General features: G+C 40.0%; 4 protein-coding genes and 2 long non-coding RNA genes across 18 annotated transcripts; 2 read left to right on the top strand and 4 right to left on the bottom strand.

Annotated features, from left to right (window-relative positions):
- Positions 1-18,293: 18,293 nt before the first annotated feature.
- On the bottom strand, positions 18,294-32,402 carry LOC103449232 (uncharacterized). Of its 12 annotated transcripts, none has more exons than XR_011573047.1 (7): positions 32,018-32,236; positions 31,720-31,821; positions 31,373-31,604; positions 31,168-31,259; positions 29,555-29,665; positions 22,163-22,291; positions 18,294-18,684 (listed from the first exon to the last, which is right to left on the bottom strand). XR_011573047.1 is itself a non-coding variant. In XM_070807938.1 (7 exons), exons 1-7 carry the CDS (start codon positions 32,111-32,113, stop codon positions 18,624-18,626), a joined length of 804 nt encoding a protein of 267 aa, XP_070664039.1. In that variant the 5' UTR covers positions 32,114-32,239; the 3' UTR covers positions 18,294-18,623. The 12 variants fall into 12 exon arrangements, 10 of the variants coding, with proteins under 10 accessions (XP_070664039.1, XP_070664040.1, XP_070664038.1 ...); XM_070807938.1 differs by having other exon boundaries at positions 22,163-22,278; positions 31,168-31,253; positions 32,018-32,239; XM_070807939.1 differs by having other exon boundaries at positions 18,456-18,684; positions 22,163-22,278; positions 31,373-31,580; positions 32,018-32,238.
- Positions 19,118-21,603, top strand: LOC103449283 (uncharacterized). Its single transcript, XM_008388565.4, is given in 4 exon segments — positions 19,118-19,238; positions 20,535-20,827; positions 20,829-21,400; positions 21,402-21,603. Coding segments are annotated over 4 exon segments (1,098 nt in total). The 3' UTR covers positions 21,514-21,603.
- A 9,134-nt stretch (positions 32,403-41,536) lies between the features above and the next one.
- On the top strand, positions 41,537-44,186 carry LOC139189335 (uncharacterized). Of its 2 annotated transcripts, XR_011573170.1 has the most exons (4): positions 41,537-41,918; positions 42,019-42,087; positions 43,370-43,481; positions 44,008-44,186. It is a non-coding gene; the product is annotated as an uncharacterized lncRNA (long non-coding RNA). The 2 variants fall into 2 exon arrangements; XR_011573169.1 differs by lacking the exon at positions 44,008-44,186 and having other exon boundaries at positions 43,370-43,714.
- On the bottom strand, positions 43,215-44,092 carry LOC108174624 (uncharacterized). The gene is made up of 2 exons (XR_001791464.3): positions 43,921-44,092; positions 43,215-43,435 (listed from the first exon to the last, which is right to left on the bottom strand). It is a non-coding gene; the product is annotated as an uncharacterized lncRNA (long non-coding RNA).
- A 13,838-nt stretch (positions 44,187-58,024) lies between the features above and the next one.
- On the bottom strand, positions 58,025-60,066 carry LOC103449230 (probable galacturonosyltransferase-like 7). The gene has a single exon (XM_008388517.4). It carries the CDS (start codon positions 59,327-59,329, stop codon positions 58,235-58,237), a length of 1,095 nt encoding a protein of 364 aa, XP_008386739.3. The 5' UTR covers positions 59,330-60,066; the 3' UTR covers positions 58,025-58,234.
- A 2,755-nt stretch (positions 60,067-62,821) lies between these two features.
- On the bottom strand, positions 62,822-63,259 carry LOC139189572 (uncharacterized). Its single transcript, XM_070808555.1, has 2 exons — positions 63,215-63,259; positions 62,822-63,112 (listed from the first exon to the last, which is right to left on the bottom strand). The coding sequence occupies exons 1-2, from the start codon at positions 63,257-63,259 to the stop codon at positions 62,822-62,824; spliced, it is 336 nt and encodes a 111-aa protein (XP_070664656.1).
- Between the last annotated feature and the right edge of the window lie 8,395 nt (positions 63,260-71,654).

The raw sequence follows: 71,654 nt of genomic DNA, 5'->3' as shown, positions 1-71,654 counted from the left end.
CCAAACCGTCGCCCGGGACGGACCGGAATCTTTCCCTACGTCCCGTAGCGGAAAGGACCACTAGGTAAGTACAAAACCATTGACCATATATATATTGAAAAACAACTTCATAGTATAAAGTCATCCATCATCTATACTATAAAGAGGTGTTCGAAACATGTTCTAAATATCATATCGTCATCCATCAGATATTCTATAAGAACACGGGTTATAGGAAAAATAGTAATAATTCAAAGTAGCCTCAGTAAGCATGTTATCTCAAAACGTTTCATAAAACGTAATCACTAAATCATGTTTTTCATGTATGCATTTCTACTATTAAAACATGCATTTTTAGAAGGGGTGCACTCACAATACTTAGCCGCCGAAGAGCTACGCAAACTATCAAAGAAGGAATGCCACAGATAATTGCCCCTAAGCACATAAAGAGTCCAATTAATAAAACTCTATTATAGCAATTGAATTTGGGAAAATGGACATTGGAAACGGATTCAGAACGTCGAATTACCCTAAGAAGGGTCTCAGACGAAAACCCGAAAAGTCAACCCTAAAGTCAACGTTGACCGGGGGTCAACGGTCAAATTAGGTCTAACGGGTTTTAAGCTTGAAATCCGGATTAGGGCTTAGGTTAAATAGGATTAGGATCTATAAGGTTTAGGCCCTTTAAGCCCTTTAAAGGATACCGGCCCAAAGGCCTTATTAAAGGACAGGGCTTTAAGCCCTTTAAAGGATACCGGCCCAAGGCCCGAGGCCTTTGGGTTTGGTGGGTTGCCGGACCCAATGGGAGAGAAAATCGGAATTTCGGCCGGAAATCCACACCCACTTTAAACGGCCATAACTTTGTCAATACTAAACGAAATCAAGTGAAAAAAGAACAAAAGTTGTAGCCCTTGAAGAGATGAAAAGAATAGTACCTCACACGACGTCTAATTCGCCATGGTTTGGCCGAAAAATGCCTCGAAAGCCGTCGGACTCGCCGAAAACTGGGTAAGATTCAAATGAGTATAACTTCTTCAATACTCAACGAAATTGAGTGAAACAAAAAGGAAAGTTGTAGTACTCGACGAGACGAAGAGATTGATACCTTACATGTCAGCCAACTCGCCGTGTTTTGGCTGAAAATTCTCTTGAAAGTCGCCGGAGATTGGTGTGCCTACACCCGTGGTGGTTTCGTCCTAAAAACCTCCAAAATCAAGAAATAATCTCATTTAAAAGTCATTCCAGCAAGATTCAAGGACGAAATAGAGATAATTAGGGGCTTACCTAACCAGAGATTGAAAAATCTCACCGGAGTCCCTTTTCCGGTTTTCTGGGGTCGCGGGAACGAGAGGGAGAGAGAGAGAGAGAGAGCAGGACGAGATGGTGAAGGGTGATGGTTCTTCCTCGCACACTCGTGTGCCTCTGTGCGTGTGTGTGCTTGCGGTGAGAGAAGGGAGAGAAGTGAGAGCCGAGAGGGAGAGACAGGAAGACAGAAAACGAAAAAGAAGAAGGAAGAAATGAAGGGTTCACGGGGGGGGGACAGATAGAGAAGGAAGAGTGACGGGAATGTGGGACACAAAAACAGAAGGTGGGCCCCTTGGGCATACCAATTAAGAATTAAAAACCATTTTTAAATAACATGGGGGTGAGGTGTTACAATCCAAACAGGTCAAGAAGGGCTCGTGCAAAAATATATGATGTGCCTAATTTGCCTTTGAATTCAAGAACTGGTAGTATCTCTTTAAATGAGTACATGAGGCTCTATAGGATGATAAGTTCTCGTGCCACAAACAAGTACCTACAACATGATTTTGTCGCACATCTTTGGGCCAAAAGTATCATGGAGTAAGCGTTTTAAGTTTTATGTTGTTAAATATTTTTAAAGATGTTGTTTAAGTTTCATGTTCTTAAATGTTTTTTTTATGTTGTTTAATATTGTTTAATGTTACTTAATTTTATTTAATGGCTTATGAAGTTATAGGAAAAAAAAAGAATTAAAAAAATATAGAATTTAAAAAAAAAATTTAAAATATGTAAAAAAAAAAAAAATCAAATATAACTGCTAGCCGACGTCAGTTAGCCGTTGCATTCAAATTTGTGGCCCAGCCTGGGCTGGCTAGCTGGGTTGGGCTAGCCGGTTGGCCCTTTGGCCTAATTCTCGATTGGAGACAGTTTTTGGGTTATTTCTGACCCTCTGGACCATTCGATTGGAGATGGCCTTACTATTAAAATGAGGTTTCTATCTCTTTCACATTCATTCTATTTTCTGCACACATCCTTCAAACCCTAAACTACCATTCCCAATTACCAAATTACATTGGCACAACAAGCGTATGATAGCTCATCCTCCTATTGTGGAGCCAAAAATAATCACAAGGCGACACGTGAATTTTTGGACAAAAAAGGACAAAAATAACCTTGCAGTACAACGGGATTCCTACGTGCGAGCAACGGGCAACCTTTTTTCAACCAAGTCAAAAGTGTCCAAAATAGGTAACAATTTAAAGCCTATTTCATCAAATCCTTTCTATAAGGTAATTCCCAAAACCTAATTTATTCCATATATTTTCTATTTCCTTATTTAGCTAAACAATTAGCTAAATAATATATTCCTTTCATATTTCCTAAAATCCTCCTTTAAAAACATAATAATTGACTAATTAAGGGATTAATTGCCTAATCAATCCCCTAATTATCAATTAAATCACTCATTCAACCCCAAAAACAAGCAAAAGGCCGGCCATCCCCATTCAAAAAGGAGTCCACCATACTTTCTACCCTTTTTTTCATCATTTCTCCCTTTTTATTACACTATTTAGCTAGCCAATTAATTTCATAACCACCAAAACATTCCCTTTATGTTTAATTAGCCAATTAATCATAAATAAATTGGCTAATTAAACCCAAAAACCCTACCTAATGGCCGGCCACTCCTTCTCCAAAGAGGACCGGCCTATCCCTATAAATAGGCTCCCATTTTCACCAAAAAATCATTCCAACACACTTGCAAAATTCCTAAAACTCTCTAAACACTTTTTCTCTCTAAATTCTAACTTTGGCATTTGAGGTTCTTCGGCCAAAGCCCCATCCATTCATCGTGGGTGCGTGAGGTTCTTGGCCTTGACCTAAGGTGTTAATTGTTTTGTAGGTGCAATTTTGTCCAAGATCAAGGAGGAAGAAATTTGCATCCACACCTATGACAACAAACAAGCTATGATGATATGACGGCTATACACGAGGAATAGCAAAGAATTCAAAGGAAGAAGGTCACGAAGGCTAAACATGGTGTGGTACATCATCAAGCCAAAGACGCATTCCAAAAGATAGGGTAAGTGGTCATGAACTTCATTGAATTTGTTAGACTTTGCATTGATTGCAATATACCATCGAGATTTTAGACTTCTAGGAGTTCGTTCTTCTCCTATGTCGATCATGATCTTGTTGAATACCACTACAACGTGTTTCCAAAACGTCGTCAAAGCTTGGCCATTTCCAATAATAGGATCTTCATTGATCATTATATAAGCACGACATAGAGCAACATCTTCTTCAATTGAGTAATTTCCATGTTTGGTTGGAGCCTCACTTGAACCCACTGTTGATGGATAAAATAAATCAGCAAACTAAGCAAAATAAATTATATGGACTGAGTGAATTTAGTATAGGAGAAGGAGTTGTAGTTAATTTTGGTTAGATGAATTTGGTATTTAGAGGAATGAAAGAGCAACGGGAGTGAGAGAGCACAACGGTCAAATTTGAAAAAAAATCAGCAAACTAGCTGTTTGAAACAGGAGAGAGATAGCAATGGTAAAAAAAAAAGATAGAGTGCATCAACGGTAACTTTCAAATTTTAATTTAAATCATTGATCTTCAACCGTTAAAATTTTTGAAAACCCTGAATGAATCTGGACCTTTCATTTGGAACGGTTAAAAGAAAAAGAAAGAAAGAAGAGCCATATGCACGGGGGGACCCATGCTTGCAGTTGCGTCAGCAACTGTCTAACGAGCAATGTTCTAAAAATCAGTCTAGGCAGCGCCTAGGCGCTGGGCCATGGCTGGCCGTGGCGATTAACTCATAATCGAGAGCAACAACCGGACAAGGATTAGGTGGCTGCCTAGGCGGGCTACTGAGTGGCCTAGGCGGTCCAGGAATTTCAGTTTTGTTATGTTTTTTCAAGAATGCAGATCAACTGCATTCTTGTTTTTCTGCGTTTCAGTTTCTGGTTCTCGGTTTGGCAAAGAGGAGACAAAGACGATGACTTTCTCTCTCTTTCTTTCTGACCACTCCACATACTTTTCTTATTTAATTTTTTTCTTAGTTTCTCTCCATTCAAATTTGGACAACTAGCATCAAATTGCTTGCTTTTTGTAAAAAGTCATAGGCTGTCAATCCTCATATTGATTTTTCCATTAAAAAATCATGGGGGTGTCAGGCTGTAATTGCCATTACCATCAAGTATTGGTGCAGAGTAACAGAGTCCCATCTTTATGCGTCCTAGGGTGCCCTTTCCACATCCACATATTTGACACCTTTATTTCTCTTTAAATTCAACATAAATTAATATGATCTCTAAAAAATATTTTGTAAATTATTATGAACCACCCATATTAACATCAGAATTTTCTCTTTATTATGAATCACCCAACCCACTACGTAGGATTTTTACTTTTACTTTTTAAAAATTAGATATAATCATTCAAAATGTCTTAAGTTATATGACATATATGCTTAATGTGTTTTTCAATTTTGGACTTGTTGGATTACTTATTTTGTATTTTATCATTCTTTTATTATCTTATTTATGAATTTCATACAAGTATAATTTTTTGTAAATGTTAATATGCACTTATTTACAAGATATACAAGAAATTTAACTAAATCCGCCTAGGCGCTCGCTTAGACCCCGTCTAGCCGCCTAGGCGCTAGGGGCTAGCCCGCCGCCCGAGTAGCGCTTAGCGTTTTTTAGAACCTTGCTAACGAGTACATCAGCACCCGCACATATGAAGTGAGTAACGCAGCAGCTGCACAACAGCAATCGAGTGGGTGGGGAACATTTTTCACATAAGATACCCAAGGGATCCACCACTTCCGTCCCTCATATATCCCTATATATGGGTACATACCTCAAGTATCCGAGAGTCGCATACATTAGAGCATCTCCAGTGTATAAAACCATTATAAAACAAATATAAAGACAAATTGAATCTTCAATGTATCAGAAAGTGAGTCCCTAAAGTATGGGAGCTATTGGAGTCGTCAAACAACTTCTGACACAGCTCCAGGCGTGGGTCTAACACACATGGTTTTTTTCGTTCCTTACAACATTTTACAAAGGGTCAGGTCAAGATTCATTTTGGTTTTCGAAAATGCAGGAGCAAAAAAGAAAAACAAACTAGGTGGATGAAGGTAGCAAAGTAGCCAAACAAATGAGAGAATTGAAACAAACTAGAGAATTCTAGTTGCATTCTATGATACCAAAATTTGAATTTTTTTTGTCCAAATGTTCTAAAAAAATATATTACGACAACATGATGTGAAACTAATTAAAAAAAGGTTAAAATAACAAAAAAAAGTGCACATAATCAAATTATCACATAAAATTATAAAAACCTAAAATTTAGGATTCTACAAAGGACATATGAACGCCCCATGATACTCTTCTCTATCACACTGTACAAATGAACGCCCCGTGACAGAACCACAATAGCTAGATTTGGCATGGTGCTCATATTGCATAAGCGAGTTTGCAAATTCGGCTTCTTCGTTGTTCATTTATGCATCCGTAGTTGCAAGGCTTGCTTGGTATTGTGCCATCTACATTGCCAAACTACGCTTTCTTCTATCATCCATTGATGATTTTGAGGAAACAAAAATACTATGAAAGTTGGATGATTGGTGAATATGTGTGTGATGGTTAGATATTCAACCTATGCTTATATAGAAGATGATTGAAGGTTTGCATTACATGTGTGTAGGTTTGTGTTTCATGTGTTTTGTATGTATTTTGGTATGTATTTCGTGTGTCTCATGTGTTTGGTGTGTTATACATCTCTATCATGTGTTTTGTATGTGCTTCATACGTGTTTTGTGTTTATACATCTCTATCATGTGTTTCATGTGTCGATTTAGTGATTTTTCAATATTTATCGGAATTTATATATTTTAGGTTAAAATGTTCATAAAATTAATTTAGGATAGTCTACATAATTTTAAAAAAAATTAATCTAAAAAAATAGCCTAAATTAATTATTTAATAATCTGGGGCTAAAATTTTAGGCCTAAAGAATTTGAGCAGAAAACTTGTTTTTGGGTTAAAACCTAAATTTTTTGGGCTAAAAGTTTTAAGTTTTACTCCAACCCTTGGCCTAAAACCTAAAATTTTTAGCCTAGAAAATTTAGGTTTTAACCCAGAAACAGTTTTTTTGCTCCAACCTTTATGGCCTAAAATTTTAGCTCCAGATTATTAAAGAATGAATTTAGACTAATTTTTTTTCTTAAAGTAAATTTTTTAAAATAAAAAAAATTATGTAGACTGTCTTAATTTAATTTTATGAACATTTTAACCTAAAATATTTAGATTCTGCCAAATATTGAAAAATCACTAACCGACATCATGAAACTTGTTAAACACTATGAAAAAATATGAAACAAATGAAAGATTTTTTTTAATTACTTTAGCCGTTAGATTTAAATTTGGATTGTTAAATTATTTTTTTTACCGTTGAATTTCATCAAATTAGATCTTAACCGTTGGATTCAATGAATTTATAAATATAAAACTAAATAAAATATACATATATGGTGGGTCAGCCCTACTAATCATGGGCTAAATTTGGCTTCCATTTGAGTTTTAGGTTTTAGGCCACATTTTAGCCTTGGGTTGGGTTGAGTTTTGGGGGAGAATAGAAGTGGAAATTTGAGTTTTAGCCCAGGGTTGGAGAAGGCCTTAGGGACCCAAAAATAAGTCTCTAAATGAGTTCTCATATGTGGTGGTTGGAGTCCCTAAATACTAAATCTCATTAGACCATCTCCAATCCTGACCTAAAACCTAAAAATATTTAGCCCAGAAACAGCTTTTCTACTCCAACCCTTTTGGCCTAAAATTTTAGCCCCAGATTATCAAAAAATGAATTAAGGCTAATTTTTTTTTAAATTAACTTTTTTTTTAAAAAAAATTATGTAGATTATCCTAAATTAATTTTATGAACATTTTAACCTAAAAATATTTAAATTCTGATAAATTTTGAAAAATCACTAAATCAATACATGAAAATCATGATAAACCACATAAACTTACAACAACAACAATAACAACAAAGCCTTTTCCCACTAAGTGGGGTCTGCTATATGAATCCTAGAACGCCATTGCACTCGGTTTTGTGTCATGTCCTCCGTTAGATCCAAGTACTCTAAATCTTTTCTTAGGGTCTCTTCGAAAGTTTTCCTAGGTTTTCATCTACCCCTTCGGCCCTGAACCTCTATCCCGTAGTCACATCTTCGAACCAGAGCGTCAGTAGGCCTTCTTTGCACATGTCCAAACCATCGTAACCGATTTTCTCTCATCTTTCCTTCAATTTCGGCTACTCCTACTTTACCTCGGATATCCTTATTCCTAATCTTATCCTTTCTCGTGTGCCCACACATCATGCTTCACCGCCTTCAGTGGCCTACAACGGTCAAACAACACGCCGAATGCACTCTTCCACTTCATCCATCCAGCTTGTATTCTATGGTTGAGATTTCCATCTCATTCTCCGTTCTTTTGCAAGATAGATCCTAGGTAGCGAAAACGGTTGCTCTTTGGTATTTCCTGATCTTCGATCCTCACCCCTAACTCATTTTGGCCTCCATTTGCATTGAACTTGCACTCCATATATTCTGTCTTTGATCGGCTTAGGCGAAGATCTTTAGATTCCAACACTTCTCTCCAAAGGTTAAGCTTCGCATTTACCCCTTCCTGAGTTTCATCTATCAACACTATATCGTTTGCAAAAAGCATACACCAAGGAATATCATCTTGAATATGTCCTGTTAACTCATCCATTACCAACGCAAAAAGGTAAGGACTTAAGGATTGTTGATGCACAAAATCAGTGAGGACTTTGGTACAACAGAAAGTATTATGTTTGTGATCTTCGCTAGATTGCTCCGGTCATTAGTGTGGATAAGTATGTAAATGGATAGAGACAGGAAAGCAAACACAAAATGTACGTGGTTCATCCAGATTGGCTACGTCCACGGAGTAGAGGAGTTCTCATTAATTGTGAAGGGTTTACACAAGTACATAGGTTCAAGCTCTCCTTTAGTGAGTACACGTGAATAATTTAGTACAAATGACATTAGGAAATATTGTGGGAGAATGATCTCGTAATCATGAAACTTCTAAGTACCGAAGTGTGGTATCGTCTTCACTTGCCTTATCTGTCTCATAGGTAGATGTGGCATCTTCTCTGGAAGTACTCTTCCTCCATCTAGGGGTGGTATCTTTAACTGGTGGAGATGCACAAGGTAATGTATCAATTTCACTTGAAGCTTACTTGTAGTTTCAGGCTTGGTCAAACGCGATACAAACCATGTAGTAGGAGTCCCCCAAGTCGCCGAGCTAGGGGATCTGCTGAAAGAGGTAACAGACAAGGTAAGCAATCAGAGCTCCAAGCAATCAGTCCCAGATTAGAAGTTTGATTTCGAGTTCCGACTGATTGTTCTCATTCTCCCTATCTTGCAGGTAGCATGAAGGATAAAGAGAAGAAAAATGAGAAGAGATGATATGAGATACTTTTGCTTTTGAAGAAATAACTTTCCACAGGCTTATTCTTGAACTGGGCTGGAGGGATTTCTGGTTTCCTCCAGAGTATAAGGCCGACTGAAGAATTTGAGGGTCAAAACAAGTCCATCAAATCTAGAGTACGTTCGACCCTGCTGATATGGGATACTTTTGCTGTTGACAAAGTAGTGGATGTATCGGCACGTGTTCTGTTACGCTTGTCTCCACATGCTTCCTTGTATCCTTCTCACTTTCCCTATCTGTTCCTCAGGCAGATGTGGTATCTTCTCTGGAAGCATAAGATGTTAAAGATGAGTACTCGAGAGCAATGACAGGTAAGGGGTTCCAGGCAGTCGGTTCCTGACTGGAAGCTTGATTCCGAGTGATGACTGATTGCTCTCTTTCTCATTGTCTTGCAGGTAAGAACAAGGCCAAAGGAAAAGACAGGGAAAAAGCATGATATGGGATACTCTTGCTTTTAACCCTGATGATATGAGATATTCTTGCTCTGGTGTAGCCTGTTCGCAGAGGTATTATCGAGGGGAAAGAAAGCTGAGTATTTCGAGAGACTTTGTTGGGAGTGCCCTCTCAGATATGAGGAAGGGTTGAGCATTTGTGCAGGTCTGCCTGTCCGTTGAGGATGGAGGTCGACATATATAGAAGTCTCCCTAACAATAAGTAGTAATGCTATTCCTTTACCCTGCTTGGTCATAGCACGGTATTGGGAGTTGCCAACTTCACGTGTTTTAACTCTGTCAGAGCACTTTGAAAAAGTGGTCTGTGGTATCTAGAAAGCTGATGTTGCGTGTGAAGATTACAGACAAGCTTTATCCAAGGAGATCTAGCTCTCGGAGTTGAGAAAGCGGTGCCTCTTCGGTTTTCGAACAAGTAATCCTGTCGGGGATCTGGCTCTCGAGATTTGGAGAATGGTGCCTCTTCGATTTTTGAGAAAGCAATCCTGCTGGGAGTCTGGCTCTCAAGATTCGGAGAGCGGTGTCTCTTCGATTTTTGAGAAAGTAATCATGTTGGGAGTCTGGCTCTCGAGATTCGGAGGACGATGCCTCTTCGATTTTGGAGCAAGCAATCTTGTTGGGAGTGTTTTCTCGAATGTGAGTAAAGGTTGGGCATGTTTGCTAGTCTACCTTGCCACGGAGCACAGAGGTTGACACACAAGGACTTTCCAATTATCCAGCAGTGGTGCTGTTCCTTTACCCTTGTGGGTAATAATATGATAGCTAGATCTTCAAAATTTATGTTTCTAAACTTTGTTAGTGCTGTTTCTTTGCTATTCTTTTACCCTTCTTGGTCATAACGATGTAGTGGGAGCTGTTTCACGTGTCTAAACTTTGTCAAAGATCTTTGACAAAGTTATCTGTGGTACTCATGAGCTGATGGTGCGTGTGGAAAGTGGGTGATTGAACATTAAGATTCACGTGCTTTCTACTTCACCAAAAATCTTCGACAGAATGCCCGTAATTTTCGCAAAGCTGAGTTGCATGTGACAGGTGCTGACAAGGCTGAAAAAGTAGGTGCCTCTTCAATTTCTGAGATCGACCCTCATGGTCTTTGAGCAGCCCAGCTTTTGAGAAAGCAAGCGCTTCTTCGATTTCTGAGATTGGCCTTCGTGGTCTTTGAGCAGCCCAGCTTTTGAGAAAGCAAACACCTCTTCGATTTCTGAGATCGGCCCTCGTGATCTTTGAGCAACCCAGCTTTTGAGAAAGCAAACGCCTCTTCAATTTCTGAGCAGGTGCCTCTTCGATTTCTAAAGCTCCGTCGAGTGCAGATTTTTATAGAGGTTGGCATTAAGTTCCAAAGCACACTTGAATCTCCACCAGTAGAAGCTCCCTTCTTGCACTTCTAAGATCTTGATTTGTCCGACCTCTTCTCTCTTCAACACCTTTGAAAATGTCTGGCCCATTTGACCGTCGTTTTGACTTGAACCTTGTTAAAGATGCAGCCACGCCTTCTCCAGACAACATATGGCGCCCATCCTTCTTATCCCTTACTGGTCCTCTTACCGTTGGGGATTCCGTGATAAAGAATGATATGACCGCTGCGGTGGTGGCCAGGAACCTTCTCACTCCCAAAGATAACAGACTACTTTCCAAACGGTCTGATGAGTTGGCTGTTAAGGATTCTCTGGCTCTCAGTGTTCAGTGTGCAGGTTCTATGTCTAATATGGCCCAACGCCTATTTACTCGAACCCGCCAAGTTAAATCATTGGCGGTTGAAGTGATGAGTCTCAAACAGAATATTAGAGGTCTCAAGCATGAGAATAAACAGTTGCACCGGCTCGCACATGATTATGCTACAAACATGAAGAGGAAGCTTGACCAGATGAAGGAATCTGATGGTCAGATTTTACTTGATCATCAGAGGTTTGTGGGTTTGTTCCAAATGCATTTATTGCCTTCGTCTTTTGGGGCTGTACCGTGTAATGAAGCTCCAAATGATCAACCTCCAATGCCTCATCCTTCTAGGGTTCTGTCCAGTACTGAGGCTCTGAATGATCCCCCTCCGGTGCCTTCTCTTTCTGGGGCTCTACCGACTGCTGAGACTTCTCCTAAGCAACCTTTGTGAAGGCTCCATCTTGTTTGTTTATTTTGACTCATGTATATGTACATATTCGTAACTTATCAGAGATATCAATAAATAAGCTTTGCTTCATTTCAACGTATTGTGTTAAATACACCAAAGCCTTCTTCACTAAATTCTTTGAATTTTTCTTTTGTTGAAGCTTGTATGTTAAAGCTTTGTGAGTAGAGCATGTAGGTTGAGGTAGTGTTCCCTTAATTTCCTGAGTGAGGAAAACTTCTCAGTTGGAGACTTGAAAAATCCAAGTCATTGAGTGGGTCGGCTACATGAATCTTAGAATGCCATTGTGCTCGGTCCTGTGTTATGTCCTCCGTTAGATCCAAGTACTCTAAGTCCTTTCTTAGAGTCTCTTCCAAAGTTTTCCTAGGTCTTCCTCTACCCCTTCGGCCCTAAACCTCTGTCCCGTATTCGCATCTTCTAATCGGAGCGTTAGTAGGCCTTCTTTGCACATGTCCAAACCACCGTAACCGATTTTCTCTCAGCTTTCCTACAATTTCGGCTACTCCTACTTTACCTCGGATATCCTCATTCCTAATCTTATCCTTTCTCGTGTGCCCACACATCCAACGAAGCATCCTCATCTCCGCTACACCCATTTTGTGTACGTGTTGATGCTTCACCGCCCAACATTCTGTGCCATACAGCATCGCCGGCCTTATTGCCGTCCTATAAAATTTTCCCTTGAGCTTTAGTGGCATACGGCGGTCACACAACACGCCGGATGCACTGTTCCACTTCATCCATCCAGCTTGTATTCTATGGTTGAGATCTCCATCTAATTTTCTGTTCTTTTGCAAGATAGATCCTAGGTAGCGAAAACGGTCGCTCTTTGGTATTTCCTGATCTCCGATCCTCACCCCTAACTCATTTTGGCCTCCATTTGCACTGGACTTGCTCTCCATATATTCTGTCTTTGATCGGCTTAGGCGAAGACCTTTAGATTCTAACACTTCTCTCCAAAGGTTAAGCTTTGCATTTACCCCTTCCTGAGTTTCATCTATCAACACTATATCATCTACGAAAAGCATACACCAAGGAATATCATCTTGAATATGTCCTGTTAACTCATCCATTACCAACGTAAAAAGGTAAGGACTTAAGGATAAGCCTTGATGTAATCCTACAGTTATGGGGAAGCTTTCGATTTGTCCTTCATGAGTTCTTACGGCAGTCTTTGCTCCTTCATACATATCCTTTATAGCTTTGATATATGCTACTAGTACTCATTTCTTCTCTAAAATCCTCCAAAGAATGTCTCTTGGGACCCTATCATACGCTTTTTCCAAATCTATAAAGACCATGTGTAAATCCTTTTTCCCATCTCTATATCTTTCCATCAATCTTCGTAAGAGATAGATTGCCTCCATGGTTGAGCGTCCTAGCATGAACCCGAATTGGTTGTTCGAAACCTGTGTCTCTTGCCTCATTCTATGCTCAGTGACTCTCTCCCATAGCTTCATTGTATGACTCATTAGCTTAATACCCCTATAGTTCATGCAATTTTGTACGTCACCCTTATTCTTGTAGATAGGCACCAAAGTGCTCTTTCGCCACTCATTTGGCATCTTCTTCGTTTTCAAAATCCTATTGAAAAGGTCAGTGAGCCATGCTATACCTGTCTTTCCCAAGACATTCCACACTTCGATTAGTATATCGTCTGAACCCATTGTTTTTCTATGCCTCATCTTCTTCAAAGCTACAACCACTTCTTCCTTCCTGATTCGACGATAAAAGGAGTAGTTTTTACACTCTTCTGAGTTACTTAACTCCCCTAAAGAAGTACTCCTTTCATGTCCTTCATTGAAAAGATTATGAAAATAACCTCTCCATCTGTCTTTGACCGCGTTCTCTGTAGCAAGAACATTTCCATCCTCATCCTTGATGCACCTCACTTGGTTTAGGTCATTTGTCTTCTTTTCCCTTGCTCTAGCTAGTTTATAGATATCTAACTCTCATTCTTTGGTATCTAGCCGCTTATACATATCGTCATAAGCCGCTAACTTAGCTTCTCTCACAGCTTTCTTCGCCTCTTGCTTCGCTTTTCTATACCTTTCACCATTTTCATCGGTCCTATCCTTGTATAAGGCTTTACAACATTCCTTTCATCGGTCCTATCCTTGTATAAGGCTTTACAACATTCCTTCTTAGCCTTCACCTTTGTTTGTACCTCCTCATTCCACCACCAAGATTCCTTTTGGTGTGGAGCAAAGCCCTTGGACTCTCCTAATACCTCTTTTGATACTTTTCGGATACAACTAGCCATGGAATCCCACCTTTGGCTAGCTTCCCCCTCTCTATCCCACACACACTGGGTGATTACTTTCTCTTTGAAAATGGCTTATTTTTCTCCTTTTAGATTCCACCATCTAGTCCTTGGGCACTTCCAAGTCTTGTTCTTTTTTCTCACTCTTTTGATATGTACATCCATCACCAATAAGCGATGTTGATTAGCCAAGCTCTCTCCCGGTATAACTTTGCAATCCTTACAAGTTATATGATCCCCTTTCCTCATTAGAAGAAAATCTATTTGTGTTTTTGACGACCCACTCTTGTAGGTGATCACATGTTCTTCTCTCTTTTTAAAGAAGGTGTTGGCTAAGAAGAGATCATATGCCATTGCAAAATCCAAGATAGCTTCTCCATCCTCGTTTCTCTCCCCAAAACCATGGCCACCATGAAAACCTCCATAGTTGCCTGTCTCCCTGCCCACGTGTCCATTTAAATCTCCTCCTATAAATAACTTCTTCGTCTGGGCAATTCCTTGCACCAAGTCTCCAAGGTCTTCCCAAAATTTCTCCTTCGAACTCGTATCCAACCCTACTTGAGGTGCGTATGCACTAATCACATTGATGAGTTCTTGTCCTATTACAATCTTGATTGCCATGATTCTATCTCCTACCCTCTTGACATCTACAACATCTTGTGTCAAGGTCTTGTCCACGATGATGCCAACACCGTTTCTCGTTCTATTTGTGCCCGAATACCAAAGTTTAAACCCTGAGTTTTCTAGATCCTTTGCCTTAAGACCAACCCACTTAGTTTCTTGTAGGCACATAATATTTATCCTTCTCCTCACCATAACTTCCACTACTTCCATAGATTTTCCCGTTAAGGTTCCTATATTCCACGTTCCTAAACGCATTCTACTCTCTTGAACTCTACCCTTCTGTCCTAACTTCTTCACCATCCCCCGTCTAATAGGATCAAAGTACTTCTTTTGTGTGTCCTGTGTAAAGTTGATAAGAGCATATGCTCTCAAACAACTTTGAGTGGAGTCGTTCGAAAAGAAGTTTATATGGCCCCCTTGCTCATTTAACACTGCATCCGGGTGCCGATGGAGATACAGCGACCCTTGCTCACTTATCACTGTGCTTGGGCCACACAGCGCGCCACTTACGGGTGACGCCCTAGCTTTAGCGCGATTTCGTTCTGGATTCATTTTCATAAAGATTCGACGTAACCGAGGAGTGCCGGCTGTCGACTACCTGACGCCCTCCCCCTCCTCCTTTATCCAGGCTTGGGACCGGCAATGTAAGATAAACTTACACAGGCCACATAAACTTAAAAAAAAAATTATTCTAGCCGTTGGAAAAAAAATATTTAAATTCCAATAAATTTTAAGATTATTCTAGCCATTGGATTAAAATTTGGACCGTTAGATCTTTTTTGTTTACCGTTAGATTTGATTATATTTGATTTAAGTCGTTGGATTCAATAAATATATAAATATAAAACAAAAAAAATTGAATGTGGACTGTTGGATTAACCAATGGTCCAATTACCACCACCACCCGATGAAGAAAAGTAGCCGTTTGCTACACTCTCATTCGTGGGTCCCAACAACTTTTGTGGGCTAAATTTGTGACCTATATTTGCCTTCATTTTAAGTTTTAGGTTTTAGGTTTTGGGTTGGAGTGGATTTGGGGGGGGGGGAAGGGGAAAATTTAGGTTATAAGCCACCATTGGAGATGGTCTTAGAGATGCTCTTAAGACTCACTTTCTGGTAGAGACCCAAGTGTTCCTATACATGGGTTTATATGGTGGCTTGCTCTCAAGAAGAAAAAGGCGGCTAAGAAAACACAAAACTGTTTGTGGACGTGGTTCACAGGTTCAAAAAGTCCCAGCATGACTCGTTCTTGCCCGTCATCGAAGATGGCAGTATAGTCTTCATGGGGGCCACCACCGATTCTTTATACTTGAAGAATTGAAGATGGTCTTAAGTTTTACTTGTATTGTTTAGGAAGAGTACTTTATCCCTAATTCTTTATGCTCACAAATGTTTATTAATCAAATATTCATCATCTTTATGACATTAGGAAGAGTAAGGACAAGGTTGTGGGTTGAGCTCTCTTCAGTGGTTGCAGGTATACTATGATTTATGTTGTTATTTTTTCATTAATTGTGAGACTAGGTATGGAGGAAAAAAAATGTAAATTTTTGTGACTGATTGTGTTCTGTAATGTTAATTTATTTCAGTTTGCAAATTTGGTTATTAACTTGTTAATTGAAGTCCTTCATGACATTTTTTTTCTTTATTATTTTCTGTAGACTAATGGCTCATCTAAGTTTGTCCACAAAGAAGAAATTACATGCTGCGTTGAATGTGTTGATTGTCTATCTTCGAACTATATTTGTTGCATGTGCTACTTTTTGTTTCTATTCTTGGTATTGTTTCCAAAAGCGCCTTAGAAGTCCCTCACCTCGTCAAACAATCATAAGAGTTTACAAGCAATTAGAATACTTACATGGTTTAATTTATGAGAGTGATGTGACATGTATTGCTGAACTACGAATGGATAGACGATCATTTCATGTCAAGTTCTTATGACTAGAGGACAACTACGAGCTACTCGAAATGTGTCTATAGAGGAGATGGTTGCATTTTTTCTATACATTCTTGCACACCATCTTAAGAATCGCACAATTAATCACCACTTTAGAAGGTCTGGTTGAACAATTAGTAAGTATTTCCATGAGTGTATTAAAGCAATGATTCGATGCCAAAAGGATTTTTGGCAAACACCTGAGCCTATCCCTGAGAACTCAACCAACATGAAGTGGAAATGATTTAAGGTATGTAGTATCTACATGCCTACACTACTCAGTAATTACTAGCTTTTTATTTCATAGTTTAGTTTGTTAATTTAATGTCTTATATACTGTAGAATTGCTTAGGTGCACTAGATGGAACACCTGTTAAGGTGCATGTACCAGAATGTGATAAACCAAAGTACAGAACAAGGAAAAATGAAATAGCAATGAATGTTTTGGGAGTCTGCACTCCGGACATGCAGTTTATATATGTTTTACCTAGATGGGAAGGGTCAGCACATGATGGTCGAGTTCTTAGAGATGCTGTGACTAGGAGAAATGGATTGAAAGTCCCTAATGGTAACACTTACAACTTTTTTTAGTAATTAAAATTCTTAGCTTTTGAATTGCAAGTGATAGAGTTGTAAGTTTGACAATTTAATTCTTTGTCAACAATAGGTTGTTACTATTTAGTTGATGGTGGCTACACAAACGGAAAAGGTTTTCTTGCACCTTATAGACGAACCCCGTTATCATCTGAATGAGCGGAGAGATAGTTATCGTCCTACAACACTGTCTGAGTTTTTTAATATGAAACACTCAAGTGCTCGGAATGTCATTAAAAGGTGTTTTGGGCTATTGATAATGCGTTGGGGAATTCTTAGGAGCCCATCCTATTACGACATTAGGACACATCGTCGTATAATTTTAGTGTGTTGTATGCTCCATAATTTTATAAGGAGGGAGATGGTTGTAGATCCTATAGAAGCCGATGCGGACGGACAATTTCAAGATGGGAATTTAGATGCGAATAACTATATTACCACTGTTGAGTCCTCATATGAGTGGACTTCATGGAGGGATAACCTTGCCCAAGAAATGTGGAACAATAGGGCAGTTCATTAAGTCCTCATTTGATGTGTCCTTTTCTTTTAATGAAGACATTAGTGTCTTTTTATATTATAATGTTTGTAATAACATTTCGAATGCTTCTTTTGTTTTTAAGTTAAGAAAGACATCACTGTTTGTGTAATGACATTTAGAATGGTTTGTTTGTTGCTAAGTTAAGAAAGACATCAGTGTTTGTAATCAAAATCATTTGGAATGCTTATGTCTAATATTGTTTGTGTAATAACATTTGGAATGTTGTATTTGTTTCTAAGTTAAGAAAGACATCCTATTCGTAATTGAAATCATTTGAAATGCTTAGGATTTCTAATATTGTTATGTAGAATGGCTTCTGTTTCATCTGCGAAACGAGGAAGGGGACAACAGAAACATTATTGGACAAGTACTGAGGATACAATATTGGTTGAATCATTGCTTGAGTTGCATAGTGACCCAACTTGGCGAGCTGACACTGGTTTCAAGAATGGTTATTTGGGGAAGATAGAAGTTATGATTGAAGCCAAACTCCCAAGGTGCGGATTAAAGGCGTCTCCCCACATTGAATCACACATCAAGACTTTGAAGGCAAAATATTTTGCCTTAACTGAATTGCTAGCTCTCAGTGGGTTTGAGTGGAATGAAGAGAAAATGATGTTGGCTTATGAGAAAAGTGCGTATGACGAGACTACGAAGGTTTGCATATATCTGATTGTATTTTGTGTTTTATCTGATTTTGTTTTGTTTTTAGAATCTCAGTTCCTTGATTAATTGCACTGAGTTCAAAATCTCAGAGTTAATATCATCATCTTATTAATTACAAATCAGGGGACGGGTGATTGAATTAGAACATGAAATACCTGCCATGTTTGTTTCAACATTTCCTGGGTGACCCTCAAAGGTCTCTAAAGAATATATTCATGCATTTTTTTGCAAAACTTTATACAAAAAATGACGTAATTGCCCACTAATTGCCAAATATTTTTCAAGGATTCTAAGTTCAGGATAATGCACTAACAACATGCATAGAAAAAGAAAAACCTCCATGGAACGTTGTTTAGGTAATTCTAAGTTACAAGATAAAATAGAACTATTTCACATATAATAAGTATTGGTGTTCAACTAAATGAAAAATTAAATACCACTTAAAGGGCATTCAATTAGGAAAACTCAAGGAAAAAAAATGGCAGCATCATACCTGTTTCCCAAAGATATCAATAAAATAGAAATGTTTCACATAAACCTTGTTCCAAGAAGTCAATATTGCAAGCATTTGCATACAAACCTGCTGTTATTTCTCCTTCAGAACCTGCGGTCTTCAAACCAGTTGCTTCTTGTACTTCTTTGCCGTCCTTACCTGATTTATCCTTATCCTTCATTGATTTCATGCTTCCACCAGCTTGCTCCCCCCTGTTTGAGGACTAGTTGCCTAAAAAGAGCAGATAATGAACAGTAAGAACAAACAGCTTAGATAATTAAAGGTCAAGAGAAATTAGCTCTATATGCAAACGAAATTCATGTCTACATAATATTTTCATTTTCTTATGTGCCTTGTATTTTGTGTTTTTTGTTTGTAGGGTAAAAAGGATGCAAGTGGATTGTACGATAAGCCTTTTCCACACTACCACAGTTTGGGAGAGATTTATGCAAAAGATCGTGTTGTGGGTGCAAATGCTGGTAACGCTGATGACGATGAAGAAGACGTTAGACTTGAAGATGCCAATGTCAATCAACATGAAGGTGAGGATGAAAGTAGAAATGACTATGATACTTCTTTCTCAGTACCAAATATCCAACAACAAAGGAATGCAGAAAGTAACACATCAAACATTAGTCGCAAGAGGGCAAGAGTAGGGGATGAAATGGCTAAGCAATTCTCTATTATGGCTAAAGCTATAGCCGATATGGGACCTAAGCTTGATGGTCTAGTTCATGCATTGTCAACCGATATAAATCTAACTGAAATGCAACAAAAACTTGACGGTGAGTTAAGCAAAATGGAGTTTTTGGCTCCCATGGAATTATTTAAAGTCACAAACTTCTTGGCCAAAGAACATGACCTTTTGAGGGTATTTTTCAAAATGTCTGATGAAAGGAAGAGTGCATATGTGACTACTCAGGCTTGGATGCATAATGACATCTAAGTGATGGTCCAAAGAATGTGAATGCTAGTTTTTTGCTATGACGTGCTTGCTACCATGATGACATATCAGGGGAAATTGTGAATGTTTTGTAAATCTAATGACTGCTTAGATGACACCATGATGGTGAAGAACTACTTTTTGTTGATATTATGATGTTTAGGCAGATTAGGAATATTTTGTTGACAATCTGATGTGTAGACAAGTTATGAATATTTTGTTGATAATATGATGCCTAGGCAGGGTATGACTAGTTTGCTTAGGTTGGTTATGATGGTTGGATATATCTACTTTGATGTAAAATATTAACTTTAATGAAGTTACTTCCTACTCTTTATTTGTTCCTAATGTTTTTTCTTCATTTATTTACTATTATACAAAATCCACCTCGCAAAGATCTCTTTAGTTTAAGGAGAATCAAGTTTTTTGATTTGAAATGGTAAAAGTCATTTATTCTACTCCTTGACATTATGTAACAAAATATATCTTTAAAGAGTTAAGACTGAAAATGCTCCTAACAATTTCTTTCCATGTCATTCTAGCTCATTACGCATAATTATATGCTCATTCACATTATGCACAACTCCATACATATGCCGAAGAGAAAAATTACAACTTGAGCGAGAAAATTTAGATATTAAAGTCAATACTTAAATTTATAAAAAAATAAACAAAATCATTTTAGTATGTCTATTAAATAAAAAAGCAATCTTACTATTATATACTATGTCAAATTTTATTAAAAAAAGTATATAAAATATTTGATTTGAGACAAGGGCATTTTAGTAATCATACTGGTTTATATTCCGATTCTACTGAATTGAAAACAGTTTTATGGAATTGTATTCCGATTCCGGACAGTTTAAGTAAACAACTTCAACAGGAATCTGATTTTGATTCCACCTCATTTCAATTCCTCATCAATCCAATTTCTCCTCAATTCAATTCCTCTCAATTTGATTACGGATTAGTAAACGCGCTATAAATGAGTCCTCATATGTGGTGGTTGGAGTCCCTAAATACTAAAATCTCATTAGAGATGCTCTTAAGACTCACTTTCTGATACACTGGAGACCCAAGTGTTCCTATATATGGGTTTATATGGTGGTTTGCTCTCAAGAAGAAAAAGGCGGCTAAGAAAACACAAAACTGTTCGTGGACGAGGTTCACAGGTTCAAGAAGTCCCAGCATGACTCGTTCTTGCCCGTCATCGAAGACGGCAGTATAGTTTTCATGGGGGCCACCACCGAGAACCCTTACTTCCATTTGATCAGGCCGCTATTGTCTCTGTCTCGCTGCCGAGTTCTTGTTCTCCGCCCTCTGAGACCCCACGTGGCTGAGCTCCTTCTCAAGTGGGCTGCCAGTGCCTCCAATAATAAGGGATTGATTCCCAAGGTGTGGATGCCTGGAAGTTTCTGCAACAACAACAGCTTCCCGAGTGGCCTCTATCTCTAGTTCCTCGATCTCTAACTCTACCTCTACCTCTACGAATGATGATGATGATCATAATAATTTAGTGGCTACTGATGTTGTTACCTTAGAGGATGCCAAAGAGGCTTTGCAATGCAAACATGTTGCTTCTGACAAAGCCAGGGATGAGCACTATAATCTCATCAGTGCCCTTCACTAGTCCATGAGACCAAGTGATGCTAATGCTGCCATTTATTGGTTGGCAAAGATGCTAGAAGGAGGCCGAGAGCCTCTCCATATTGCCCGCTGACTCATAAGGTTCGCCAGTGAAGATGTTGGGTTGGCTGACCCATCAGCACCGAACCAGGCCGTTGCTTGTCATCAGGCTTGCCATTTTCTGGGAATGCCAGAGTGCAATGTCATTCTTGCACAGTGTGTGGCTTACTGGGCATTGGCTCCTAAACCTTTGGCTGTTTATAAAGCAATATGGAGTACACAACAAGTGGTGAGGGACTCTGTCGGACAGAATGAGGGAGTGCCTCTTCATCTGAGGAATGCGCCTACCAAGCTAATGAAGGAACTTGGGTATGCACGGATACATTTACCCTCCCGACAATTCCTCTGCCAGTGTCACGCAGGCATATCTACCACCCTCACTTGAAGGTTACAATTTCCTCGATTGGCCAATCAGTAGTAATAGCACCTAAACCAAATCCAATCGATGAGAGGCCTTTGGTTCAGGCGTCCAGGAGTTTCAAAGATGGTAATATGATCTAGACTGGGCTGCTGGTTAGTGGTTAGCACTCATCACTGATCTGTTTTTATGGACGATGATATCCTTATGTGTAACCTGGCATTGCATGTGATTTTTGTTCATGCATATATATCTTTACAGCCACTACCACCTGACAAATGACAATAGTTTTGAAGTTGCTTGTTACCATGACAAACAATACAATTGGGACTAAGTTTTATGTTATGCATTGAATTCGATAGGCTTTGGGTTACTCCTCCAACTGTATTCAAGTTCTAGAAGCCTGCAAGTTTCATTACTTGTTTCCTCTTGAATATAGAAAGCCCACTGTTTCCCCTGTGGAAACAGTATGTGCTAGCTGAAAATTTCGGAAAATAAGTAGGGAATATTACTTGGTGAACAAGATGATGCTAATGACGATATATTTGATCTTGAAAGATATCGACAGGGAAGTATTCACTAACTACCATCTCAAATGTATAACAACCGAGTGAACAAGTTGATGATGATGATGATATATTTCATCTTTAAAGCATGGAAGCATTCACTATACAGTCTATACTACAATCTCAAATGTATTACAACCAGCACAGAAAACGTACAGTGCAGTTATATTAAATCTAGTCTCGATGCAAAACTTGGGTTTCAATTTGCAGCCACGATCAAGATGCTGTGTGTGAACTTCTGCTAGCCTGCCCCGCAATATTTCCAAATTAACCTGGAATTTTCAACTTGTAATATAAATGAAATCTATTTTCAGTCGTAATAGGAATATTACTAAATAACCATATGATGGTCAAGATGATTAATCAAATTGACAAACTACATATACTAATGTCATTTGGAATTTCATTTTCAAGGATACCTTTTTCACAATATATATAACAAGAAAAAAAAAAGATAAAATTACAGAAGTGGCGCATTCATGCATAACTTAATGAATGATGTCTTTTAGAATCTTTTGATAGCTAGTATCTTATATTAATGGAGAGCTCGGTGACCAGCACTGAGACAAGTTTAAAACTCCTTTTGCTTGTTTTTCTGGGTGAGAAAAAGAACAACAAAATGCATTTCAATCGCACTGTCACCCATATCCACTATCTATCCAACAACAACAACAACAACAACAAAGCCTTTTCCCACTAAGTGGGGTCGGCTATATGAATCCTAGAACGCCATTGCGCTCGGTTTTGTGTCATGTCCTCCGTTAGATCCAAGTATTCAAGTCTTTTCTTAAGGCCTCTTCCAAAGTTTTCCTAGGTCTTCCTCTACCCCTTCAGCCCTGAACCCCTGTCCCGTAGTCACATTTTCGAACCGGAGCGTCAGTAGGCCTTCTTTGCACATGTCCAAACCACCGGAACCGATTTTCTCTCATATTTCCTTCAATTTTGGCTACTCCTACTTTACCTCGGATATCCTCATTCCCAATCTTATCCTTTCTCGTGTGCCCATATATCCCACGAAGCATCCTCATCTCCGCTACACCCAATTTGTGTACGTGTTGATGCTTCACCGCCCAACATTCTGTGCCATACAACATCGCTGGCCTTATTGCCGTCCTATAAAATTTTCCCTTGAGCTTCAGTGGCCTACGACGGTCACACAACACGCCGGATGCACTCTTACACTTCATCCATCCAGCTTGTATTCTATGGTTGAGATCTCCATCTAATTCTCCGTTCTCTTGCAAGATAGATCCTAGGTAGCGAAAACGGTCACTTTTTGTGATCTTCGCTAGATTGCTCCGGTCATTAGTGTGAATAAGTATATAAATGGATAGAGATAGGAAAGCAAACACAAGATGTACGTGGTTCACCCAGATTGGCTACGTCCACGGAATAGAGGAGTTCTCATTAATTGTGAAGGGTTTACACAAGTACATAGGTTCAAGCTCTCCTTTAGTGAGTACAAGTGAATGATTTAGTACAAATGACATTAGGAAATATTGTGGGAGAATGATCTCGTAACCACGAAACTTCTAAGTACCGGAATGTGGTATCGTCTTGACTTGCCTTATCTGTCTCATAGGTAGATGTGGCATCTTTTCTGGAAGTACTCTTCCTCCATCCAGGGGTGGTATCTGTAACTGGTAGAGATGCACAAGGTAATGTATCAATTTCACTTGAAGCTTACTTGTAGTTTCAGGCTTGGTCAAGCGCGATACAAACCATGTAGTAGGAGTCCCCCAAGTCGCCGAGCTAGGGGATCTGCTGAATGAGGTGACAGACAAGGTAAGCAATCAGAGCTCCGGCTGATTGTTCACATTCTCCCTATCTTGCAGGCAGCATGAAGGATAAAGAGAAGAAAAATGAGAAGAGATGATATGGGATACTTTTGCTTTTGAAGAAGTAACTTTCCACAGGCTTATTCTTGAACTGGGCTGGAGGGTTTTTTGGTTTCCTCCAGAGTATAAGGCCGACTGAAGAATTTGAGGTTCAAAACAAGTCCATCAAATCTAGAGTACGTTCACCCTGCTGATATGGGATACTTTTGCTTTTGACAGAGTAGTGGATGTATCGGCACGTGTTCTGTTACGCTTGTCTCCACATGCTTCCTTGTATCCTTCTCACTTGCCCTATCTGTTCCTCAGGCAGATGCGGTATCTTCCCTGGAAACATAAGATGTTGAAGATGAGTATTCGAGAGCAATGCCAGGTAAGTAATCAGGTAAGGGGTTCCAGGCAGTCAGTTCCTGGCTGGAAGCTTGATTCCAAGTGCTGACTGATTGCTCTCTTTCTCCTTGTCTTGCAGGTAAGAATAAGGCCAAAGGAAAAGACAGGGAAAAAGCATGATATGGGATACTCTTGCTTTTAACCCTGAAGATATGAGATATTCTTGCTCTAGTATAGCTTGTTTACAGAGGTATTATCGGGGGGAAAGAAAGCTGAATATTTCGAAAGGCTTCGTTGGGAGTGCCCTCTCAGATAAGAGGAAGGGTTGAGCATTTTTGCAGGTCTGCCTGTCCGTTGGGGATGAAAGTCGACATATATAGGAGTCTCCCTAACATCAAGTAATAATGCTATTCCTTTACCCTGCTTGGTCATAGCACGGTAGTGGGAGCTGCCAGCTTCACATGTTTTAACTCTGTCAGAGCACTTTGAAAAAGTGGTATGTGGTATCTGGAAAGCTGATGTTGCGTGTGAAAATTACAGACAAGCTTTATCCAAGGAGATCCATCTCTTGAAGTTGGGAAAGTGGTGCCTCTTCGGTTTTCGAACAAGCAATCCTGTCGGGGATCTGGCTCTCGAGATTCGGAGAACGATGCCTCTTCGATTTTTGAGAAAGCAATCCTGTTAGGGGTCTGGCTCTCGAGATTCGGAGAGCGGTGTCTCTTCGATTTTTGAGAAAGTAATCATGTTGAGAGTCTGGCTCTCGAGATTCGGAGGGTGGTGCCTCTTCGATTTTGGAGCAAGCAATCTTGTTAGGAGTGTTTTCTCAAATGTGAGTAAAGGTTGGGCATGTTTGCTAGTCTACCTTGCCACGAAGCACAGAGGTTGACACACAGGGACTTTCCAATTATCCAGCAGTGGTACTGTTCCTTTACCCTCTCTTCGATTTTTGAGAAAGTAATCATGTTGGGAGTCTGGCTCTCGAGATTCGGAGGGCGGTGCCTCTTCGATTTTGGAGCAAGCAATCTTGTTGGGAGTGTTTTCTCGAATGTGAGTAAAGGTTGGGCATGTTTGCTAGTCTACCTTGCCACGAAGCACAGAGGTTGACACACAGGGACTTTCCAATTATCCACCAGCGGTACTGTTCCTTTACCCTCTCTTCGATTTTTGAGAAAGTAATCATGTTGGGAGTTTGGCTCTCGAGATTCGGAGGGCGGTGCCTCTTCGATTTTGGAGCAAGCAATCTTGTTGGGAGTGTTTTCTCGAATGTGAGTAAAGGTTGGGCATGTTTGCTAGTCTACCTTGCCACGAAGCACAGAGGTTGACACACCGGAACTTTCCAATTATCCAGCAGTGGTACTGTTCCTTTACCCTTGTGGGTAATAATATGGTAGCTAGACCTTCAAAATTTATGTGTCTAAACTTTGTTAGTGTTGTTTCTTTGCTATTCTTTTACCCTTCTTGGTCAGAGCGATGTAGTAGGAGCTGCAAGCTTCACGTGTCTCAACTTTGTTGCGTGTGGGAAGTGGGTGATTGAACAGTACGATTCATGTGCTTTCTACTTCGCCAGAAATCTTCGACAGAATGCCCATAATTTCCGCAAAGCTGAGTGTGCGTGTGACAGGTGCTGACAAGGCTGGAAAAGTAGATGCCTCTTCGATTTCTGAGATCGGCCCTCGTGGTCTCTGAGCAGCCCAGCTTTTGAGAAAGCAAGCCTCTTCGATTTCTAAGATCAGCCTTTGTGGTCTTTGAGCAGCTCAGCTTTTGAGAAAGCAAACGCCTCTTCGATTTCTGAGATCGACCCTCGTGGTCTCTGAGCAGCCCAGCTTTTGAGAAAGCAAACGCCTCTTCGATTTCTGAGCAGGCGCCTCTTCGATTTCTGAAGCTTCGTCGAGTGCGGATTTTTATAGGGGCTGACATTAAGTTCCAAAGCACACTTGAATATCCACCAGTAGAAGCTCCATTCTTGCACTTCTAAGATCTTAATTTGTCCGACCTCTTCTCTCTTCAACACCTTTGAAAATGTTTGGCCCCTCCGACCGTCGTTTTGACTTGAACCTTGTTGAAGAGGCAGCCCCGCCTTCTCCAGACAACATATGGCGCCCATCCTTCGTCTCCCCTACTGGTCCTTACCGTTGGGGATTCCGTGATGAAGAATGATATGACCGCTGCGGTAGTGGCTAGGAACATTCTCTCCCAAAGATAACAGACTACTTTCCAAACGGTCTGATGAGTTGGCTGTTAAGGATTCTCTGGCTCTCAGTGTTCAGTGTGCAGGTTCTGTGTCTAATATGGCCCAACGCCTATTTGCTCGAACCCGCCAAGTTGAATCATTAGTGGCTGAAGTGATAAGTCTCAAACAGGAGATTAAAGGGCTCAAGCATGAGAATAAACAGTTGCACCGGCTCGCACATGACTATGCTACAAACATGAAGAGGAAGCTTGACCAGATGAAGGAATCTGATGATCAGGTTTTACTTGATCATCAGAGATTTGTGGGTTTGTTCCAAAGGCATTTATTGCCTTCGTCTTCTGGGGCTGTACCGCGTAATGAAGCTCCAAATGATCAACCTCTGATGCCTCCTCCTTCTATGGTTCTGTCCAGTACTGAGGCTCCGAATGATCCCCCTCCTGTGCCTTCTCTTTCTGGGGCTCTACCGACTGCTGAGACTTCTCCTAAGCAACCTTTGTGAAGGCTCCCTCTTGTTTGTTTATTTTGACTCAAGTATATGTACATATTTGTAACTTATCGGGGATATCAATAAATAAGCTTTCCTTCATTTCAACGTATTGTGTTAAATACACCAAAGCCTTCTTCGCTAAGTTCTTTGAATTTTCTTTTGTTGAAGCTTTGTGAGTGGAGCATGTAGGTTGAGGTAGTGTTCCCTTAATTTCCCGAGTGAGGAAAACTTCTCGGTTGGAGACTTGGAAAATCCAAGTCACTGAGTGGGATCGGCTATATGAATCTTAGAACGCCATTGTGTTCTGTCCTGTGTCATGTCCTCCGTTAGATCCAAGTACTCCAAGTCTTTTCTTAGGGTCTCTTCCAAAGTTTTCCTAGGTCTTCCTCTACCCCTTCGGCCCTGAACCTCTGTCCCATAGTCGCATCTTCTAATCGGAGCGTCAGTAGGCCTTCTTTGCACATGTCCAAACCACTGTAACCGATTTTCTCTCATCTTTCCTTCAATTTCGGCTACTCCTACTTTACCCCGGATATCCTCATTCCTAATCTTATCCTTTCTCGTGTGCCCACACATCCAACGAAGCATCCTCATCTCCGCTACACCCATTTTGTGTACGTGTTGATGCTTCACCGCCCAACATTCTGTGCCATACAGCATCGCCGGCCTTATTGCCGTCCTATAAAATTTTCCCTTGAGCTTCAGTGACATACGGCGGTCACAAAACACGCCGGATGCACTCTTCCACTTCATCCATCCAGCTTGTATTCTATGGTTGAGATCTCCATCTAATTCTCCGTTCTTTTGCAAGATAGATCCTAGGTAACGAAAACGGTCGCTCTTTGGTATTTCTTGATCTCCGATCCTCACCCCTAACTCGTTTTGGCCTCCATTTGCACTGAACTTGCACTCCATATATTCTGTCTTTGATCGGCTTAAGCGAAGACCTTTAGATTCCAACACTTCTCTCCAAAGGTTAAGCTTTGCATTTACCCCTTCCTGAGTTTCATCTATCAACACTATATCGTCTGTGAAAAGCATACACCAAGGAATATCATCTTGAATATGTCCTGTTAACTCATCCATTACCAACGCAAAAAGGTAAGGACTTAAGGATGAGCCTTGATGTAATCCTACAGTTATGGGAAAGCTTTCGGTTTGTCCTTCATGAGTTCTTACGGCAGTCTTTGATCCTTCATACATATCCTGTATAGCTTGGATATATGCTACTCGTACTCCTTTCTTCTCTAAAATCCTCCAAAGAATGTCTATTGGGACCCTATCATACGCTTTTTCCAAATCTATAAAGACCATGTGTAAATCCTTTTTCCCATCTCTATATCTTTCCATCAATCTTCGTAAGAGATAGATTACCTCCATGGTTGAGCGCCCTGGCATGAACCCGACTTGGTTGTCCGAAACCCGTGTCTCTTGCCTCAATCTATGCTCAATGACTCTCTCCCAGAGCTTCATTGTATGACTCATTAGCTTAATACCCCTATAGTTCATGCAATTTTGTACATCACCCTTATTCTTGTAGATAGGCACCAAAGTGCTCGTTCGCCACTCATTTGGCATCTTCTTCGTTTTCAAAATCCTATTGAAAAGGTCAGTGAGCCATGTTATACCTGTCTCTCCCAAAACTTTCCACACTTCGATTGGTATATCGTCTGGGCCTACTGCTTTTCTATGCTTCATCTTCTTCAAAGCTACAACCACTTCTTCCTTCCGGATTCTACGATAAAAAGAGTAGTTTCTACACTCTTCTGAGTTACTCAACTCCCCTAAAGAAGCACTCCTTTCATGTCCTTCATTGAAAAGATTATGAAGATAACCTTTCCATTTGTCTTTAACCGCGTTCTCTGTAGCAAGAACCTTTCCATCCTCATCCTTGATGCACCTCACTTGGTTTAGGTCCCTTGTCTTCTTTTCCCTTGCTCTAGCTAGTTTATAGATATCCAACTCTCCTTCTTTGGTATCTAGTCGCTTATACATATCGTCATAAGCCGCTAACTTAGCTTCTCTCACAGCTTTCTTCGCCTCTTGCTTCGCTTTTCTATACCTTTCACCATTTTCATCGGTCCTATCCTTGTATAAGGCTTTACAACATTCCTTCTTAGCCTTCACCTTTGTTTGTACCTCCTCATTCCACCACCAAGATTCTTTTTGGTGTGGGGCAAAGCCCTTGGACTCTCCTAATACCTCTTTTGCTACTTTTCGGATACAACTAGCCATGGAATCCCACATTTGGTTAGCTTCCCCCTCTCTATCCCACACACACTGGGTGATTACTTTCTCTTTGAAAATGACTTGTTTTTCTTCTTTTAGATTCCACCATCTAGTCCTTGGGCACTTCCAAGTCTTGTTCTTTTTTCTCACTCTTTTGATATGTACATCCATCACCAACAAGCGATGTTGATTAGCCACGCTCTCTCCTGGTATAACTTTGCAATCCTTACAAGTTATACGATCCCCTTTCCTTATTAGAAGAAAATCTATTTGTGTTCTTGACGATCCACTATCTATCCAGCAAGATTTATTTCTTGCCGCTTCCAAGACCACAAAACAGACTATTTGGGAATTCGGGAGTCGAGATTTTTATTTCTTTACATCCAAAAATTATGGAGAACCTGGTCAAATTTTGGATTATGATATCTGCATTATAATGCATAAGCATAGATAGAAACATAAGGAGTTAACAATACCTCATTGCCTTTGTTGAGCTGAACTTTGCATAGAGTACAGTATATTAGATTGTAATTCTCTTGTATTACTCCGTGCTTACAGACAGGGCACCAAACTTCCTCCTTGTGCATCTAGCATTACGGCCAAAACAATATAATCAGTACCAAAGAATAACTGATAGTGAGGAATGATTTAGCCTTCTCACATGGATATAAAATATATGGCATGCTATTATTAATTTTACTACACTTTGATAGATAGGGAAGTAATTTGACTGGAAAAATAACTAGAAGCTGAGACCACAGCTGTAATAAGATGGTGGAAAAGTAAGTTATAATACTAACAAATACAGAGGAATGATTTAGCCATAGTATCAGACTTGCTGCTGCTGTAACAGAATGTTAGCTAGTATGCAGGTTTTGTTCACAGGGCAAGAAAATAAGCAACCGGAACAGAGAAAACAACAAAGATCTCATCTCAATTAATCATGTCATAAGGCTTTATTTGGGTCCTACTCGATGGTCAGGTCATCCATTTCAACCTTCATTTCCTGACATAGTTGGTCAACCAAGCCTTCATTTATGGCACAACTCTATGTCAGTCAACCAAGCATTCATTTATGGCACAACTTCTCTCTTTCGTTTTCTTTTTTCTTTTCCTGAAAAAAAATTAGAATGTTCCTTAATAAAAAATCAGCTTAGGATCCATAAGCAGAAGACAGCCTGATTAAGAGCCCCAAGTTCTCTAACTCCTGATTTGAATGACCCACATCCGCTGGTCATATATATTCCCGCTTGGGGCTTAACCTAGCCTTCATGAGCTGAAAGGCCTCCAATTATAAGAGATACTAAGCCGACGTATATAGAACTTCCCCTCAACTTAAGTAGGCCATGTGAGACTCAACACATGGACTTTGTACTCTTCTCACGGTATCTCATCAACCATCTTGGTTATATCTGCCTCATGTAATCTTCCGTTTTTCAGTCAAGAGATCTTGGCTTCACAGTTTACCCTCTGGATCACACCTCTTTGTGCAAGGCAAGCAGGGACGGAGCCAAAAATTTCCTTAAGTGGGGGCAACTTATGTTAGAATGACCATATTCTTCTATCAAATGTCACATGATCTAGAAGCTGAAGCTCAGATCAAGTTTTAACTCTGGTGTAGTCAAGAAATCTAGTATTGCTTGTTGTTAAGACACATCACACGACTAGATGTGCCCTCAAGAAATATGATACTTCTAATATCACTCTAATAAAGTTAGAAAATAATATTATCTTCCATAGTTTGCTAAAACATCTCTGGGGGAAATAAAATTATATAAGTAGCTCTTTATAGGCAGGGTCAATGTTCATTACAACAGATAATTGGGTTTAAAATGAAACAATGACAACATTAAACGTATTTTGGAGTTAATCATCAGCTAAAGTGATACTCTCTCAGATGCCAACTATAAAGTTTCTTGAGTACAGGTTTTCATTAAAATATCAAATGTCATTATAAAGATGTAATCGATAATATCACTAATCATAAATTCAATGGTTAACAATTATTATGCATATAATAAAATGTGCGAACTGGATACAAATTCGTATAAATTGTTGCATGGAATACTCATAACTTTTGTTGTTATACCTGCTTGTCGTTCAGTTGCATATGCTCATAAACTGCCTGGGACAAATACTCATCCTCTTCATCTTCCCATGTTTCAGCACAGATTTCTGTTTCTGCAAAGGGCTAGAGAAAATTATAACCTTCGATAGTCAAAAGACTTTCTGCTACAACAATTGAGCTTGTAACAAACTTAATTTCATCAAGAAAAAAACACCGCCTTTTTCACCTTCTTTTCTAGTTGGATGAATAGTCAGGTCTTCATAAAAGATCCTTTGCATTTCTAACAATATCTCTTCACAATCACCTTGGTATACATTTGTAAGGCCATCGTATTCCCATAACATATCATTGGCCTCAGGGACAGATGTTGAACTCCTTACATTTTCATCCAATGACGATTCCTTAATTTTTTCCAATTCAGCAGAAACTATGTCCTGGAATGCAGATTTGATCAAATCCTGCAAACACAAGTTACACCCATCCAATTGGGAAGTGCAAACCAAATTTTCATAGAGAAAATAAAAGGAAAGAAAGAAAGAAAAAATTAGGGACAGTGTGAAGACCGTGGAGTACATTTGGAATGTGATTGAGAATTTGTGGAGTGGGCAGCATTCTCATCTTCCAAAGCAACCGCATTCTGTCTTCTCGAACCCTTTTGTAACAGTTCTCTCTCAGCTACAAAACAAATTACAGATACCAATACACTTTGCTAAGCTTACATACAACACACTAACAAATATTTTCAAATTATGCATAACAATTTGTACAATCAAAATCAATTGGATCATAAAATTGAATCCAAGCAAGGATTAAAATTACGAAATAATAAATGAATCATAAACGTGAATTGTTCGTGGTTTGTGTGAGAGACCTTATGTTTCCAGCTGCTACGGTTATTGAAACGAGGATGGGGTTTGAGAGGATGCCGCCCTTCTGCTGCGGCTGCGGCTGCGGCTGCTCCCTCCATTTCCTTTTGTCTCACCGCTTTATCTCCTCTCCACGTTTCCTTCTGAGCGCGCTCTCTCTCTCTCTCTCTCGGATTCCCTCTCTGTTCCCTTCCCCTTTCCCTTCCTCTCTACATTTCTTTTTGTCTTTTTATCTCTTAATTTAATAGAAAAATCAAGATAAAATCTTAACGTAAATTAATTATAACCGTTTAAATAAGTGGGAAGAGAAGGAGAGAGATTACGAGAGAAGAGAAATTCTCCTCCCTCTTTTAGGGTATATAACTAGAAGAAGGAATTTTGAAAAAAAAAACAAACTGGAAGAAGGAATTATTATGTATAAAGACTTAAAATATTTGACAACTTAATAAAGCAAAATAAAAAATTAAGTTTTTAATGATTCATATATTTTAAGTTGGTTTTTCTTTAAGATAAATTGACAGTTTAGTCCTTGAACTATCATCTTAGTGAAAATTAGGTCCCTTAATTTTTTTTCGGTAAAATAATTCCCTAAATTCATTAAAAATTTATAATTTCATTCCTACTATTATATTCAAAGCTATTTTATCTATTTTTTGTTAACTTAAGTCACTTGACACACTTTAAATTGTAATACCGTTCTTTTCTCACCTGTAAGCCCTTAACATTTTATATATGGTGCGTATCTAAAGTCTAATTTAACCTCCACAGTTAACTCCATAAACTATTTTTTTTATGTAAAATTATCAATCTACCCTCTAATGTATCTTACAAACAAGTAACGTGACTGAAATTGATAGAAAATTGAATATAGTAGCTTAGAATATAATATTAGAGATGTAATTGGCAGATTTTTATAATTCAATGACTGATTTTTCTGAAAAAAAAAATTAGGGAACTAACTTTCACTCAGGTGATAATTCAATGACTAAATTGGCAGTTCACCATTTTCTTTATTAAGTTGTCAAATATTTCTAAGTTTATATCTAAATTAATATAATCTTGTGGTTAATATATATATTTTTTGTATGTTTGCATATTATTTTGTTTTTGTATTTATGGACTAGTTTTTTTATTCAAACTTGGAAATATTTTGTAGGAACTTTTAGTTTACATCCTACTATACCGCTTAGTATTACAATATGATAATATTCCTTTTTATTTGTAAATGAGAGGTTTTAGGTTCGATTCTCGCCAAAGGCGAATTTGAACCACATTATTGCTAGCCTATTGTGAGACTTAGCTCACTCTCCTACCCTCTTAGTGTAGATAATATCATTTGTTCGAAAAAAAGAAAAAGTCTATTATATTTTTATTTTTAGTATATGCATTGATTGAGAACTCATTTAAAATTTATATGTTTTTAATCTAACTACTAATTAAAAGTCAAACTAATATTTTAGTTAACATGATAAGAATGTCCAGATCAAAAAAAAAAAAAAAAAAAAAAAAGAAGTACGAATGTCAAACTCAGCCATATCAAGAGTATATAAAGCATTGAACCTCCACGTGGTTTGTGATGAATCCGGATCCTCTTTGTGAGAATCCTAGATATCCGTGAATTATGTCCGTTTATCATACATCGTGCGATCATAAATTATTTTAAATATTTTTATTTAAAATTAAACACAAACTGTACTTGATTTAAAACTGACCGCACAATATACAATGAACGAATATGATTCACGGATCATTTGGATCCTTTCCACCTGTTGGGTTTGTGACTACAATGCATACATAATATGTTAACAAGAGTATATTAGGGAGTTTAGCTAATGTGTGTGTTGACCTTAAAAGTTACAAAGCTTATGCAACATGCAGGTCGAGTAATTTATTGAGCTAAATATATTCATCTTATGGATGCGGGCGTGCCAACTCAAAACCAAGCTCGTTCAAGCGAGTAAAATGGATGTCGTAGTGTGATGTCGAACGCGATGCTGACTTCTGCACTTGAGCGACTACGAGTGAGTGGCCAAGGAAGGAACACTCTTGGACTAAGGTTCTAGAACCTGAAGACAAGGTTGCGTTTACTGTAAAGTTCAATAAATGTTTGGCTTTCAATGTGTCGAACACTGAGTAACCTGAGTAACACCTCACTTCACTAAGAAACCTAATGAAGTGACATCGTTCAACGAGAGAATTGATGCGAAAATTAACTTAACACACAAATTAAACTCTTGTATCAATTGTAGTATAAATGAAAGTAGGGATTGTTCCGGACCGGCTATTAGGAGGGCTTGCTAATAACCTCTAAACTAACTTAAAAACATATAAACAAAGTTAAAAACACTAAACTAGACTCAAAGAACTCAAAACAAACTTAAAAGACTCAAACAAAACTTAAGACAACTAATTAGATTCAAACTAGACACTAAGAATGACTTTGGACGAAAATTGGTTTTAACTTAACTCAAAACACTTAAAAACACAACTAGGACAGATTCTAACTAATTAGACACTCTAAAGTAAAAGGGGATTTGGTTTTGGATGAATTTAAGAAAAAACAAGTAACTAAAGACTTAAAACAGATTTTGGACGAATTTGGTGATTTGAATGGATGATGGGCTAGCTAGAAGGTCTTTCTCCACACATGACACACTTGCATATAAAACGATTTCCAGTTGCTTTTCAATAAACCATGAACCTCAACACCCCAGATTAATTAGGTACGCTTAAATTAATCCTCAGATTTTCCTAATTTCATTGAATTTGATGATTTCATACAACAACCCAAAGCATTCCCCACAAGTTCCCTACATGAATTGCATAATAGAGATATAAGCAAGAATCATTAAGTTCTATGAAAATCATAAGCATTGACGAAACACTTGTAACTATGAATTGCATGAAACTTATGCCAAGAATTTACTTAACACGGTTGTGACGAACAACCTTTACTACTTGTGAATATAAGTTTATAACGATTAGGTGAAACTCCCTTATATCCTAGCATCATATTTATGCATGGAAATTAAGCGTGCACTCTCAACCAACATACACAAATCAGTTTTAATTCAAATGGATAAGTAAATTGAATTCACAACTTATGAATCACAACTGAAAGTAATCAAATCATATTGCAAGCATGAACATGGTTTCGAATTCCCCCTAGCTAAGGGAGGTTTAGTTCCTCATACTTACAAAGCAAAGATAAATAAATTTAGACATTGAAAACAAAAGAAAGAAAACACCTAAAAATGCTCAAACAATCCAACTTGAATGGCAAGCACGTCCAAGGGTACTCCTTCTTCTCTTTGTTGCGGCACAAGGTGTGGTTTGATGGATATAGGTGAGTTATGGTGAAGGGTGGATGGGCGGATTGTGTTCTCTTTTGTTTTCTTCTCCCTTGTTATGGTGAAGGGTGGATGTATTTATAGGCTAGGGAGAGGACCACCATCTAATTAAGGTGGTAGTGATGAGTGTTGTGGTAATGAGTGGATGTAATGGGTGTAGTGGATGAATGTTTGGTAATGAGTGGATGTAATGGGTAAGGTGGATGAGTGTTTGGTAATGAGTGGATGTAATAGGTGTAGTGGGTGAGTGTGTGATGTCCATGTTTCCCTTTACATTTGCACACACATGACCTCCATCATTTCAGCCACAAATCAACCCATTTTCTGCCCATGTGTGTGTGTTTCCTTTGCCCATGTGTGTGTGTTTTTCCTTTGCATTTTCACACACATGTTCTTCATTATTTCAGCCAACAATCCACCCATTTTCTGCCCATGTCAAACTGTCCATGCCTTGCCTTTCTCTTTGTATGTGTGCTGTCCATGTTTCTTCCATGTGCCTTGTTCATCTTCTAGCTGTGCATTTCCACTTGCTCCAAAGCCAAATGAGTGCAATCATAACCCCATTTGCTGCTGAGTGTTAATGACAAAGCAAAACACAAAACAAGTGCCTTTACTTTCTCATTTTATTAGCCAAATCTGCTTAGCCCTTTTCTGAACCTTTCAGTGTTACAATACCCATAACTTCTTCTAGAAAAATGATATTAACAATCTGTAAATTGCTCCAGAAAATAGACATCCGTAGCTTTCCACCATATAAGGCTCATTCTCTCATTCATTCTGAGCTGTTTGTAACATGCTTCCAAAGTCAGCTAATCTGCACAGGCAGTTTTGACGAATTTGTTACTTAATAACTCACTTGTGCTACTTTTCTTTTCTTTGCTTGATAAATCACACAAAACACAAAAACATAGTAAATAGCTCAAAAATATAAGGAACTAACTAAGAAAAGACAAGTGAATTTTATGTAAAATATATATAAATATAAGCTTATCAAGAATCAATGACTCCTCATTGGCAGAGACTTGGATAGACAACCAACCGAACTAAAAGTAGTGTTGTTTAACCAAACTGAAGGTACTCCTAAGCCAACCAGTTCTAACTCTCTAATGATATTTCACCAAACTAAATATGTTGCTGGTTTGCCAACTCAGTGATGTTCAACTGAACTAAATATGTGCTAACGGAAGGGTTATGATAATTAGTATTTCTTAGGGTCGTGAGAAGGTTTTGCGTAGGCGTTTTGAGTTTTTTGTTGAGTTTATGGGGCCTCTACGTTAAAAAACCTCATATTTATATAAGTGAATTTGCGATGGCCAAGTCTGACGAGTTGTAAAATTCTAATAGTATTCCAATTTTCTTTTATTTTAGACAACCGACGTTTGTTTCCTCCTTATTTTCTTATGCATCAGTTTGAACAGCCAAATGGTTAAAAAGAATAAAAGTTATTATTTTCCTAGAAAACGAAAACAAAAGTGGCCTAATTATGAGGAGGAGGAGCCCATCGATGCTTTATTCCTAGTCGAGTTTTTTTCATATCAGTGTCGCCAATCTGGGTTTGTTTTAGATTTTAAGATGAAATCACGACGACATTCGACAAATATTCTTGATATTTGGTTGCAAAGTAGGCTGAGTTATTATACCCCATGAACATAATGACTTCACCAATTTGAGCTTTTAACTTGGATAACCCCGCTGAATGAGATTGCGCTATATCGGCGTTATCTTCAACAACCATATCAATTGACATAGTTTTTTCGTATGAGGTTGTGCTTCGACCTTGGTCATCATTGAAGTATTCAATTAGATAAATCGCTTTCTGAATCAATTTTTGTATTTGGCTCAAAATTTTCAATTTGTTCTTTTAAGTCAATCAAGTTTTCCATTTCAGACGAATTTCGACATTTCGATCCAACCACACTTCAAATATAATTGATTTGTATGCAGAAACATAAGGGAAGTCTTTCTCATCTAGCCGCATACTAAACAGGCTTTTCCCATTTTCAACATGTGGGCGAAAGATTTTTGCATATCTTCATGTGCATGAAGATTTTTTTTTGCTTCTTGAAGAATATATAATTATAGTTTTCTCCCTTTCTCTCACTCAATAGATGTATTTGGTCTGGCTTGAATCATAATTTTTTCTAGGAACAACTTGATTGAAGCCTATTTCTTAGGGCTTTTAAAGAGCATGACTCTAGCAAGCGGAAGGGGTTTCATCGGAGAGCAAACCCCTGAGATATTAGTGACTTGATGAACTATCCCATTTATGAAGATTTTTATTTTTGTATGAAACAGATCCCCGTGTTCTTTTATTCTTCTCACACTTTTGAATGTGTTTCTTTAGTTTTGATCTTGTCCAATTGGTCGATGGAGCCGGATTAGAGCCTTGACATAGCATATGAACTTCGTAGTTTTTAGTACTTGGTCCCACTGGGCGTGCCAATATGTTGACCTAAAAAATTACAAAGCCTACTTGGCATGCAGACCGAGTAATCTACTGAGCTAACTACGTCATTCTTGTGGATGCGGGTGTGCCAACTCGCTACCGAACTCGACCGAGCAAGTAAAATGGATGTGGTGGTGTGGTGTTCGCCAAGAAAACTAATGAAGTGACCTCATTCAATGACCTTGTTCAGGGAGAGAATTAATGACTCATCGCCAGTAGAGATTTGGATAGATTACCAATCGAACTAGAAGTAGTGTTGTTACCAAACTAAAGGTACTCCTAAGTCGACGAGTTCTACAACTTCAGTGATGTTCCACGAACTGAATATGTTGCTGGCTTGCCAACCAATGATGTTCAACCAAACTGAATATGTGTTGATTGATGAGATAGGATAATTAGTATTTTTCTTAGGGTTAAAATTAGAGATATGTTATGTTGTATGCGAGGGAAGAAAAGCAGCAAAATTTGGTTTGTACTAAATTACATTACATCCCATACTTTATTTTGTGATATGAGATCAAATTGTCTTTCACTCTTTTTTGATTGATAAAAAAGGTTTATTAATAGATAGTTTGGATTGAATTTGAATACTCTTGAGTGGTGTAGAGTAAAAAATAATCAAGAAAATTATGGAGGTAACACGTGAACTTTTAGGTGCAAATGACAAGTCACATCGGGATTCCCACGCTCATGCAATGGACAATAACGACTCAATCAAGGAAGAGTCAAAGGTGATCAAAATTGTATTTATTCAAAACTCTCTCATCACTCTTCATCAAATCCTCACCCATAAGATAACTCCCAATTATACTATTTAAATTGGGATTGATTACCAAGTTAATTGCAAGATATTATTTCACATAATATCTTGCAATTAACCTCATAAAACCATTATAAGTGGCCAGTCCCTATTCTCCAAATAGGGCCGGCCACACCCCTATAAATAGTCTTTTTTTTCTCAAAAAAGCTAAGTTCATTCTCTCCTTAAAATTTCCTAAACACTTTCTCTCTCAAATTCTAACTTTGGCATTGAAGATTCTTCGGCCAAATCCCCCCCCCATTCATCGTGGGCACGTGAGGTTCTTGGCCTTGATCTTAGGTGTTATTATTTTGCAGGTGCATTTTCGTCAAATGAGAAGACGGCGGAAATTTGTATCCACAAATTGGTGCTTTCATTGAGAGTCTTGATTCACACACTCGAAGAAGACTCTTGCATTCAAAGTTTCTCATTTCTTGTTCATTTGTAGATTTTTTGTATGTTTTTATTCTTAGAATTTTTATAAGAATTCTTTGATAAAACATAAAAGAAAAGTACAATGGCTAGAAATTTGGAAACCATAATGAACGGAACTTTCTACGTTCAAGGATTTAGACCACGGTGATCCACGAGGCTCAACATGACAACGAGTGGAGCAACAGCACCCCCATGGGGCACCACCATGGCAGCCATCATGGTGGCAACCACGGCAGCAACCCTCGGCGAGCCTATATCCCACGATGAAGGCTTCACCTTGTAGCCACAAGCACATGCCCGCGCCACCTTAGAGCAGCAAGCCTAGGCCCGCAGCACAAGGAAGTCTGTCGCAGCCCAGAGCGAACAGACCCAAGGCGCAACCGCATCTTCCAAGACAGTGGCCCAAGACTTGCAGGCCTAAGCTGTGCCAAAGATAGCCTAGTGCCCCACGCCACTGTAAACCACACGGGCCCATGCCCAAGGTGAGCTGGCCCGAGTAGCGACTCAGCGTGCTCCCGAGCCGAGCCCAAGCCTATCACACATGCATGTCACACATGGAGCAGCCCACTGCCATGACTTTTCAAGCGATCCAAACCGGTCCAAGATCGGTTCAACCGTCCCAATTTTAGATTCCTGGACTGACGATTGAACTGGGGGCATTTTCACCCCATTTCTCTCCAGATTTGACTTATCCCAACTCAAATCTCGAGCCCAGAGTCCATTACACTTCCACTATTCAAGGAGACGTATGCCGTTCAAGCTTTTCCAACCCAAATTACGAACAACACTTATCTCGACAAGTCGTAGAGTTGACAAGTGCCCTCGCACAGCAGACGACCTTGGTAAAACAGCTTTTGCAGCGTACCGAGATGCAGTATGCCCCAAACGAAGTGTCTCGAAGTAGGACAAAGGCAGACAAATAACCTTTCCAGTAGTGTCCTGGCAAACATCCATTCGACCAGTCACGAATTGAGTGTTCTAGCAATGTACACTCTCAACTGGGCCCCAAGATAACGTATACTCTCGCCTTAGCGTGTGGAGGAGCGTGCACTCTCGGTTAGGCCTATGGACAAACATACACTCATAGTTGGGGCCATACTTTGGTAATCAACATGAGTAACCTTCCAGGCGAAGTGTTCATTTGTGGCTAGGCCTGCAAGGAGCATTATCCACCTCACATCAGAGTAGGCAGCATGATGGAGGGAGAGAAGCAGTTACTCAATCTGAATCAAGTTCAACCGGCAGCCTACAAGTAATTCGCTTGCCTGCTAGGAACATACCACATGAACCGCAGCCACCACATAGACGAGCCGAGCGCATGGAATAGCAGCCTAGGCCAGCAGGTCAAGACCGGGGGTAGCCGAGAGCTCTGCTGTCACATCCCGGCCCGGGGCGGACCACTTCCCGGGCACGCTCTACCACCGTAGCACGATATTGTCCGCTTTGGGCTTACCATTCCCTCACGGTTTTTGTTTTTGGGAACTCACGAACAACTTCCCAATGGGTCACCCATCCTGGGAGTGCTCTAGCCTCCTTCTCGCTTAACTTCGGAGTTCCGACGGAACCCGAAGCCAGTGAGCTCCCAAAAGGCCTCGTGCTAGGTAGGGATGGGAATATACATTTAAGGATCGCTCCCCTGGGCGATGTGGGATGTTACAATCCACCCCCCTTAGAGGTCCGACGTCCTCGTCGGCACACCACGGCCAAGGTTAGGCTCTGATACCAAATTGTCACATCCCGGCCCGGGGCGGACCACTTCCCGGGCACGCTCCACCATCGTAGCACGATATTGTCCGCTTTGGGCTTACCATTCCCTCACGGTTTTTGTTTTTGGGAACTCACGAACAACTTCCCAATGGGTCACCCATCCTGGGAGTGCTCTGGCCTCCTTCTCGCTTAACTTCGGAGTTCCGACGGAACCCGAAGCCAGTGAGCTCTCAAAATGCCTCGTGCTAGGTAGGGATGGGAATATACATTTAAGGATCGCTTCCCTAGGCGATGTGGGATGTTACATCTGCAACCCCCAACAAAGGCAAATTTAGGAAGAAGTAGAGAAGTTGCTGACCGAGTTCACAATTTCCAATTCAACGAGGTTACTGATGAGGTGTTACGATAAGACATGACCAACATAAGCAGGTCACCCTTCACAGACTAGATCGAGTGGGCAGGGCTTCCACACAAGTTTAGCATGCCATATTTCACATCTTTCAAAGGAGATGGAGACCCGGAAAGACAATTAAAGCACTACTGAAGCGCAATGATCCTCTATCGGAACAATGACGCTCTCATTTGCAAGATATTTGCCATCACTTTAAAAGGTGAAACACAATATTGGTTCCACACTTTGCCGCCACAGTCCATATTGTTATAACCCTTACCCAAAAAATAACCTAGTTTACATTGGGCCAGGCTAATCCCTTTGTGTTTTAATGTAAGGCCCGAGTTTTTCTTTAATTTTCTTAAGCCCAAGGTATATTCAACCCGTGAACCTCATCTCCTTCCTCTCTCTTTTCTGAAAAGTCTGCTCTCTCTCTTTTTCACTCGCACGCTCTCACTCTCTCTAAGCTCCGAGAGCTTCTCTCTATGCTTTCACCTCACTTCCTTCACAAATCAAACCCCAAAACCATATATTTGGAACCCTTGAGACTATAGGAACCCAACTAAGCCCTTGCATGCATCATTAGAACATCTGTGTGTGTTCTGCCATTGAAGACCCAAGAGCTTCGAGCTCTCAGCTCCACCATCCTCATCATCTTCAACTCTCTTTCTCTTCCGTCGCTGCAAGTCATGGCATAAACCCAAGGAGAGCTCCGATGCAGACCGTCCCTTTCGAGCCAATTTCTGGCCAAACCACGGCGAGTTGGCCGGCATGCAAGGTATCAATCTCTTCGTCTCACTGAGAACTACAACTTTCCTTTTTGTTTCACTCAATTTCGTTGAGTATTAAAGAAGTTATACTCATTTGAATCTTACCAGTTTTCGGCGACCTCCGAGGCTTTCGAGGAATTTTTTGGCCAAACCATGGCGAGTTAGACGTCGTGTGAGGTACCGTTCTCTTCGTCTCTTCAAAAGCTATAACTTTCATTTTTGTCTCGCTTGATTTCGTTGAGTAGTGACAAAGTTATGACCGTTTAAAGATTGTGCATTTTCCGGCCAATTTTTCGGCTTTCTCTCCCATTGGGTCCGACAACCCACCAAACCCAAACCCCACGGGCCTTAGCCCGTACTTGAACTAGCCCAGCCCGTTTTCTTTTATTTTTACTTTGGGTTTTAAGGGTCCCCCGGGCCTTAGGACCTCTTTCCTTTTATTTAAGGGCTTAAAGCCCAGTTTCCTCCTTAGGCCTAAGGGCTTAATGCCCGGCCTTGGGTTCTAGGCCTGCAGGCCGTGTGGTGTTGTGTGTGTGTGTGTTTAAGTGTGTGTGTGTGTGCATGCTATGCATGCCGTGTGTGTGTGTGTGTTGGGCTAAAGCCCAAACCCCAATTCTCAGCCTAATACCCTTTTAACCCTTTAACCTTAGAAAATCCAAAACCCAATAGATCATAATCCTATTTAACCTAAACCCTAATCCGGAGTTCAAGCATAAAACCCGTTTGACCTAGTTTGATCATGGGTATGGAAGCAGCAGCAGTCTTCTGAATGAGAACTTTCCGGGGTTAATAGCTCTAGAGGGGTGTTGCACCAGTGAAGCTTTCCAGCTCTGTCAACAGTTGCTTGAAAAGGAATTGCTATATGTTAATACAGGAATTACTTTGTTTTCGCTCTTTTTCATCAGTCTATTTACGCTCTGCCATACAATTTTGTGAAAATGATATCAGCACGGGGTCCTGAGGTGATCCATGATATTTCAACATGATGATTGAAAGTAACATGCAAAAGAGAATAGGTTATGATGCCCACATTGACATCCTCATTTCATATTGTTAGTATTTTTATACAAATGAAGTAGTGAAATTAAAGTTCATTTCCATAAAGCAGGGACAGCTGTTGAGGGTTTAGGGTTTAGGTTGTACATTTAAATTCTTGCTGGCGATTCCTTTCTCCGATTACCATTTACAAAAAGTTAAAGGTGAAAATAGGGATGCAAGCCCCTGAACCCCCCCACCCACGTTTCTTTTGACTTTTCAGAAAGTTACAAAGAAGGTAAAGATTATCATTAGTTGACCTAAGAGTATTTTCTTTGGAGCTTGGACTAAAAATTCTTTATGCGTGAAAAATTGCTGGGACTTTGTACATGATTAACTAAAGATTAATAACAGAGGGTTTTTTTTTTCTTTTTTGGTGTTACTTGCATGAGGTTTGGTTATAATTGCATGTCTTCAAATGCAGGTTGGGCAGCTGCCATGCATTGCTTCAATGATCCATCTGTAGATCTATCAAAATTTGATGCATACTCTGCATGAAAGTAAAGACATTCAATAAGATGTCCAAATTGATGCATGTATGGTATAGTTCATTCAATCACACAAAATAGTTCTTCAGCAAAATAATCAGCAGTGTATATTAAAGATGGCTGAGGGTATATAATTGTTTGGTGGTTCAGAGCACAAGCTTTAACAGAGTGTTTGGGTGGAGCAATAGGTTGAGTACAAGAGTATTTTTTATTAAGGCAGATGACATATCCTTTGCCAACTTCGTCCTAATCACATACAGGAGTAGGCTGAGGACTTTCCAACTTTCCATCGGATTTGATTGATCAGCTAAAGGGAAGGGGAGTGCAGAGAGAATCTTTAACAAAAATTATAACAAGAACGGAGGCAATGATAGAAAGGAGAAATCTGATTTCTGATAAGAAAAAAAAAATTAAAAAAGTGCTAGATAATGAATTGTTAAAGAGTAGGAAGGACTCAAAGCAGTCGAGGAGGGGTCTTGAAACGAACCTCAGTTAAGCATGCATCATTCAGGAATCGTACTGTGATTGCTTCTTGCAATTTGGATGATTTTTTTCTAAATTTTTTATGTTTCAGAAGGACCAGTAATGTGCACAGGAAGCAGCTCAGCTTGGGGTCCCATCGACAGTCGGTGCTGGGTCTCCTGGTTCACCAATGAACTTCTTGAGTGAACTTTGTCGTTCAAAGAACATTTCCGATGCCGGTTTCAAAACTTAGAAACTCATCCACAACATTACTCAAGTTATTGATCTGTATCTGAAAGCAAACTTGGAGCGGTTGGTGGTCTGTTGTACTCTAATTATATTTTTGGTAGCTGGTTGAAACTAAACAATATCCATTTTCTTAGCCAATCCGGGAATTATGTGACAAAAAACTTGGATGTATCTACTGGTGTGTGACACTAACAAGAGATGTGACTGAAGTATGGCTTGCGTATGTATGCATACGTTATGAAGTATGAAATGAGTAGATCTGTCTTTCTGTGGCAAGGGATTTGTACGAGAGAGTGCTGAATCAAGACCGTTGGAGGTTATAACATCCAAGGGCTACAAAGGAGTGTAGAAATGTTTGTCAAGATCTTTGTTCTTGATCCCATCCCATTATAACATATAAGCTATATATATATATATATATATATATATATATATATATATATATTGGAACCTCTTGTTAGTGATGTGGATGCAAATTTCTTCCTCCTTGATCTTGGACAAAATTGCACCTACAAAACAACTAACACCTTTGGTTAAGGCCAAAAGCCTCACACGCCCACGATGAATGGGGGGGCTTTGGCAGAAGAACCTCCGATGCCAAAGTTAGAATTTAGAGAGAAAAGTGTTTAGAGAGCTTTTTGGGAGTTTTGCAAGAGTGTTGGAACTAGCTTTTTAGAGAAAATGGAGTCCTATTTATAGAGCATGACCGGCCCTCTTTGGAAGAAAGAGTGGCCGGCCCTTGGGTATTTTTGGGGGTGTAATGGATGATTTAATTGGTGATTAATGGATTAATTAGGAACTAATCCATTAATTAGCCAATTAACCTCCACTTAAATGGAATGTTATGTAGGTTATAAAATAATTGCCTAAGATAATGGATGAGAATATCTTTGAATTTGTTACCTATTTTGGACACTTTTGACTTGATTGACGGATGATTGTCCGCTGCTCGCGTGTAAGAATCCCGGTATGCCTCAAGGGTATTTTTATCCTCTTTTACCCAAAAATTCACGTGTCGTCTTGTGATTATTTTTGGCTCCACAAATACCCCCACACCTGTTGGGCTGCTCATAGGAAAGGGCATCGGGTGTAGAGATCTTCTTGCTTTATGAAACATAGGACTGCTTCCTTGTTTGATGTAGAATCCCTCTTTAATAGGAAATTAGATCATTCTAGGAAAGAGAAATAACTTTCTCTCAAAGTCTATTTAAGTCCACCTTAAGTGGGTTATTAAATTAACTTTGGAGAGTGATTTACTCTACCCTACAAGAGAGAGAGAGAGAGAGAGAGCTTAGAGGATATTTGTTCCCCCTCCTCTAGCAATCTTCTACATCTTGCCCATGCAAAGGACCGTCTTTCGTTGATTTCTTTGTCTTCTCCGTGCCGCACCGATGTAAGAAAAAATTAATTTTTCTTGTCTTCTTCTTGGATAGTGCTGTCGCGGAGCAGCCGTCGGGGTGGTGCAACACGTCGGCTGGCAAGGGCCAGGAGTCGGCTCAGCATAAGCCAATGAGGTGTTGTGGCAGGGACCACTGCTTGGGAAGCTCAGCTTGGTTAGAGCCAAGGGCAGCTTGTGCGGCTGGGGCTACGGATTGTGGCACTAGGCGAGCCGTATGGCTCATGTCCTTTGGGCTCTTGGACCTGACTCGGGCCAGGCTAGCGACTGAGAGAAATGAGGAGGTCGTGGAAGCTCATAGGTTGCTAGAATGCTGGGCATGCAGGCCTCCTGCTTGCTAGAATGTTGGGTTAAGCTCTTCTGCTGAGTACTGTGAATGTCGTTGGCTACTTAGTCATCTTCGTCGGGAGAAAGGTAGGCTGCTCTCGAAAGATGAGGTAAAGAGGATTAAGGCGAATGCATTGGCTCATCTGATCGATGTCGTAGAGCTTACTATGAATAAAGGTGGAAAGAAGAGATCTTCCCCGCCTGCTCAAGAGATGCTGGTTAAGAGAAGACTGAAGACTTCTTCCACTGCTCATAAAGGTTCGCCTGCTGCCGAGAGGTCTGTGATTGGCATAATTTCTTCCGATGGGAAAAAAATAAAGCTGCTAAATCTGAGCATGTGGTGCCTGCCATCAAGAATAGCTAGTATGATTGCTAATAGGATTGCTCAGCGTAGAGGTCTTGATGTGCCCCCAGTGCCGAAGTTTGTACCAAGACGTCCGTTAGGAGCTAAGTCTGGTTCACCTTTGGAGATGCTTGTTATTATGAAGAGCGATAAAGTGAACTTTGCTACTAAAGTGGTGCTAAGTCCTACTCCCTCTGCTGTAGAGACTGATTCGCCTGTTGGGAAAGAGAAAACTGCTTACGTGAGCAGCTATGAGAAATCCACTAAGCTTGCTTCTGGGGAGGCTGATGAGATTCATGTGCTGTTAAGACCAGATCTGCTTGAAGACATGGACGTTTGTGCTAGTTTGTTGATGGTGTTAGAAAGGTTGTTTGCCCAAGTTCTTTTGCGAAGCATACGACCCAATATAGAATGACTGTTCTGCTTTCTATGATGCAGGTGTAGCAAGGCTGCCAAAGAGGTGGCGAAGACTATGGCAGCTGAAGCTTATTCCTCGACTGAGGAGATCAAGAGGTTGGATTCTGAGCTCGTTGCTTTGAAGGGGTCTAATATTTCTACCCCCACTTCTCTGTAGCTTGAGACCGCTCGCCAAGAGATCGTTGACTTGAAGAATAGGCTTGACGCTATCCAAGTTAAGTATGAAAGTGCAGAGAATGAGATTGGATGTTACATACCTTAGATTCAAGATCTTGAGTTTGCAGTTTCTGAGCTTCGTTTCGCTGCTTATGCAAAGGATGAAGAGTTGATTGCTGCTTATAATAAAATGATCCACTTCAAGATAATTGTCGATAGGCTTGAACACAAAGTGTTGGAACTTTAAGGTGTACTGAAGATCAACCAAAGTCTGAAGAAGGAAGTGGATGAGCTGCAGCGCGTCCGTGTTGGTCTGCTTGAGGAGAATGAGCAGCTGAAGGGTGAGAAGGATGGGCTCGAGGTTTCGAGACCTTCTCTATTTCTTCGGAAGACTTGCTTGCTTTTACTTTTGAGGCTTTCATTGGTGAAGTAGATGGAGAAGTTAGTGCCCAGGCTGGGGCAGCCAGGGGTGAAGCGCTAGATGATGCCGCTGCTAAGAGCGTCACGGCTGCTGAAGGTGTGGCGAGCGAATAGTCGTGGGATTTCTAAGCTGCTAAAGTGTAGTCCTCTAGGTAGCCTTTAAGATTTTCTTTGTTTTTCCTTGTACCTCTTGTTTTGCTTGAACTCATTCGGCCTTTGCTAATTGTTTATAAACATGCTTCCTTCACTTTTCTTCATCTTCGCTTCTTTTATTCATGCCCTAACCTTTAAACTTTATAGACCAATGGCAGGGTGCTACTTTTCTATAAGCAGACAGACCCGTGTAGCCTATGCAGCCGTAAGTGTTGGTGTAGAGCTTTGCAAAGTTGTTAGCCATAGGGTTGGCAGTCGGATGCCTTACTTACAGAAGCAGACAAGTCCGCGTAACCACTAGGCTGTTAACCTTGGCTTTCTCCAATTATGTAGATTGCGTAGCAAGTATCACAACACTTTAGGACTTGGTGTAGGTTGTTCTGCACTTGGCAGAGGTGAAGTTTATCGACCACGTAGCATGTCGGCAGTGGATAAAACTTCGTATATGCACGCTAGCTTGTTTAACCTTTCACAAGAATGTGCGGCTGTATAACGTGGTTTTACTGCTTGAAGGGAAAGTTGTAGGAAATCTTCCGGAAACCGTAGGCTACCTTAGTGCACTCCGTAGCAGCTTTAAGGTTCTAGGGCAACCGTCTGTAGGGCGTACTGCATAATGTGCCCTCTCCATCTCTAGGGCCCGGATCCCCACGGATTAGGCCAAAAGACCCAAAAATCCTTCAGTTAGCTAAGCCTTGAAAAAGACCATTGTGGCTACTTCTAGGAATCCCGGCACAAGCCATCGTGCATCTAGTTATACTAGGGCAGCTAGGCTCATCCACGTCTGGATATTCGGAGTGTAAAGTTTATTCTCCCGTCTTGGAGAGCTGACCCATGTAGGTGTCAGGGAATTGGTTTACCCTCTCGCACTGGAGAGCAATTAGTTTACCCTTTCGCATTGGAGAACATGGTTGGTCTCTCGGGGGGCGCAATTCCTGCAATAAGTCCCTAAGAATGGCGCAGTCTTCTTTTGAAGTGCAGGAGTGATCAGTTGTTGTAAGCATGCAGCCGAGCCAAGTTGTGATTACTTCTAAATTCCTTATTGAAAAACGAGTGAAACGAACCAAAACTTAGCTGTAAGGTAGAAATTGCATAACAACTAGATAATCCTCGGTTTGTGAGGTAGTGCCCGTCGAGCTGCTTGAGTCTTCAGGCTTTGATGTAGCGGGAGGTCACACATGGTACTTCTTCAGATTGTAGGGGTTCCATTGCTTTTCAGTCTTTTTGTCGTTTCATGGTGGAGAGGGTGTAATTACTCTCGCTGCTTACTCTGTTAATCTTGTACAGACCTTCCCATATGGGATCCATCTTTTTTTAGCCTTCTCCGCGGGCAGTGATGAAGGCTTTTCTTAGGACTATATCTCCGAGCTAGAACTACCAGATCTTAGCCCTTTTGTTGTAGCTGGAAAGGAGCTGCTGCTGGTAGACTGCAATACAGGTGCTGGTCTGCTCGCGCTTCTCATCTGTTAAATCTAAGCTTGTGACCATCTCCTTACTGTTCTGCTCAATGCTTGGTAGTAGAGCAATGATACTTGGCTTGATGACATTAGGATGAATGATTGTTTCCGAACCAAATGCAAAGAGAAAGGAGTCTCACCGGTTGCTCGTCTTTTGGTGGTGCGATATGCCCATAGACATCCGGGGAGTTCGTCTGGCCATTTTCCTTCTTGTTGGTGAGGGATTTCTTGAGGCAGTTGAGGATCATTTTATTGGATGCTTCGACCTGCCTATTGCTTTGAGGATATCTCGGCATGGACATGTGTTGCTTGATGCCATATTCTTGGAAGAACTTCTCCAAATCTCTGCCCATGAATTGCAAGCTTCTTCATCGCCAAGTTTTTTGCCATTCGGAGCCTGCTAGTAGGGCCATATACTCTGTTTCATTGTTGGATGCTTTGAAACCTAGAATGATCGCCTGATTGGGCATCGAATTGCCTGGGGTGACAATGACCACATCTGCTCCTGAACCTTTGTAGTTGGATGCGTCGTCGACGTGCAAATGCCAGAAGTCTTCATCGGGTTGAGCATGCACGGCTAGAGTGTGCTCGGCTACTTCCGAGGCGTCGTTGGGCCGCTCTGTTGGGTTGTCAAGGCTAGGTGTGAAGGCGCGATAGGGAGCCGTGGAGCTGGGGCCATGTTACATGTAGCAGGAGATGCTCAACTGCCTGTATTGGGCCACTCTGGAGCTAAGTAATGGAGCAAGAGTCGGCAAGGGCCGTGTGATGTGCAGCAGGAGGTAGTGCTCAACTGCTGGTACATGTTGCTCTTATGTAGAATCTTCTGGGGCGACAAGGACAAAACTTGCTTCTAAGTATTCCTTCCAGTGTTCATCTTCCCTTGGCGTGTCTTTTGAGTCGAGTTGTTGCGTTCGTTAGAAAACTTTGCATCTGCTAGGGTCTACACCTTTATCGTCGCGCGTCTGGATTCAGTAGAATAGTGCATCATGATGATGACTGCGTGTGTTTGAAGGTAAAACTTGAGTTTCCGGGTTATAACAACTATCGCTAAAGTTAGCTTTTGAATTTCTAATAGCATCGATGAAAGCTTTTGAACTGTAGAATACAGGTAGTTGGGCCCCCAACTCTTCTCGTATGATAGTAGAGCTAATTGCTGCTTAAGATATCGTCAAACATGCGAATGAGTCATCAGCTGCTTTCGGTTTGGATAGTAGGGAGGTGATGTCGGGTACTTCTTCAAGTCCTTGAATGTGCATTGGCGAGCCTCGTCCCACATGCTTCTCTGCCAGAGTTAGATCTTCTTTCATGATCAATTTTTTGAATAGCGGGTGGTATGCTGGAAGTCATTTTTGGAAGGCTACTCTAGCTATCGAGTCGTTGCATCCGACTATCCTTGCCTTATCTGCTTTGAACCTCCTCACATAGTCGCGAAGCGACTCCTTTGGGTTCTTCTTGACATCAAACAAATGGTCGAACTTCTTTTTTATCGAGCAACAGGATGAATATTCTTTGGTGAAAACCAAAGAAAGTTCGTCGAAATTCCGGATGGATTGTCGCAGCAAGGTGTAGAACCAATCTTGCGCCTTGCCTTATAGAGTGGTGGCGAATATCTTGCACATGAGATCATCGTTGTTTCGATAGAGAATCATTGCACTTCGGTAGTGCTTTAAGTATTTCTCCGGGTCTTCATCCCTTTTGAAAGATGTGAAATGTGGCATTCTGAACTCGCATGGAAGCTCTACCTACTCGATCTCGTTTGTGAAGGGTGACCTGCTTATGTTGGTCATGTTCCGTCGTAGTGCCTCGTCAGTGACCTCGTTGCGTTGGAAATTACGCAATCGTTCAGTCAAGAGTCTTTCTACTTCTTCCTGAATTTGCCTTTGTTGAGGTAGTAGAGCTCTCGGCTACCCCTAACCATAACTTGTTGGTCTAAGCTGCTCTTTCATGTGTTTGGCTCGCTTATGCTGTGAATGCGGTGCATGTAACGTGTTCTTAGCAGGTGAGCAGGTTCTTCGCAGGCTGCCGGTTGAACTTGAGCCGGATTGAGTGATTGCTTCTCTCTGTCTGTCGTGCTGCCTACTCCGATTTGAGGTGGATGATGCTCTTTACGGGCTTAGCCGCGAATGAACACTTCGCTTGGAAGGTTGCTCATGTTGACTATCGGAGTGTGACCTCAACCGTGAATGTATGCTCGTTTGTGGGCCTAGTCGTGAGTGCACGCTCCTCCGCACTCTAAGACGGGAGTATACGCTATCTCGGGGGCCCAATTGGGAATGTACACTGCCTGAACGCTCGGTTCGTGGCTGGTCGAGTGGTTGTTTGCCGGGACGCTGCTGGAGAGGTTCTTTGTTTGCCCTTGTCCTATTTCAGGACACCTCGTCTGGGGCACGTTGCATCTCGGTGCGTTGTAAGAGGTGGTTCACCAAGGTCGTCTGCTGTGCAAAGGCGCTCGTCAACTCTATGACTTGTCGAGACAAGTGTTGTTCTCCATTTGGGTTGGAATAGCTTGGAAGGAATGCGTCTCCTTGAGCAGTGGAAGTGTGGTAAACTTCATGCGCGAGATTTGAGTTGGGAAATGTCAAATCCGAAGAAAAATATGGTGAAAATGCTCCTGGTTCGATAGTCAGTCTAGAAATTTGGAGCCGGGATAGTTGAACTAATCTTAGACCGATTTGGGCTACTTGGAAGGCCACGGGAGCAAACTGAGTTGCGGAAGTAGGTTGGGCCACGAGAGTGGGCTACTCGGCTGGAGCAAGCTGGGCCACGGGAACAGGCTGTGTCACGAAAGTGGACTGCTCGGCGGAGGTAGGCTAGGCCACAAGAGTGGGCAGCTCGGCGGGAGCAGGCTGTTCGAAGTGTGATGCACATAGGTGCAAGGCTTGGGCTCGGTTTGGCAACGCGTTGAGTTTGCGTTAGGCTTGAAGTGACATGGCTTGGGCCGTGGTCTTGGTGCTGTGAGCCTTGGATGGCACGGCTCGAGCCGTGGTGAAGGCACCATGGACCTCGCCACCGCGGTGGAAACTCGTGGTGGTGGTGCCACTCCACTTATTGTCGCATTTAGCCTCGTGGATTGCCGTGGTCCCATTCCTTGGATATTGGAATTTTCACTTGTGGAATTTTCTAAATTTCTAGCCATTGTATTCTTCTTTTACGTTTTATCAAAGAATCTTTGCAAATAAAAAAATTCTAATAATAAGAACGCACAAAAAAATACAAGTAGACTAGAAAATAGAGAAAAACCTTTTTTTATGCGAAAGTCTTGTACGAGTGTGGATTTCTTCTCTCAATGAAAGCACCAATTTGTGGATGCAAATTTCTTCCTCCTTGATCTTTGACAAAACTGCACCTACAAAACAACTAACACATTTGGTTAAGGCCAAAAGCCTCACACGCCCACAATGAATGGGGAGGCTTTGGCCGAAGAACCTCCGATGCCAAAGTTAGAATTTAGAGAGAAAAGTATTTAGAGAGCTTTTTGGGAGTTTTGCAAGAGTGTTGGAACTAGCTTTTTAGAGAAAATGGAGTCATATTTATATAGCATGACCGGCCCCTCTTTGGAAGAAAGAGTGGCCAGCCCTTGGGTATTTTTGGGGGTGTAATGGATGATTTAATTGGTGATTAATGGATTAATTAGGAATTAATCCATTAATTAGCCATTTAACCTCCACTTAAATGGAATGTTATGTAGGTTATAAAATAATTACCTAAGATGAGGATGGATGAGAATATCTTTGAATTTGTTACCTATTTTGGACACTTTTGACTTGATTGACTGATGATTGTCCACTGCTCGTGCGTAAGAATCCTGGTATGCCTCAAGGGTATTTTTGTCCTCTTTTACCCAAAAATCCACGTGTCGCTTTGTGATTATTTTTGGCTCCACAAATGCATTTCGATCGTAATTGACATTTTTATAGCCTGAACCTTCATGTGTAAGTTGAATTTATGATTGTTATTCGATGGTAACTAAGTCATAATCTCAAATTTATGATTGTAAATGCATTTCAATTGTAATCGACATTTTTCTAGCCTGAACTTTCACGTGTAAGTTGAATCTATGATTGTCTTTCGACGGTAACTAAGTCATAATCTCAAATTTATGATTGTAAATGAGACGACTTATATGCGTTCTTAGGTGAGTTAGATGCAAATAATGTGAAGACAAAATATGCGAAGGAAAAAGATCCGAAGGAAATATTATTTGACTCGAAACATTATTTGTATTATAGTACGAGAAGACAAAAGATGGGAAGGAAAAAGAGAGAATAAGGGATTGCCAACAAAGCACCAAGAGACAACGGTTGGAGTGCGGGAAAGGAGTAGGATAGCCCTAAGTCTTAGCTCACAAGTTCCTACACCACAGCAGGCAGCAGGCAGCCAACGAAGAAAGAAGGCATTTCCGTTTGATTCATACATTTCATATATATAAAGAAGACACAGCAAGCCAGCCAGCCAGCCAGCAATTCGGTCACTTTCGGTCACATTGGACAACCCTAATTCCAATGTCGGAGTTTTAGCGTTTCCTGAATCCTGATTAATGTTAATCTGAATCCTGATTAGAGTGATAGTTTACCGCCAATCCACGCCACACCACTTGCAATGTCGCCTTTCTTCAGATTCTTAATTTTAATCATAATGTAGTATGTCACGTGACTTCAATTAACAAAAATTAGATATAATAGCTCCGATTCTGAATTCTGACCAACACGAATCAATTTCGGTACTTATACAACGACGAATTCAACGTCCCTTTCCCTTTTATTTTTTTTCCTTTCATTTTCAAGGGCAGCACTAATACATGAATACAATAACAAAACTAGAGACTGAGAAGAGTGTAAGTTTATGAGTATGAGTTATGGAAGGAATCAGTTCTTGTGTTTAAGATTGATATGGAAAAGCCTTGGCCAAAAGCCTTAACTTATTTGGTTTCCTTGTGGAATAAGTTTTGTGAGATTCTGAATAATCCTTGTGGGATTAGAACTCGGTAATAGAACATGTTTGGGATTGATATGTTGTATCAATTGTGATGTTTGAATCCTAAGTCTATTCTAATAGGGAATGACAAAAGGAGTGCTATAAAAGCTTATGCCACTGCTCTTGCAATATACGGTTATATAGAGTTCCAAGCCCTATTGTCTGGAAGAACCATTGAGATTTGTAAAAGAGGAGAAGGCAGTAAGCTGTGAAGTCGCAATGGCTTCTTCATCTGGTTCCAATTCTGCAGGTAAGTTCTCGAGCTTTTCTCGTGTTTTTGTTCATCTATTGGTTTAGTGGAGTTGTGATTTAATTGGTTGTATCCATGTTCTTTAGATTGATGAACTGTTAGAGTTTATTCTTACATGTGGTATCAGAGCTTAGGATTCTAACCATTAAGTTCAATTCTTCATGAAAACCATTGAATCTGGGAACGAGTTGCACTGTCTGGGTTTTCGAACTAAGCCTTAGGACTCTTAAGAAATATATGAACTCAAAACGATGTCGTTTTGTTTATAAAAGAGTCGTTGGAAAAGGAATAGTGAAACGGTGTCGTTTTTTTTTTTTTGTATAATATTTAAAAAAAAAAAAAATATTCACCGATTGCAAAATCTGGGTTTTACGCTTTCGATGGTGTTCTTCGAAGTCTGGGTTTTCATCACTCATTCAAATCTTAATTTTGAGTCAATATTGATGCCATGATTCATATGATTCATCAAAAGGTATGAATTATGATCTAATTCGCACCCGAGGTTTCAATTTTTAAATTTGTTTTGCATACTGTCATGCTAAAAGGAAAACTTGAAACTGTTATGTATTTTTCTGATTACCTTGGATGCCGATGCAGTTTTGAGTTGAATGGTTGCATAGATTGTTACAAATTGCTTCCGCTGGTATAACTAATGAGAAATCAACCAAATAAGTTTTGTCTTATTGTTTTATGTTGTACAATCGGTGCTAACCAATTCTGCATAAGTATGACAAATAGTATTGCAGTTAGAACAATTAATGTTGTTTGTGGATATCATTGCAATTGTTTACTCTATGTATATCCTTAAATTCAAGGATATGTATATAACTAAATTGATTCAATGGGCTAAAATTTTAGTGGTGAAAAAGATGGAAATCAGGGATCTTTAAAAGAGTTCATAGTTTTGATTTCATTAATCAATTCTGCGGAACCATTGAACAAAGATCATGTTACCTGCATATTGAGATTATATTATCATTATGGCCCTTCATATTGACGTTAACTCATTCATTGTTCTATTATTTCTCTTGTTATTGAAATCTGAATGAGAATTGTCTTTTTCCGGGAATTGGTGCCAACGAGATTCTGGCTGATAACTTTGGCGATGATTTTGGATCGGCGCGTCTATAATAATGGCAATTCACTTCGATAATCTGCAATGGTACGAGGTCCATGGGAATTTGGAGTGATGGCAATCCACGTGGTTGGGTCTCGAGCATTGATGGATAATTTGTTTCATTTATTTGGAGCCGAGGAATTGCAATCGGGTTGACGAATATGGATCCAATGATGCATTCAGGTAACTTAGTTCATTGTATCATGCATGATTAATTGTTCTCTTATATGCATGATTATAGTGTGATGAGTTTGAGCATGATGAATTAGGGCTTTTGCTATTTCGAGTATGCATGTATAATTGTATACTGTGAGGGCATGATTAAACTCGAAATCCCTATGGATGCCAACTTGTGATTTATGTGGGATGTCTGAAATCATCTTTTGTTGCATAAACAAATTAGTGTAACATTTAGTCTATGTATACTCTTTATTTTTCATTAAAGAGACTATGGTTCTGATTAAATTAGTCTTGGTGGAGGATAAAACTTGTTCATATACAACACCTATTGTTCTCTTTTGTTTGTTTGGTTGGGGACATATGATGAATATCAATTGGGATGGAATCATTTTGACTGCACGAGTACTCCATAAATTGGTATTGTCTAAACGAATGTTGGCAAGTATATATGCTTAATGACTAAGTGGTTCTAAATATTAAACTAATGGAATTTGGATGACATTGTTCCTATTTATGATACATAAACTAAATGCATTATTTTTGGTTCGAGTATCATGTAGGGAATTTCTTGCTAATTGAATATGTACATTGAATTTGGGTTTTATTTTGTAATGATCTTATTTTCATTAGTTGACTCAAATTAGATTTTGTGGCGATAATTGATCTTAGCCTTAAAAATTTATTTGTATGATTATATAGGTCAAGCTATGAATTTTGAGAATTAGCTTGTGTCATCCATATACAAGGATGATAAACAAATTAGCTTATGTGAGACGTTGTCTATATTTTTGTACAACACAAATTGACATTGCCAAATGCATATTGATTTAACTTATGAATTCATAAGGAAGCATGTGCTTATTGTATTGTGAAAATCATGGAGTTTAAGATGCATGCTTATTGTATATGTATATTTGTGATTTCATTTATGATGCATGTTTCCGCTATTATGTTTTGGTTGAAATCACAAATAGGGAGGAAGAAATAGTGGTCTTGATTATCTCGTTTTAATCAAGACATATTGTTGTGATATATATCTAGGCATTATCAAATTTGGTTGATTTTGCTCGATGGATATTGAACTAGTTAGGATCAAATTGAATGCAAAAATATTGTGTTTGCTATTCTGATTTTGATCATTGTTGAAACTGGTGATTTTGGGTTTATGTGAGATAAGTTTTTCCAAATGGATTGTGACTATCTTTTGATACATAGACTGTTTGCATAATGGATTAGGTATTTATGACTAAACTGAGATTATGCAATTAGGGAGGAATCGGGAACCAATTGGTTCATATCTCCGGTTTCTTTATCGGTTGTGCAGTACATTCTGCTTATGCTTAAGTGGGAGAATCATATGTTCGAATGTAAGCATAAGGCTAAGAGTATTTAGGCCGACCATAATAATTCATTTGGATGCTTAAAAACCAGTTTATGGTTTTATTGAAGCAATTGGTTGAATTATTTGTGTTACTTAATTTGTTTAAGTAATGAGAAGGATCCTATGATGTTAGCATTCAAAAGGAAACAAATTTGGTTTCCATATGGATTCTGATTAGTCATTCATTGTATTGGAATGATTTTTAGTTAATATAGTTGCTATTAACTTGTACTTAACTTGGTTGTGTTAAGTATGGCCTAGATAAGTGGGAGTGTACTATTTAAGGGCTTGAAGATAGTTGCTTTTGTTCAGTTAGAACATGGCAACGATGAGCTTGAAGATTCCCAGAACTAAAGTAGTCTAGTTGGCTTAGTTATGCTTATCTAGTTGGTAGTTTATTTTGGTGTTCAATTTTTCCAATTATGTGATTAATTGATCCAGAAGACAAGTTTATCTAATAATAGTTGAGATTACTAAGAAGATCATTTTGGATTTTGCTGGAGCATTCTTTATAAACTGTTATTATACTATTGAGTTTGGTAAATGTGTTCTGATAATTAGTATTCTGTTATGAAGTTGGCTAATATCAGTGGGAGTAATGTTTTGGTATTACTCTAAAATTGTTTCACATGAATGTATAGATCAGATATGCTGTGATTGTTGGATCGATTATGTGTTGTACAGATTAGATTCTTGAATTCCATATTTTGAAATGTATTTTGGTGTGTGATTGTGAGCTTGTTGATTTTGGACTTGGTGATCATTTCTATAAATCTTTAAAAGACTGGTTTTGCATGTTCATACTCAAGTGGGAGAATGTAAGTTTATGAGTATGAGTTATGGAAGGAATCAGTTCTTGTGTTTAAGATTGATATGGAAAAGCCTTGGCCAAAAGCCTTAACTTATTTGGTTTCCTTGTGGAATAAGTTTTGTGAGATTCTGAATAATCCTTGTGAGATTAGAACTCGGTAATAGAACATGTTTGGGATTGATATGTTGTATCAATTGTGATGTTTGAATCCTAAGTCTATTCTAATAGGGAATGACAAAAGGAGTGCTATAAAAGCTTATGCCACTGCTCTTGCAATATACGGTTATATAGAGTTCCAAGCCCTATTGTCTGGAAGAACCATTGAGATTTGTAAAAGAGGAGAAGGCAGTAAGCTGTGAAGTCGCAATGGCTTCTTCATCTGGTTCCAATTCTGCAGGTAAGTTCTCGAGCTTTTCTCGTGTTTTTGTTCATCTATTGGTTTAGTGGAGTTGTGATTTAATTGGTTGGATCCATGTTCTTTAGATTGATGAACTGTTAGAGTTTATTCTTACAAAGAGATCACCTAATCATTAACAAAATTTCAAAAGAAAGAAGAAGAAGATGATGATGATGATACAAAACAATCAAGGAAAATACTAAACAAAAATAAAGTAAATGGCAAATTCAATCGGGAAACCCAAAAAAAAAAAAATTGTGACAAAACAGGTGCTAGAGGGAATTTACCGGCGACCGTCTTGTTGCGCTTCCATTTCAAAGAGTGTGTCCGTACAAATCGTAGGGTGACCAGAGGGCGTCCAGCGGGCACGGCCGTTTCGAGTCCACCCTCAGCCACGGCTTCCCGCTGCCCGACCAATGCAGCAGGCTCACCGCTCCCGGATGCAGGTCACGGCAGCTGCCCTTCACATTATCACCTCCCAACCCGTGTTGGTTCCAGCGGTGCTCGATGGGCGCCACGTGCCCCGCGAAAACTAACAGAAACGGGGGCAGCGACCCCAGCTCGTAGATCCGGTGCCTCTTCTGGATCTCCATCCACCTCTCGATCCGCTTGGTGTACTTGGCCCGCCTCCACCTCACGAGATCTATCACCATCACACCGGTGTTGAAGTAACAAGGCTTCCGGCCGTCAAAGGTGCCGGAAAACCGCTGATCGGCCCAGAAAGCGGGCGTGAAGTAGTTGGTGAAGTTGGCGTGGCAGTACTCGGGCGCCCCGATGGTTCTGGAGCCGAGGCTGGTAGCCCAGAGCCTGGATATGTCGTCGACCAAAACGAGATCGGAGTCCAAGTAGATGACCCGGGCAACGCAGGGTTCCAGTAGATCCGCCAAGTAATTGCGGGCGTAATTGAGCGGTTGCTCCAGCGCTTGCCTCACCGATGTCGAGATCAGGCTCCGCACCATCCTCGGATCAAAGTAGTACACCCTGAACTTCAATTGCGGGAAAGTGGATCGCACTAGGGCTTCCAGATTCGTCTCCGACACCAGGAAGTGGAAGAAGACGCTCTCCGGGCAAAGCGAGTGCTGCAGGACCGAGTGCACGGCGGCGATTGACCCTCGGAGATACTCCACGTCTAGAGTGATGGCCACGTGTACCAAATTGGGATGGCACATTCCTGGGGCGCCGGAGGAGGAGGCACATTCATCGGCATTGCGGTATGCGGAGGCCTTCCGGAAGTTGAAGTGGCCTCCCCCGGAATCCGTCGGGGGAGGAAGGCGGAGGTAAGAGTAATCGAGATAGTGGTGAGGGGATCGGATGGCTTCGGCAGGAGGGAAGGATTGGAGAGACGGGGAGAGAATGATCATGAGCATTGCAGCAGAGAAGAAGCCAGAGAACCTCATAATCCAGAGCATATTCTTTCGCTTCTTTTCTGTGCTTGTACTACTATCGCCGCTGCAGAAAGGTCCACCTCTTCTCCTCCTCCACCACCTCGTCTTGGAATTGAAGAAATTGAAGAAATCGAAGAAATCTAAGAAATTGTAATGATGTTCCGCTACAACTGTCGACGAAAGGAACGCCAAGGTTCCTTTGAGGTCCGCCAGAATTGTAGAAATAGAGCGACCGATTTATGCTTTGACCTTGAGAATGAATGAACGAATATAAAGTAATAAAATTAGGGGTGGTTTGTTGCCGCTGCAGAAGGTGGGAGTGGGAGGGAGAGAATCGATCTCTTTCTCTCTATCAAAGTCTGTGTGGAGGCTGTTGCCGTGGGAACCAAGCGAAGCGATCTTTTGGATATTTTAGGTAGATAAAGACGGAGAGGAGGAAAAACCACCATCCATCAACACCACGTACGCCAGCCACGGCGAACAACAAGAGGTTCAGGTTCAGCTCTACCCTTCCCCTTCTTCTCCTCCTCCCTCTCTCTCCCTCTGTCCTGCCTCACTCTATTATTTACTTCCTGTGAGTCGTCTGGGTGAAACTGTGATAGAGAGAGAGCCAAGGCACTCACAACTAGTAGAGAGAAGAAGCCTTTTCTTTTCCACCATAGAAATCCACGGCTAAACATAAATTGTAATTTTCACTTAGAGGAAAATGTACTTTATTTATTTTTTTAATTTAATACGTGACGTTTTAATTTTGGGGATAAAAATAACATTTGTGCGTTTAGTGGGTACAAATCTAGAAATAGTATAATGTACTGCAGAGGCTAGTAGAAGCAAAAGAAGGAAGGGACCAGCTGTCCGCCTGTCTTGTATCAAAATGACGATTGCATCCGGGGCCACGGGCCTGCGTCCACGTAATTTTCAGCTTCATATCACTCAACGAAGTTTTTTGTATAGCTGGGACACAATCTCGAACAACCCGAACCCGACCCGAAATCAAAAAATTTGAACCGAAATTATTCTAAACTTTTGGAATGTGATTCAGCTTTATTATATGCTTTCGTTCAGTAATTCCGAACCAAACAACATTATATTATATTATATATTTAGGTTAGGGTTTCACCGAAGCCTCTCAGCCTCTCAGCCTCTCACTGAACCCTCAACCCTCTCTCTCGAGTTCTCCGCCTCTGCCGCTTTTCGGCCACCTTCTCCCGAGTCTTGCCTCTCCTCCGTCTCTCTCAGTCTTTCTCATTCATTCATTCTCTCGAACTATCTCCTTAACCTCATCTCTCTCGATTCTTTCATGCTCACTTACTTAGTCAGTCAATCATCTTCCTTCTTCGACTCTCGCCTCTCCTCCGTCCACCTTCTCTAATTCTCAAGCCCCAAAATCGAGGTTTTTTATTAAATCCAAGGTTTTTTTTTCTTTTCTTTTGCAGTCAATATCTGAACGTTAATTTTTGGATTTTATTATGTGTTTCTGCAATGTTGTATTCTGTGTTTGGTCTTCATGTATTCTGTGAATTAGGGTTTTCAAATGGGATTTTACCAAATTTAAGTTTTGGGTTTATTTATGATTCATGTGTTTGGCTCCCGAACCATACTGAAATCTCGAAAATTTTTCGAGAACCCCGAAATTTCGGTTCGGTTTCAGGTTTGTGGAATCTTATCCCGAAACTTATTGGTTTGGGATCCGAACCCGAATCAACTCTAGGTTTTCGGACCCTTGCGATTTTTAGATTTTTTTTTTGGTGTTGAAAGAGATGTCTTGTAAAATGAGAAATAAGCTGAGTTTTCATGGGCCACATAGATGGAGAAACAGTTTCCAATTTAGTTTGTGAAAACTAAGGTCATCTCTAACCGAAGGGTCCAGAGGGTCAGAGGGCTGAAAATAGCCCTAAAATCATCTTCAACCGAGGGTTAGGCCAGAGGGCTCGGGAATCTGGGAGGGCCCCACGGAATTTCAAATGGCCAAAGGGCTGGCTGGCTGGCTATTTTTTTTTTATAGTTTTCCCATTGCTGTCGGTTATAAGGTCATCTCTAACCGAAGGGTCCAGAGGGCTGAAAATAGCCCTAAAACCGTCTCCAACCGAGGGCTAGGCCAGAGGGCTCAGGAGTCTGGGAGGGCCCTATGGAATTTCAAAGGGCCAAAGGGCTGGCTGCTTTCGGCTAGCTATTTTTTTTTTATAATTTTCCCATTGCTGTCGGTTATAACCGACAACATTAAAGAAGGATTTTTTAATACTGTCGGTTATAATCGACATTAATAGTTATTCAAAGGCAAAATTCTTTTTTTCATTACTATAAGTGTTGGTTATAACCGACACTAATAGTTTGAATTTTTTTGAATATAACGGCTAGTAGCCGTTGTATTAACTTTTTTTTATATGAATTTAAACTTCTTTTTTTCCTTTTTTTTTCCTTTTCATATGAATCAATTTTTTTTTCAATTCTATTTTACAAAATTTGTTTCAATTTTTTTTAAAATTCTTTTTTTTTCCTATAACTTCTATTTCACAAAATTTGTTTCAATTTTTTTTAAATTCTATTTTTTTCCTATAACTTCTATTTCACAAAATTTGTTTCATATTTTTTTCAATTCTATTTTTTTCCTATAACTTCCTAGGCCATTTATACAACATTAAATTAAACTAAGTAACATGAAACAAAATTAAACAATATGAAACATGATTAAATAACATTAACCAACATACAAATTATACAACATAAAAAAACATTTAACAACATGAAACTTAAACAACATTTTTAAAAACATTTAACAACATAAAACTTAAAAGCCTACTCTATGCTTCTTTTGGCCCAAAGATGTGCAACAAGATCCTGTTGTAGGTACTTATTTGTGGCACGAGAACGTATCATTCTATAGCGCCTCATGTACTCATTTATAGAGATACTACCAGTTCTTGGATTGAAAGGCAAATTAGGCCTATCATATATTTTTGCTAGAGCCCTTCTTGACCTATTTGGATCTTCTTGGTCGTCATCGAACTCTCCATCAATATACCCATCTCGCTCATCCTCCATTATCATATTGTATAATATGATGCAAGACATCATGATGGAGTTCAAATTTTCTCGACTCCACCCTCTTGCCGGTTCGCTAATGATCTTCCACTGTGCTTGTAGAATACTGAAAGCTCTCTCAACATCTTTCCGGTATACCTCTTGGTGTAAGGTAAACAACTTTTTTGCATCATTCCTAGGGTTTGGAATTGCTTGGACAAATGTCGCCCACTTTGGGTAGATGCCATCTGCCAAGTAATACCCCATACCGTATTCACAGCCGTTGATGTAGTAGTCCAGTTGAGGTGCTTTACCTTCCATCAAGTTATTGAAACGGGGTGAACGCCCAAGAATTGTAATGTCATTTTGGGATCCAGGGACTTCAAAGAAAGCATGCCCGATCCATGTGTCATATGAGGCAACTGCCTCTAACACAACAGTTGGCTTTCTCGACCTTCCGCTAAAGCCTCATTGCCATCCAGTGGGACAATTCTTCTAATCCCAATGCATGCAGTCTAATGACCCTATCATGCCCGGAAACCCACGGTCTTCAGCTTTGCGAAGAAGTCGATTCAGATCTTCTTGATTTGGCTCTCGGAGGTACTCGTCTTTGTAAACCTGAATAATTGTGTTACAAAATTCTTCAAGAGTATTAAGGCATGTAGACTCAGACATACCATTGGTTTCATCCATAGAATCAGCTGAGGAGCCATAGGCCATCATTCGGAGTGCAACAGTAACCTTCTGATGAGGTGAGAAACCAGGGCGGCCTGCTCTGTCCCGCTTCTGTCAAAAGTATAGATTGACCTGCTGGACATCACGAAGTAAACGCTCGAAGACATGACGTCTCATCTGGAAGCGACGTCTGAAATCCTCTTATGTGTACACCGAGTTGGGGTTGAAGTAGTTGTTCATCAAATTGGCATGCGCCATCGCTCTGTTTCGTGGTTTGTAAGAGCGACCAACAACAAAGCCACCCCATTGAGGTTGTTCCTTAGTTGGTTGACACACCATGGCCGCAGCCATGTTTTGTTTGTTGCGCCTTACTTGAACTTCTTCATCAGACTTCTCATCTTCTCGTCTCATTTGCGCCCATTTTGCTTCCAATTTGGGAGAAAAGGTTAGGCCATCTCCAACCGATGGCTGGCCAGATGGCTCGTTTTAGCCCTCTGGTCCTCCAAGATATTAATATCTTAATGAACAGTACAGGGCCATATTTGCCTCCGTCTCCAACCAAGGGCTAGAGGGCTCGTTTTAGCCTTGTCACAAAAAAACCATCTCCAACCAAGGACCAGAGGGCCATAAGGCCAAACATAATTTATTATTTAAAAACTACAACTTAAAATAAAATGAAACAAATTTTGTGAAATAGAAGTTATATGAAAAAATGGAATTTTAAAAAAATATGAAACAAATTTTGTAAAATAAAAGTTATAGGAAAAAATAGAAGTTATATGAAAAATTTTGTAAAAAAAAATAAAAAAAAAATCAAATGCAACGGCTAGTCAGCTAGCCATTGCATTTGAATTCTTTCTTAAGAAATCTTGTCGGTTAGGAATACATTTATATTAAGTAATAGAATGTATTCATGTCGGCTATAACCGACAGAAATAACAAAACATTAAAAAAAAAAAATGGCCAGCCCCGGGCTGGCTAGCTGGCTGCAGCCCTCCAGCCCTCTCCGATTCTGTGGGGTCCTCCCAGATTCCAGAGCCCTCTGGCCTAACCCTCGGTTGGAGACGGTTTTTGGGCTATTTTCGGCCCTCTAGCCCTCAGGATCCTTCGGTTGGAAATGACCTTACTTCTCTGAATACAAACCAACTAGAGAAAGAAAGAAAAAGAGAGAGAGAGAGAGAGAGAGAGAGAGAGAGAGAGAGAGAGAGAGAGAGAGAGATGGCTGAGACATCTAAATGGTGAGTGCCTAATTTGTTCTCCGATCTAGGAATGGAATTCATGCAACTAATCTTTGAGAAGAAGGAAGCTTGCCTCCAATATGCTTTGTTGTCGACTAATTTTTTTTTTTGAAACAAATTATCTACACTAAGGGATGGGGGAGTGAGTTAAGCCTTACAATAGGCTAGCAATAATGTGGTTCAAATTTCTCTTTGGCGAGAATCGAACCTAAGACATTTCACTTACAAGTGAAGAGGAATACTACTACACTGTAGTACTAAGTGGCAACTGTGGATGGGTTTTGAAAAGTTTGAATCTCATTTTAATTTTGCAATAATTCTATAAGGCAGTGGCAGTAGTGCCTTTTTCAATATATCGATTCTCATCATATTTTATGGCGTTGCTCAACTTGATTTTCTTTATCTACAACGTGCAATCCTTCCTTTTCTTATTATAGGTAATTAGGTACTGCTATAGAGGGCTAAGGTTGGTGGCTATTTCGAATCGAAAGGTTTAGAGGGCCAAAGAGCAGAAAATAGTCCGAAAATTGTCTCCAACCGAGGGCTAGGCCAAAGGGCTCGTGGGCCCCACAAGACAAAAAAGGACCAAAGGGCCAACCAGCTGGCCCAATCCAGCCAGCCAGCCCCGGGGTGGGCTGGATTTTTCATTATTAATGCATTGTCCTCTTTAGTGTCGGATTTATCCGACAATATTGTCCTCTCTTTTTTTCTTTTTCTTTTTTGGGCCAAATTTTTTAAAATTTAAAAAAAAAATCCCCTTTTTTTTTTCCTATAAATACCTACGTCATTCCTATACCATTTTTCACATAATTTTCACCATTTTAAAATTTAAGTTGTTGTAGTTTTTAATGTAAATAACAAATTATGTTTGACCTTATAGCCCTCGATTGAAGATGGTTTTTTGTCATAGGGCTAAAACAAGCCTTATGGCCCTTTGGCCCTCAGTTAGAGATGGAGACAAATATGGCCATGGACTTTTCATTAAAATATTAATATCTTGGAGGGCCAGAGGGCTAAAATAAGCCCTCTGGCCAACCTTCGGTTGGAGATGGCCTGAGTAATGCGAGGGATGCAAGAAGTTAGGTGTACACATAGAGAGTGCGCTCGCTTGTGAATGCAAAAGCATGTATTACACATGAATTCGGCTAGGCTTTTGCTGCTCAAGAATACTATTATGAATTGTTTACTAATTCGTATATTGTAAACTGAGAACAATTAAAATTATAATTCTCAATAAAGTTATTTTCTTAAATTTTTTAAAATCAAAACAAGAATGTTACTGAATTCATATAAGTTTTTGACTAATCACATGCATCACAATAAAAATCAATATAATTTAAATTCCCTTATTCGAAATGATTTGTTTTATATGCTAATGAAATTGTATTGACAATATTAAATAAACTACAATATATATTAACACTCACTTTTCTAATTATTCATATAAAATCACAGAACTACAATATATATTAACACTCACTTCTCTAATTATCCATATAAATCACAGACATTTCACATAAAAGCTTCAGAGAAAGTTAGTGTTAGTCTATGGACTTTAGTTGATTCGCTCTTTGGTCTCTGAAAAAAACATTTGTGAGTATTGATTTATGAACTTGTCACAATGTGGAGTAAGGATCATTTTGAGTAACTCTTTTATAACTTTCATCCATAATATTAAGTTTAAAGGTAGAGATGGAAGTTCTCATGGAGTACTCAAAAGAACTATTGTTCCACATTGTGACATATTTAAGTATCAATACTCATAATTTTTTAACTTAAGGACCATAGTCCACACACCAATACTCCATACCCTATAAATATTTTAGTTCCCGAGAAAATATTTGAGTCCTTTTTTTTTTTTCATTTAACAGTAAAACAACTGCCACTCAGTACTACGGTCTGGTGTTATTCCTCTTCACTTGGAAGTCAAAAGTCTTAGGTTCGAATCTTATGGATGGTGAATTTGATACCAAATTAGCTTGCCTATTGTGAGGTTTAGCTGAACTCCCCCTCCCCCTAGTGTAAAAAATATCGATGTACAAAAAAAAAAAAAATAGTAAAACAACTCAGTCGATGGTCAACAAGTATTTATCATAAACAGCCAAAACTTACCCTCCAATTTCATAAATGTCTTTTTTTATTTAAACTATCAATTATAGCCAAAAACACACCTAAATAGACCTAAATGCCCTAAAAATTAAAACCCAATTACACTAGACCTAAAATCATTTGAGTTCCATTCAATTCCAACTCATGTAATACATACAAAAGGACTACTAGCTTATGTACGATAAAAACTAATTTTGACTATCGGAAAGTAGATTTTACCGTGTAATGACCCATCCCCAAAAGTTACGGTTTTTATAATTTTAAAATGTGAAATTACGAAAATGCCCTTCGAGGTAAATATGTTGACTTTTGTTGACAACCTTGTCGTGTCATGTAAGATTCATTTTCTTGGTGTATCCTCGTAGTATTCGTCGTGATGAACGCATGGGCGCAAGCGGAATCGAATTTGGAGTTATAACGAAAGTTGGGGGCATTTTGGTAATTTTATTCAAGTGGAGATATTTCAATTTGGGGCCACTCTGGTGTTGACACGTGGCAGGTGATCCCATTTTCTTGGGGTGTTTCCTTCATCCCGTGATATATATATATATATATATATATATATATATATCTCTCTCTCTCTCTCTCTCTCTCTCTCTCTCTCTCTATAATCTTCTTTCTCTCTCAAGAATCTCGTTTTCTATTTTCTTCCCTCAACTCCCTCTCATATCTCCCTCACCTCTTTGCCATTTCCTCCCTCCTTTGAGCACACCCACACACCATCGTGGCTTACTCACTAGCAAACCTCCAAACTGCCAGCTAGGTTATATCTCTCAAACTCCCCTCCCTTAGCCTTTATCTCTTCCGTTCTCGTCTCTATCACCTCTGCAAATGCCAAATGGCCAAGATGCTGAAACCACCATCATAACTGTGTTAACTAGCCACATCAACCTTCTAAACAAGGAATTAAAACTTCAAGCTACAAACTCATGTTAGCCATGAAACCTACACTATACAGTGGCTCTAGTACTGTTCATTCTCTTCTCCGATTATGGTGAGCCTCAAGACCTTAAATCCTTCTTATTTCAAAGTCCTTATAGTGTTGTTAGTATGAAATTGATGATTGGATGAAGATTTAATGCAAGAAGCAACCTAGGAAAAATTCCTCAGATTTATGGAAAACTAGGAGCCGTGGCCATTCATCCACTTTCAGACCATTTTCCTTGCTAACACAGACCATGAATGGGCTTCCAATAGGTATAGGCTTGTTCTCTACATTCTTAACTTCAAAATGGCTTTTGAATCATAAAATTTAGTTAAGTATCGAACTAGAAATTAGCTCGGAAAGTTGGGAAGAAAATCTGCAAATTCTGGCCTCGCAAGGAAGGCGAGTAGGCCTATACTCGCGGGCACATAGGTTGCACATTATACTACAGTGATCGGCGTGTGGAGCACACGCACCTCTGCCAGAGGTTATGTGCTCCGTTGCTGTCCAGAGCACAGCCAATGACTTTTTTGGCTAACTTTCGGACGACTTATTTCGACAAGTGACCACCAGACCATCACCCTTGTGGTGATGCATGGGGGAACCCAAGGTCACTCCTTAAGTTTTTCGATGTGCCAAATCCGAATCCATTGTCCGTTTTCTGAAATTCGATTGTTTTAATACAGTTTTACTAAAAGGCCTCTGTATATGCGTTTAGGTACATCGGTGGAGGTGATCCCGTTCACACTAGTTCGAGCGGCTCTCGGGCGATAAAATATCAGTGAGTGGACCTCTTCTTAACTATTATTTTTATAAAATATTAGCCTAGCATGCATTGCATATTCCATGATTTGAATATGTTTTATATTATGCATTATGAACTTTTATAATCATGGTTTACGAATATTTTCTTTCTATTTTCAAATATTTTTCATATAACAAGTTATTTTTAAATTTCAGGGACGAAATTTTCTTAAAAGGGGGGGTAGATTGTAATGACCCGTCCCTAAAAGTTACGGTTTTTATAATTTTAAAATGTGAAATTACAAAAAATGCCCTTCGAGGTAAACACGTTGACTTTTGTTGACCGCCTTGTTGTGTCACGTAAGATTTGTTTTCTTGGCATATCCTCGTAGTACTTGTCGCAACGAACGCATGGGCGCAAGCAAAATCGAATTTGGAGTTATAACAAATTAGTTATATGCAAGCAAAGTTAGGGGCATTTTGGTAATTTTATTCAAGTGGAGATATTTTCACTTTGGGGCCACTCTAGTGTTGACACATGGCAGGTGATCCCATTTTCTGGGGGTGTTTCCTTGATCCCGTGATATATCTCTCTCTCTTTCTCTCTCTAGAATTCTCTCCCTCTCTATTTTCTTCCCTCAGCTCCCTCTCATATCTCTCTCACCTTTTTGCCATTTCCTCCCTCCCCCGAGTACACCCACACACCACTGTGGCTTACTCGCGGGCAAACTACCAAACCACCGAACTACCACCTAGGTTATATCTCTCAAGCTCCCCTCCCTTAGCCCTTATCTCTTTTGTTATCGTCTCTTTCACCTCTGCAAATGTCAAACGGACAAGGTGCCGAGACCACTATCATGACTGTGTTAGCCACATCAACGGATTTCATCAACCTCCCAAACAAGGAATTAAAACTTCAAGCTACGAACTCAGGTCAGCCATGAAACCTACACTGTACAGTGGCTCTAGTACTGTTCATTATCTTCTCCGATCATGGTAAGCCTTAAGACCTTAAATCCTTCTTGCCTTTTTTTTTTCCTCCACACAAAACTTGAGTGGGGGCAGCTGCCCCTTGGAGGGACTTAGCTAGTTCACGTCTAGATTTATATATCAATATAGATATATTGAGGATACTGTAGTGGTTCTTTGAGTCATTAGAGATGCTCTTACTCAATATATCCTCCATACACATTGGTAGTTGTAAAACTTAGTTCAACGTGTCTACTGATATATTTATGCTATTTTTAAGACTGTAATTCATAACTCATAGGGAATGAGATGGAGAGAGATTTTTCAGTGTGCCGAAAATACAGACGAATATACTAAGTGCCATAATACTAGTGGTTTGATGCTTGAATAAAAAATCCAACCACTTGTATTATGACAGTTGATGTAGCGGATCGTGTTCTCGGCACACAAGAAATTTCTCAGTGATAGGAGAAAAGGCACTCTATTGTAATCACTCTAAGAACAAAGAATGTAGGCTACAATAATAGTTAGTTGTGCTGCCTAATCCTCTATTGCCCATCTTTGTTAAGTAATTTCATCAATAATTGAATGTTAGTTTATTTCATGTGTCCAAGTAGCACTACTCACTAATAGAATAGTTATGCTTATTGTCAAAAGATATTTTTCTTAAATAGATGGCGCTTTACTCAACTACGAACAACAATAATGTTTATGCACTCTGGTGCGAGTTCGATCCCATAGATTCCTCCTTAGCATTTTTCAATTTAACCATTTGTATAAAAAAAAAATTAAAAAAAAAAAGACATTTTTCTAAAACATGAGATTGGGATGACCAGATACCTCTTCATCTACAAGGAACAATTTGTATTTTTATTTTGGTTAATAAGGAACAAAACTTTGATAATATATTTAGACAATCAATAATGGATGATGCCTGTAATCTAATAGGAGTCCAAGCAATCTATGCAATTAATTATCAAAGATATCAACTTGTCAGATAAACTAAATACTATAACTAATAGTTTTTACAAACAAGAAGAAAGGAGATGCATGTGTTGACCCTAAAAACTACCAAGCCTACGTGGCACGCAGGCTAAGTAATCTATGAGCTAACTACGTCATTCGGCTGAATGCGGGGCATGCCAACTCGACGGCTGAGCTCGACCGATGAGTAAATATGTTGACGTTGCGTTAGGTGCGCGGCTGACTTCGTCTTATGATTGCGACCGAGGAAAGAACACGTCTCGACCTCTTGGGTTCTCGAACCTGAAGACAAGGCTACTATTCTTACGAAGTTCACAAATCATCGTCGTCAGATTCGGTTATAGTGATGGTATTCATCACAGTAAACTCATGCTGAATCGACACCAAAGTGTAAGGGCACAAATACTCAAAGCGGATATAAGTCTTAACGGTAAACGTGGTTCGACCGTCGAAATGCCGAACTCTAAATCCCACTTGAGAGTATCCAATCATAAAATAACTTGGCGTGCAATGTGCCAAGCCTAACAAACTGTAACACCTCACTTCGTCGAGAAGGCTGATGAGATGACCTCAACCAATAAGGATTCGGAAACCCTTCTCGACCGAGACTTGGAGAGATAACCAGTCGCCCTCGACGCAGTGCTGTTTATGCCAACTGAAGATGCTGCGATATCGACTGATTCTATGGCAACAATGATGTTTATGCCAACTGAAGATATCACCGGTTGCCTTCACAGTGCTGTTTATCCAAACTGAAGGTATGTCGGCAAAAAGAGAAAAGAAAAAATCTCAAGGTTGTTGAGAGAATTTGCGCAGGGCAGTTGTGTATTGGATCCCATTCACTCCCATATTAGAACTTATTCTCATGATCCAACTTTATCTCGACCAATCCTATTCCTACTAGGACTTTGAACATAACTCGTTATCAGACCGTATTCAATCTCAGCGTCGTGATCCCGTCGAGACTCCCTCTCATAACAGGATTCGTCCACATTCCACTTTCCGATAGGATATGGCCAACTTCGACCGCGCGGCCCATGGGCTGAATATCTTCTAATGACATCTGTTTATAACTTCTAGGCCGAGGATGAATCTAAATTTGACCTATCCAACATTGGGCCGAAAAAGATCTAACTCAGCCCAAAACAGTATTTTTTGGGCCCAAACATTGCCCCATCACTTCTGAGGTCGTAGACCTATACTCCTTAGTTCGAGCCTCGACCTTGAAGAAGTGAAACTGACTCTCGGGAACTGCCACCACGCGCACTTATGAGACGTGATCCTATAATCTTGATTTCCAAACCGTCATGCCGCGTGTCAACCCCCTAGTTACCCTAGTAGCCTTTAATCATGATCCTCGAAACCATGCGACCGCCGAAGCGTCTCTCTTGCATTAAAACCGTCGTAACACACCATCGTGCGTCCTCAATCCGCGAAAACCTCGATCCTCTCGCCTTGATTTTCTGATCATGTACAATGATTAGTATATCTCCCACTTGATTTTACCCTTGATTTTGAAAACCAACCGTTTAGCCTTCCGTTCCCAAATGCTTATAAATACCTAGATCTCTTCCATTTGTACCTTACGCTCTCTTAAACCTTTGAAATTTTCTTGCCGTTCTGTTTTCTTTTAAAACCTTAAAAAAACCAGGGATTCTGACACTTTCATATCAGAAATTTCTAA

This window comes from Malus domestica, chromosome 11 (genome assembly GCF_042453785.1).
Source record: "Malus domestica chromosome 11, GDT2T_hap1".
Classification (NCBI taxonomy): domain Eukaryota; kingdom Viridiplantae; phylum Streptophyta; class Magnoliopsida; order Rosales; family Rosaceae; genus Malus; species Malus domestica.
This window is presented reverse-complemented; position numbering and strand designations above follow the sequence as displayed.

Coding starts and splice junctions, on each gene's coding strand:
- LOC103449232 (XM_070807937.1), bottom strand. CDS start 32,113: ATGGAGGGAGCAGCCGCAGCCGCAGCCGCAGCAGAAGGGCGGCATCCT. Junction 31,260..31,372: donor TCATCCAACTAGAAAAGAAG/GTGAAAAAGGCG, acceptor AGCCCTTTGCAG/AAACAGAAATCTGTGCTGAA. Junction 22,279..29,554: donor AGCTCAACAAAGGCAATGAG/GTATTGTTAACT, acceptor TGAAAATTCCAG/GTTAATTTGGAAATATTGCG.
- LOC103449230 (XM_008388517.4), bottom strand. CDS start 59,329: ATGCTCTGGATTATGAGGTTCTCTGGCTTCTTCTCTGCTGCAATGCTC.
- LOC139189572 (XM_070808555.1), bottom strand. CDS start 63,259: ATGGCGCATGCCAATTTGATGAACAACTACTTCAACCCCAACTCG. Junction 63,113..63,214: donor ACTACTTCAACCCCAACTCG/GTGTACACATAA, acceptor TACTTTTGACAG/AAGCGGGACAGAGCAGGCCG.